At 41.5% G+C, this 71,313-nt stretch overlaps 2 protein-coding genes across 2 annotated transcripts in view; one reads left to right on the forward strand and one right to left on the reverse strand.

Annotated features, from left to right (window-relative positions):
* Positions 1–1,420: 1,420 nt before the first annotated feature.
* On the forward strand, positions 1,421–47,620 carry DYNC1H1 (dynein cytoplasmic 1 heavy chain 1). Its single transcript, XM_068399670.1, is given in 80 exon segments — positions 1,421–1,750; positions 4,421–4,508; positions 5,104–5,277; positions 5,499–5,754; positions 6,656–6,842; positions 7,032–7,303; positions 7,412–7,639; positions 8,138–9,214; positions 9,507–9,686; positions 10,304–10,453; positions 10,709–10,855; positions 11,002–11,142; positions 11,283–11,459; positions 11,572–11,682; positions 11,763–11,882; positions 12,103–12,342; positions 12,883–13,038; positions 13,407–13,520; positions 14,132–14,242; positions 14,323–14,532; positions 14,938–15,084; positions 15,311–15,477; positions 16,192–16,365; positions 17,109–17,274; positions 17,350–17,538; positions 17,622–17,816; positions 18,522–18,804; positions 19,082–19,182; positions 20,158–20,317; positions 20,606–20,849; positions 21,031–21,214; positions 21,704–21,916; positions 22,098–22,336; positions 22,447–22,603; positions 23,025–23,252; positions 23,500–23,730; positions 23,861–24,001; positions 24,259–24,492; positions 25,012–25,218; positions 25,313–25,434; positions 25,816–25,981; positions 26,215–26,378; positions 26,657–26,786; positions 27,559–27,692; positions 27,958–28,072; positions 28,201–28,362; positions 28,439–28,653; positions 28,740–28,944; positions 29,084–29,257; positions 29,354–29,473; positions 29,602–29,722; positions 30,352–30,547; positions 31,184–31,301; positions 32,283–32,498; positions 33,998–34,210; positions 34,401–34,528; positions 34,947–35,100; positions 35,906–36,056; positions 36,112–36,282; positions 36,495–36,593; positions 36,596–36,747; positions 36,922–36,942; positions 36,945–37,058; positions 37,157–37,251; positions 37,339–37,513; positions 38,959–39,034; positions 40,138–40,298; positions 40,574–40,685; positions 40,767–40,827; positions 41,215–41,338; positions 41,680–41,793; positions 42,366–42,536; positions 42,736–42,953; positions 43,153–43,256; positions 43,655–43,866; positions 44,658–44,811; positions 45,614–45,756; positions 46,145–46,313; positions 46,669–46,796; positions 47,242–47,620. Coding segments are annotated over 80 exon segments (13,980 nt in total). The 5' UTR covers positions 1,421–1,476; the 3' UTR covers positions 47,371–47,620.
* An 18,245-nt stretch (positions 47,621–65,865) lies between these two features.
* HSP90AA1 (heat shock protein 90 alpha family class A member 1) overlaps positions 65,866–71,313 on the reverse strand; it is an 8,343-nt gene continuing 2,895 nt past the window's right edge. Inside the window, exons 4-11 of the mRNA XM_068397589.1 lie at positions 71,144–71,277; positions 70,352–70,660; positions 69,518–69,683; positions 69,026–69,216; positions 68,764–68,911; positions 67,510–67,778; positions 66,819–67,152; positions 65,866–66,612 (exon numbers count right to left, since the gene is read on the reverse strand). Coding sequence (XP_068253690.1) covers positions 66,503–66,612; positions 66,819–67,152; positions 67,510–67,778; positions 68,764–68,911; positions 69,026–69,216; positions 69,518–69,683; positions 70,352–70,660; positions 71,144–71,277 — 1,661 coding nt within the window. The 3' untranslated portion in view covers positions 65,866–66,502. The remainder of the gene's footprint in view (positions 66,613–66,818; positions 67,153–67,509; positions 67,779–68,763; positions 68,912–69,025; positions 69,217–69,517; positions 69,684–70,351; positions 70,661–71,143; positions 71,278–71,313) is intronic.

Raw genomic sequence — 71,313 nt, forward strand, 5'->3', positions numbered from 1 at the left:
TAGGCACACTTTTTTCCAGGTAGAAACAGAGGACCTGGAATATGTGGCTGGGCTTTTCACATTCCTAGTATCCTAGCTGGACTTACACGCTTTAATGCCGAGTTACACCTGTGTAGTGGCTTACAGGTCAGGATTTCCTTTGTCAGGCAGGATATCCTACCCCAGCTTCCTTCTTTCTTGTGCAGTACATCCGAACAGATCCTGGGCCTGAGGATCTCTGTGTGTTTGCCTGTGTAGCCACCTGAGGAAATGCACAGGGGGTTCAGAGGCAGTTCTGTATGGTTTCTTTGCTTGTTTTTGGTTTTTTGGGTGACAGCCCTTTCTCCACATCCCTATGAACAAAACCTGGAGTTTTCAGTCTGTGGGTCATGCAGCAGACCCACTGTCCTTTGGGGGAGTCAGTAGTGTTGCTCTGGAACTTCACTGACACCTCCCCTCTCCCAGGCACATTCAAATACCAGCCAGGACCAGAAGAGGGAGGGGACTAGTTTGGGCAAGGAGGAACAGGTTTGTCCATCTCAGCAGCAAGGAGCTGAACTCAGACCTTAGATCAGTCCGACATAGACACTGGGATACGGCCCGCCCGTATGTAGCAGCTGTAAAAGAGCTTTAAGGATTTTTAAAAATGAAGTGAGATTCTGAAGGGAAAAGTCCTCTTCTCACTGCAGTGCTCTCAGTCCCTCCTGTGTTCTTTGTGTCCGATGCTTTTGGAAAGCAGTCTCACAGAAGCCTGGGATTAATGGTTTGGGTGGTGAATTCATTGAACTGTAATTAGCAGGGCTAGCTGGATGAGCCGGGTATGTAAAGCACCCAAGGTAGAGTAGGGGGTTGCTCTTCACTGAAGAGAAGCCACGTCCAATCTGCCCTGGCTCGTGACAAGCTGGCCTGCTCCTTTCTTCATGGAAAAATGCCATTTCTACCACCTGTTCTTATGGCTTCTGGGTTTATTTTTCACATGAAATAAACATTTTTCTTCTTTGGACAAATGAGCCCCGGGGCTGCTTTATCTTCCAGGTAACGGGGCGGCAGTAGCTAACGCATCTCACCCGGGCTGTGCCGCCAGAGAGCTGAGGGCAGGGGCGCTGGCGGAGCTCGTCCCTCGCAGCTCAGCTACCGCTCGCTCCTTCTAGAAGAAACGACTCGAATAAAACACTTGTTAAATGCGGGGGCGGGGGGGAGAGGCGGGGCAGCGGGGCTGCAGAGCGCCCGCATTGCCGCAGAGTAACCCTCCTTCCCTCTCCCGGGTGCGGCGAGGCCGCTGCCCGGACCCCGCCGCGCCGTCTGGAGGCTGCCGGGAGGCGGGCGGGGCTGCGCCGGGACCGGGACCGGGCTCGCCCCTCGGCCCGGCGGCGGGGGGCGTGGCGGACTGCCTTTCCCAGCCTCCCCCGCGGCGAGGCGTGGCTTGCGGCGCGGCGGGTGGGCCAGTGCCGGGACGGCGGCTGAGCGCGCCGCGTCTGCCGGTGTCCCTGCCTCGGCATGTCCGACTCCGGCGGCGGCGGTGGGGGCGGCGGCCCCGGCGGCGAGGAAGGCGGCATGGAGGTGTCGGGCTCGGCGGTGCAGAACGTGGCCGACGTGTCGGTGCTGCAGAAGCACCTGCGCAAGCTGGTGCCGCTGCTGCTGGAGGATGGCGGCGAAGCCCCGGCGGTGCTGGAGGCGGCGCTGGAGGAGAAGGGCGCCGTGGAGCATATGCGCAAGTTCCTCTCCGACCCGCAGGTCCACACGGTGCTGGTGGAGCGCTCCACCCTCAAAGGTGAGGCGAGAGCCGGGCGGCCGCCGCACTGTCAAAATGGCGGCGCCCGCCGCTGTCTGCCCCGAGCCGCCGCCCTGCCGTGGGGTGGGAGGGGCGCGCCGCACCGCCGCCGCTCCCCCCGCCCGCCACAGGGGCTGCGGCGACTTTCCCCCTCACGTACGGCCCCGGCCGGGGAGGCGCCGGGCTGCCGCACTGTGGGTGCGGCCCATCGCCGGGGCCGGACAGCCGAGGGCGGCGGCGCTCGGCGGTAGGCGAGGGCGGTGGCCGCGGCCAAGGGCCTGCATCCGCGGGCGGATGCCGCGCTGGCCGCCCGCGCCTGGCCCGGCCTCCCCCGTTATTCTTTGTTCTCCGGGCCTGGGGCCTGAGCTGGCGCTGCTCGGGGCAGATGCGCGGCGGGGCTGTGCGCTGGGCGTGGCGCTTTGTGTGCTGCAGCTGTAGCCTGTCCTGCTGGGAAAGGCAGCGAAAGTGCTTCGTCAGTGGGCTGTAGGCATTCCTGCTGCCGCCTCCGTTCTGCTGGGGAAATGACCTCCTTGGCAAGGCGGATAACCGGTCTAAAGCAGAACAACAACAACAAAAAACCATAAACCCTGGAGAAAAGAGGGAAAAAACCCAAACCCTGAATCCGCCTGCGAAAAGCGTTATTCCATGGTTAGTTAGCGAGACTCTGAAGTTCATAAATCAAGATGTAGACCTGGCAGTGTCTTTGTTTAGTTAGCAAAGCCTGGTGGCCATGCTGCTTGTAAAGGGTCCTCATCAAATGCTGCACTAAATACTATAGCTAAGCTGACACTCTGACTTGAGAAACATCTTTGATATTTACATGCTGCTGTTACTGACTGTGTTTATTTTGAAAATGACTTTTTATCATCAACAAATCTGTTGCTAAATAGGCACTTATTGTCACAGAATCCAGCCTAATGAACAGTAGTAAAGTATTACTAGGCTTAATTAATAACGCAGACTTTTACTATTAAACAAGACCTACGGTCTGTATACGGCTACATGCCTGCCAGTTTGAGCTTGCAAAAATTTAATATTAAATTTCGTGATGTCTGCTCTTAGTGTGCTGTTGGTTTAGTCCCTGTAGTAGTTTATCAGTTCTTAATATAGTCATACTTCATACTGCGTTATTTAACATGTCAACAGCCACAGTGTAAGATACTGGATATATGCCTTGCAGTGGCTGCACACTGAGGGAAACATGAAGAAGGTTCTTTCACTCGCTGTCTATTCACTGTGAACTTAAGATGTTGCTTAAAACATCCTGTCTTTGTTTATCTTATGCCTTTTTCCACTGATCATCCTCCTTCCCTTTCCAAAGTTTGAGACTTTTTTTTTCAGCAGAGATAAGACCAGAATTTTCTAGAGGGGGAAAAAAGAACAACGGTCTTCATGAATTCATGATACAGTGTTTAACAAGATTTAAAGAAAATTCATTCGATGTTAATAGGCTGTGCGGATGATTTCTAAATTTCTCTTATGTCTGGCTTATGAGGTTGGTTAGCCATGAAAGATAGTGGTCATCGGTTAGCTTCAGGCTTGTCGCATAGATATTGTTATATATGTATTGTTAAAAACAAATTGAGACACTTATTGCATGTTTTAGAAGCTAAGTACTAATTTACTATGGGCAGAAGGCATTTCCATTGATGTCTTCTGGTTTCATAGCAGTTTGAGGAGAGTGGATTTTCTGAAGTGACAGCCAGTCTTCAAACTCAACAGGTTCCGAACCTCCATCAGCATATGGAGATCTTATTTTCTCTGATACTATTAAAAACAATGTTATTATTGAAACTTGTGCACGGACTAGATAGTATGAAGTAAATTCTTGATTACAAATACAATAAAACAGAAGCTCTATTTCTGAGTAATGAAAGCTGCTATGTGGTATCGCTAGCTGCACAGCCTACCAGCACCTTTCATACAGGTTCCTGTGGTGTCTACTGCAGTGTTGTTCTGTGACCAGGCTCCTGGTGCCTGGGATCATAAATGTGACTCGCTGAGGCTGTGTCTCATATAAAGGGCCAAATGAAATCAGAGCAGGACAAGAGTCTGCTGCGTTGCGTCCAGTCAGAGTGTGTCCCCCAATAGGGAGTAACCTTCTGCACCGAAATCACTGCATTGCAGCACAACTGCCCGCATCCCCAGCAATTACATCATCTGTGATACATTGGCTGTGGTAATGCCTGAGTGCTTCCCGTGGCTTGGGGTTTTGTTTTGTCAGGAGGATTTTTTTGTACAGAGGCTTAATTTCCAAATCACTTTCAAAGAAAAAGTCTGAAAAGACAAAGCAACCTTTGAAAGAAAAAAAGCAGCTGTTTAATGTTCTCACTGAAGTGTAGTTATCCTGGCAACATATCTCTACAAATAAACGCACGTTCTGTATTGCAGAAGATTTCTCTTTCAGAATGTGAGTTATAATTTGCTTGCTGTGATGTTTTATGATTTTTTTATAGGAACCTGAAAACGTTAATGGAATTTTGTTAAAAAACAATGAACCCGCTCTGAATCTGAGGGATATTGCAAAGTTAAATTTAACTTAATTTAGTTAATTAAGTTGGTGTAGAAATTAAAGGTCGGAAAGTAGTCTGGTAGTAGCAGAAGATAGTCGAGAGAGAGTGGCAGATGCCTTAGAAACAAAATATTTCTTACATAACATGTTTTTTGCAGAGGATGTGGGAGATGAAGGAGAAGAGGAAAAAGAGTTCATTTCCTACAGTATCAGCACCGACATTCATTATGGAATAAAATCAAACAGGTGAGTTGGTAAAATAGATCTTGACATTTCTGCACTATGAATGCAAAACCTACACAAGCAGATTTTACCTACTTTACCTAGAAATTTACCTCCGGTTTACCTAATGCTTCATGCAGTGTTTTTATTCAGGTGGGGCAGTAGCTTCAAGGTGGAGGCTCTGATAAAACAAGGGTGTGTCATGAGTCTGAAAGGAATGGACTTAGGACTTCTAGCTCTGAGGTTAAAGAAACAAAGTCTTACTAGTTTGGCATACATGCAAATGTAACATATACAATGGTAATCTTTGGTTATGACTGATTCTTACATATTTGTCACTTAATGCATATTTGTACGTGAAGCTTCATAAGATGTGTGCCTCTAGTGTGCCCATACTGCAGAGTCCTTCCTGATAGCTAAGGTTGGCCGATTACTGAAGTATAAAGATGTATTTATTGGAAGACTTGTGTTCAAGTCTCTGAGAAGAAAGATTATAAAGTATGATCATGCAGGTTAGCATTTGACTCCTGTGACCTAGACTTGCAGTCAGATTAAAGCTATTCTAACTGTCACTTAAGTTTCAGATGTTCAGGTGCTAACTCTCTGCTCTGTTCTGCAGCCTCGCATTCATTAAGCGTACACCGGTGATTGATGCCGACAAACCAGTGTCTTCGCAACTGAGAGTGCTCACTCTCAGTGAAGATTCTCCGTATGAAACATTACACTCTTTCATTAGCAATGCTGTTGCTCCTTTTTTCAAGTCCTATATCAGAGAATCTGGCAAAGCAGACAGGTAATTCAGTATAAATACTGCACTTCTCTGCTAATGAATTAAATAGATGTTTAATGAAAAAAATAACAGTGACTGTTCAAGGCAAGTCATGTGAAATTGTTTAAGCACACAGCTGCATATGATGCTGTTGCTGACTCCGGGGAAGTAGTTCAGATGGCATAAATGTGTTGTGTATGGGTTTTGTTTTGGCTTCTTATACGGAAACATCTGTGCCTTTTCAGGGATGGAGATAAGATGGCTCCTTCAGTTGAGAAAAAGATTGCAGAACTTGAAATGGGCCTCTTGCATCTGCAGCAGAATATTGAAATTCCAGAGATTAGTCTGCCAATTCATGCAACCATTACTAATGTTGCCAAGCAGTGTTACGAACGTGGAGAAAAACCAAAGGTTACAGATTTTGGTGAGAAGGCTGAGGATCCATTATTCCTCAATCAGCTGCAATCTGGAGTCAACCGCTGGATTAGAGAGATACAAAAGGTAAAAAAAAAACCCAAGTACTAGACTATGTGGTAGAAACTTCTGTGTAGTACTGTGTGTCTTCTTTACAGTTAAACTGGTAAAATACTGCTCCATGAATGATACTCTGAATCTGAGACCAGTTTTCTGAGACACTGGAGATGCTAGTCTAAATTAGACTAAGTCTAATTTTAGACTAGACTAAGCCTTGTCTAAATTTAGAGTCTAGTCTAAATTGTTCTGCAAGTAGCTGATAGCATGACTATTTTATCTCTACTGTAATAGACTCAAGTAACTGCCAGTAACCTTGTGAATTTTGTAACTATTCTTCAAATCTTTGGAGGAGATTGAGAGAAACAGGTCTTGTTTTGTTTTGTTGTTTCCCCAGGTGCATCCACAACCACTTCAGAACAGTTGCTCCAGTGCTATCTTGTAATCTCTTGTACTCCTGCCTGTTATTTTTCAAAAGAACTCTGCTGTTCTTCTGCTGTCACTCAGAAATAGCATCTCAGATACTAATCTGGCTTTTTTACCTCCATGGGCACAGTAAACTCATGAAAGAGCAGTGCCTTTTCTTACTCCAGAGCATAAAACATTTGTTTTCTTGCCTGGCTCCTCTGTCATTAACCAGAATACAGAGAGGTGGACAGGTGACCTTTTTAGGCTATGCTGAAGATATTACATGAAGGTCCTAAAACTGACCTTTACGGCCACTGGAATTAAACCTTGACTCTTCTTGCACTGCAGTTCCTACATTTCTCACAGAATAAGTGCCAAAACTGTCTGATGTTGGCTTATTAAAACCTAGTAGATGCTATGTGTTTAAATTATATTCAGTAATAGAGCAAGTTTTTACAGTTGAAGCATGTAAATTAATGCTTTTCTCCCTCCCTCTCCCTCCGTTCCCTTTATTACTTCTAAGGTGACCAAACTAGATCGAGATCCTGCATCAGGCACTGCATTACAGGAGATAAGCTTCTGGTTAAATTTGGAACGGGCTCTGTATCGCATTCAGGAAAAACGTGAAAGCCCAGAAGTTCTTCTAACTCTGGATATTCTAAAACATGGCAAACGTTTTCATGCAACTGTCAGCTTCGATACAGACACAGGTAAAATGGCTGTTCAATAAAATTTTTCACGAACGTCCTGTGGAATTTAACCTGTTACGAAACTTAAAACATTGTGGTCCAGAGAACAATGCTGTTTAGAGTAACCTTGGTCTAGTTAAAGCTACTGTCTTAGGCAGATTTGATTCATGAAATGAAATTTCCATTCAAAATCTCGTCTGTTACATTTAGGTCTAAAACAGGCTCTGGAAACTGTGAATGACTATAATCCACTGATGAAAGACTTTCCACTGAATGACCTGCTGTCTGCTACTGAGCTGGACAAAATAAGGCAGGCCCTTGTTGCAATATTTACCCATTTGAGAAAAATCAGAAACACAAAATACCCGATCCAAAGGGCATTGCGTTTAGTGGAGGCTATTTCAAGAGATCTGAGCTCTCAGCTACTTAAAGTGTTGGGAACCAGAAAGCTAATGCATGTTGCCTATGAAGAATTTGAAAAGGTACGTTCATGGTTTTGTGGCACTGGCAGCTGCGTTTTTGCATTGAATAGTGACTTTAAGGAGCATTTGATTTGGGAGCTAAAGGTCATATTCTAAAACTCTATTCAGGTAATGGTTGCATGCTTCGAAGTTTTCCAGACCTGGGATGATGAATATGAGAAGCTACAAGTTCTGCTGAGAGATATTGTGAAAAGAAAAAGGGAAGAGAACCTGAAGATGGTGTGGCGTATCAATCCTGCTCATAGGAGACTCCAAAGTCGTCTTGATCAAATGAGGAAATTCAGGCGTCAGCATGAGCAGCTGAGGGCAGTTATTGTGAGAGTCTTGCGACCTCAGGTAATATTCTTGGTTGTTACCAGACAGAAAATCTGTGCGGCTTCTTCGAGAGTGTTCACTGTTGCTTTAAAATGTAACCAACACAAAACTAATGTAACATTCAGTTTTGCTGTCTACTTCCAAAAACAGTCTAGTTTTGAACCCTTGCTAATAGATGTAGCTTTAATTCTGACGTACTTCGCATACTACATGACCATGCTCATGTTAATAGACACAGCAAGTCCAGACTTAGGAGATTAGTAAGTAAATGTGTAAATACTTGAGCCTGACTAGACCACAATGGAAAATGAGATTATGCTGCACAGTCCTGGAAATTTGTAAAGTAACTGTGTTGCCCCATTCCTAGTGGAACTTAAATCTGAAACATGACTGAAACATTGTTAAGGATTTGGTACTGATTTGTAGGGGGTTTGCAATGCTTATTAGAACAGATTGTGCTTAGCTATTTGTAGGTAAATTTTGAAGCATCCAACTCACGAAACTGTGATTTTAATGCAGGTAACTGCTGTTGCCCAGCAAAATCAAGGAGAGGTACCTGAACCACAGGATATGAAAGTAGCAGAAGTCCTTTTTGATGCTGCGGATGCTAATGCAATTGAAGAGGTCAATCTTGCTTATGAGAATGTTAAGGAAGTAGATGGCTTAGATGTTTCCAAAGAAGGTACAGAAGCCTGGGAGGCAGCAATGAAACGATATGATGAAAGAATTGATAGAGTTGAAACAAGAATAACTGCCCGTTTGAGAGACCAGCTTGGTACAGCAAAGAATGCCAATGAAATGTTCAGAATCTTCTCTCGGTTTAATGCCTTGTTTGTCAGACCTCACATTCGCGGTGCCATTCGTGAATATCAAACACAATTGATCCAGCGTGTAAAAGATGATATTGAGTCTCTTCATGACAAATTTAAAGTACAATACCCCCAGAGTCAAGCTTGTAAAATGAGTCATGTGCGTGACTTGCCTCCTGTGTCTGGGTCTATAATTTGGGCAAAACAGATTGACAGACAGCTCACTGCTTACATGAAACGTGTTGAGGATGTCCTTGGCAAAGGTTGGGAGAACCATGTAGAAGGTCAGAAGCTAAAGCAGGATGGAGATAGCTTTCGCATGAAGCTCAACACTCAGGAGATCTTTGATGACTGGGCAAGAAAAGTTCAGCAGCGCAATCTTGGCGTGTCTGGTCGTATTTTCACCATTGAAAGCACTCGTGTTAGAGGTCGAACTGGAAATGTCCTGAAACTGAAAGTCAACTTCCTCCCAGAAATCATTACACTTTCAAAAGAAGTCCGAAACCTGAAGTGGCTTGGTTTCCGTGTTCCACTAGCCATTGTCAACAAAGCTCACCAAGCAAACCAGCTCTATCCATTTGCTATTTCTCTCATTGAAAGTGTCCGTACATATGAACGAACATGTGAGAAAGTAGAAGAGCGTAATACTATCTCACTTCTGGTTGCTGGCTTGAAGAAAGAGGTGCAAGCTTTGATTGCAGAAGGAATTGCACTCGTGTGGGAGTCGTACAAACTTGATCCGTATGTACAGCGCTTAGCCGAGACTGTCTTCAGTTTCCAGGAAAAGGTTTGTTTTAGCTTTCAAATTCTGCAAAATTTTTACATTTATACTTCAGTAATGTGTGGTTAACCAAAAGCGGGATTGGATAGCTGATGACCTGTTCTGTAGCTCCTCAGTCAGGTAGCTGATTGAGTTGGCACAAATTGGCCAGCTGAATGGATCTTGTCTATCAGTTTTATTTAGAAGTACTACTTGCTGCATCCAAATAAAGAGAAGTGACGAACCATAACTGTATAGTTATTGTTGCCTCTATTTAACCTGTCAAACTAAACATCATATTTTTCCTAAACCATTTTAGGTGGATGATCTGCTCATTATTGAAGAGAAAATAGACCTGGAAGTGAGATCGTTGGAAACGTGCATGTATGATCACAAGACTTTCTCTGAAATCTTGAACAGGGTTCAGAAAGCTGTGGATGACTTAAATCTTCATTCATATTCAAACTTGCCAATCTGGGTCAATAAGTTGGATATGGAGGTAGGTTTGAGAGCAAGGAGTTGTATATATTTAGAGGAAACATTTTAATCAGGTGCAGAATGTTTTTTCATTATGCTCTTCGTAGTCACACAGGGAAAATTCTGTCTCCCCGTTCTCTGAAAATTTCAGTGTGTTTTCAGTATGCAGGTGATGCAAGACCTGTTTGGTTTTAGCTGTTGACTTTTGAGATCAAGGAATTCAAGGGGAGTTTTGTCCTTTGAAGAAAAAAGTTTGATACAGCTTGACTGCCTAGGAGGTGCTGGGGAGCGGGGTAGATAAAGGTGGTGAAAATTTGCTGTGCCAGTAGCGAAGACTCATTGCCTTCATATTGTTTGTTTCTGCCTGTTGAGATCAAGTTTCAGGTTATTGGACACTAGGCCAACTTCAAAGCAGTTAAAATTGTTTAATTCCATTAATGTCCATGAGGACAGGAGAAGCTTTGAATTGATATTCAGTGAAAATTTACCAAAACTCTTAAACCCCTTCAATGACTTAGTAAAGGAGCACTTGGTTCTTTGAGGCACTGTAGTGTGCCTGGTGTCAGAATATATCGGTTGAGGGGATCTTTATGCAGTGAATATGTAGCTTTTTCCTTCATTGTGGCTTATTTTCTTTAGATTGAAAGAATCCTGGGTGTTCGTTTGCAAGCTGGACTGAGGGCCTGGACCCAAGTTCTTCTTGGACAAGCAGATGACAAAGCAGAAGTTGACATGGATACAGATGCTCCTCAAGTGAGCCATAAGCCTGGTGGAGAACCCAAGATCAAAGTAAGTTTTGTTGGGGAGGTTTTTTGTTTGCTTTTTTCCCCTCATTGTCAATTACTTAATGCAAGAATTATGTCGGAGGCTTATATGGGAGACAAATACTTCTTCTGCACCTGGTTTTGGAGGAATACTTGCCTTCTCCCACTTAAGTGCAAGTTGATTTTTCAAAAGTGTGTGCTACTTCTTGAAGTCCAAAATTCTTGTCTACATATAGTAGTATCTGCCAGTAAAACTTGAGTGTGTTTACTGTTTCTGCAGAACATTGTACATGAACTAAGAATAACCAACCAGGTGATATACTTGAATCCACCAATTGAAGAATGTAGATACAAACTTTATCAAGAAATGTTTTCTTGGAAGATGGTAATCCTGTCGCTACCAAGAATTCAAAGTCAGAGATACCAGGTAAGTGTAATGAAGCTGTATCTAAATCTGAGCAATTATTTTCACTTTGCACTTAATTGTGCTCGATATCTTACTATCTTTATCTAGGACTTAATCTCAGTGCTCCAGAAATTAATGTATATCACATGTATAATTGTGGTTCGTAGGTAGGAGTGCATTACGAGCTGTCTGAGGAAGAGAAGTTCTACCGTAATGCATTGACAAGGATGCCTGATGGCCCTGCAGCTCTGGAGGAGTCATACTCTGCTATCGTGGGAATTGTGACTGAAGTGGAGCAGTATGTCAAGGTAAGAGGCTGACACCACGTAATGCTACAGCTAAAACGAACATAGACTTTTCTCTCAGTTTTCCTGGGGGGTGGAGAGAGACACGTCTTTTGGAATATGCTGGAGAAGTTCTGAACATTTTTGTGAAATACCTCAATTAGGTATGGCTGCAGTACCAGTGTCTGTGGGACATGCAGGCTGAAAACATATACAACCGTCTTGGAGAAGACCTGAATAAGTGGCAAGCCCTCTTAGTTCAGATAAGAAAAGCGAGAGGAACATTTGACAATGCCGAAACCAGAAAGGAATTTGGACCTGTTGTCATAGACTATGGCAAGGTAAGAAATTGTAATTATTGTTTGTGGTAAATGCATTACATTTCAGAGTAGGTGTATAACAGAAAATAGCAAGGCTGACAGATTACTGTTATGTAACTTTATTCATTTGTAGGTGCAATCAAAGGTGAACTTGAAGTATGACTCCTGGCACAAGGAAGTGCTCAGCAAATTTGGCCAAATGCTTGGTCAGAATATGACAGAGTTTCATTCACAAATTTCTAAGGTAAGACAAGTCCAAACTCCAGTTTTTCACTTGCAGATCAACTGTTCTAGACTTCTAAAACAGATTTGTGCCCCAAACAGTCCCGTCAAGAACTGGAGCAGCATTCAGTGGACACTGCCAGCACATCAGATGCAGTGACATTCATCACATACGTGCAGTCCCTGAAACGCAAGATCAAGCAGTTTGAAAAGCAAGTTGAGGTATGTTGACTTGCTAATGATTCTTACTTCTGGAAATGTCAGGCTTAGCTCTTAAGATGCAGCTTCATGATATTCAAGTTCTCTTGAGAACAGACTTGAACTTCCTATCCTGCGGAATCCTGTGAACTCTATAGTGAGCGCTTGTTAAAATGTGTTGAGTGTTTACCCATGCGACTTAAGTTAGTTTTGTCTTTTTAACTGTAATCACTGTCTCTTGTAGCTTTATCGCAATGGTCAGCGCTTGCTTGAGAAACAAAGGTTCCAGTTTCCATCCTCTTGGCTGTACATTGACAACATTGAAGGAGAATGGGGTGCCTTTAATGACATCATGCGTAGAAAGGATTCTGCCATTCAACAACAAGTAGCAAATTTGCAGATGAAGATAGTTCAAGAGGATCGTGCAGTGGAGAGCCGAACAACTGACTTGCTAACAGACTGGGAGAAAACAAAGCCTGTAACAGTAAGTAGTGATGATTAATATTCATTCAGCAAATGAGGTAGATTCTCTGCATTCAATAAGAAGTAGGCAGTTTATTTTTATGGGGTTTTTTTGCAGTTTTTCATTTTAGATTATGGTAAAAGTCTTTTGGAGGGTTCTGTAATAACTTGCCAATGTATTGATTTTTTTGGGGAGTGTAGCAGAGGGAAATTTACCCCTAAAACATAGGCCTTTGTTAGGTGCAAAAAGCAAGATGACTTCAGTTACTAACAGAGCTTTGGCTGGAACAAGGGATATGTCAGCAGCATGCGTGTGGGAGGATTCAGAAGCAAGTTGCTTTTTTGCCTTTTTTTTCCCTTAAAGTGATACTTAGTAAAGCCAAAAACTGCATATAAAAATGGGATGAGACTTACTCTGGATTAGTATGTAGTCTTATTGTCAGCAAACTGGAAAAGGAAAAATAATAAGTCAGACCAACATTTAGTATTTAGTCCTTGCTTTTAACTTAGCTTCAACTTGATTGTAGGGTTTTTGGATTAATGTATCCCATGCAAACTTTAGGGAAACCTGCGTCCAGAAGAGGCTCTTCAAGCTCTTACCATTTACGAAGGAAAATTTGGTAGGCTGAAGGATGATCGCGAGAAGTGTGCGAAGGCCAAGGAAGCTCTGGAACTAACAGATACAGGACTACTCAGTGGCAGTGAAGAGCGCGTCCAGGTACAACCTGCTCACACAACTTCCTGTCAGTTTCAGATAAAAATGTTTCGGTTCCATCTTTCTCTCCCTTAAGAAAGTGACTTAAGAAAGTAGCCTGCGATGTACTAGCATCAAGACACAGTCTCCACACTCATTCAGTTCTAGCCTTAAGAGATTGTGATCTCTTCCTTGACTGTCTTATTCTCTTGAAGCTGTTATGTGGCCTGAGATGCAAAAATCTCATCTGGGTCCCTTGCTGTTGCAGTTCTGTTGAATTGACAAGCTATCTGAACATTTTTGACATGTGAAAAGTATTCTAACTCCCCCACACTAACAACTTTGAAGAAATTAGGAATAACTGCTGATGTTTGATACATTCTTTACTATAGGTAGCCCTTGAAGAGTTACAGGATCTCAAAGGCGTCTGGTCTGAACTCTCTAAGGTCTGGGAACAGATTGATCAAATGAAAGAACAACCCTGGGTTTCAGTACAGCCTCGCAAGGTACTTCACTTCTGCATACATAAACAATGTTAACTACTGCAAGTATATGCAAATTAAGAATTTGAGATAAACATGCTTAGTTGTCATGTTTCAGATCATTTTCAGTGTTTAAGTACCTTTTTCAGTATCTCATGAGCATGTTTCTTCTCATGCTATGCTAAAAAAAAATCACGGGGTTTGTCACAACTTAAATAATTTTGCAGGGGACTTATGCAGCTCCAGTAGTTTTGAAATTGAGATTGGACTGACTGCATCTACAGAGAAGAAACTCTGCTGGTTTTAAGTAGGCTTTTGGACCTCAGTAGGGAAACTTCATTATATGGTTGGATGAACAGCATCAGTTTTAGTTCAGTGCTCAGGAGGTAGAGTGCAATAGCCGTAAACTGCCTGTGACAATGCTATTTCGTAGATCTTAATCAGACCAATAAAATTACATTCCCAGCTATAGAGTAACTGCATCTTACGCAAATACATATAACAGAAAGAGCTGTACTGTAGATAACATCTCATTAGAGTGATTTCTATAAGAATATACAGACAACTGCAAACTCATACAACTACTTGCACAGCACTTGCAGAGAATGATTTCATTGTTCTTATGTTATTGACAGCTTCGACAAAATTTAGATGGTCTGCTGAACCAACTGAAAAACTTCCCTGCCCGCTTGCGACAGTATGCCTCCTACGAGTATGTCCAGAGACTTCTGAAGGGCTACATGAAGGTAAATTATACTCATTTTTAAAATGCATGTATTTTATAGTTCAAGTTCAATGATGTAACTTGTTTTCTTGACTTCTGTAGATAAACATGTTAGTTATTGAACTGAAATCCGAGGCACTTAAAGATCGTCACTGGAAACAGCTGATGAAAAGGCTTCACGTTAACTGGGTTGTCTCAGAATTGACCCTGGGTCAGATCTGGGATGTCGATTTACAGAGAAATGAAGCAATCGTCAAAGATGTACTGCTCGTGGCTCAGGGAGAGATGGCTTTGGAGGAGTTCTTGAAACAGGCTAGTATCAGCTCTTGTATGTATGCACATAATAGCAAATCAAAGCCTTGCTGTTGGGTAGCTGACACTCGCATAGTAAACTTGTCAATCCAAGTTGTTGATACAAGTGCTGAGACCCAATGGAACACTGTTTTGGGAAACAGCTTAAAGCTATCTAAACTTCCTCTGATGAAACTTGCATTATTTGGGAAAAGCAGTCTTTGATAATGGCTGCAAAGACCCCACCTTGTTTACGTTTTACCTAACCGCATCCTATTCTCAATATTTTTAACAAAATCTTGAGCATAACCCCAGAATCCTAGGATAAAAAAAAAGTAAAATCTGATTACTGTAATACATGTCTACTTTGTAACTATGTTGGAGCGGAAATGATTGATGTCATATCTTAAACATTTTTTTCTTCAGATAAGAGAAGTGTGGAACACGTACGAACTGGACTTGGTCAATTACCAGAACAAATGTCGTTTGATTCGTGGATGGGATGACCTTTTCAACAAAGTAAAAGAGCACATTAACAGCGTGTCTGCTATGAAGCTGTCACCATACTACAAGGTAAAATGGAGAACAAAGTTAAAAGAATCTTCATTTAATTCTGCCTTCCTCTCTTGTTTAGTTAATATATTTGTCAGCAGGGACTATATTCACTATCTAAGTTGACAGACAATTAATTGCATATGCATACTTTGTAAATCTTAAACAACTGTTTCCACTAATAATTATTATTAGTCAAACTCCTGATACTATTAACATGAATATTAATGCAGCATTTAAACTTTAGGTGTTTGAGGAAGATGCCCTTAGTTGGGAAGATAAGCTGAACCGTATCATGGCGCTCTTTGATGTCTGGATAGATGTCCAAAGGCGATGGGTCTACCTGGAGGGCATCTTTACTGGTAGTGCAGACATCAAGCACTTGCTGCCTGTGGAGACTCAGCGGTTCCAGAGGTAACTTTTTAATTGCTTAGTTCTTTTCTTGCCTCCCTTGGACCACCATGTGGACAGGCCTGCAACTTCATGACTTCAGCGTAGCACACTCTAAGTTGAAATACTGACTGTATTCTTACCTGGTCCAGCTGGATTACAGCCCTGCTGTAGACGTAAGTTCATCAAGCAAACAAACATGGCAAGAGGTGCATGTAGACAATTAAGACAGAAAAAGGTTTATAATAAACAGGCTGATGTACAGTTTTTAGATGATGATTGGTATTCAGGTGTTTTTTCTTGCTAGTTCCAGTCAGCTACCTCAAGGATTTTTCTGGCATTGTGGCTGCAACAAGCAGGCTGATTTCTGTTGCCACAGCCTTTAGTTTCACCCTTAAACATAATTTTCTTCCTCTGCTTTAAGTTGCTCAGGTTATCCTTATTCATTCCACACACTTCCAGTCAGATCAAAAATCAGATTTATGCATCTCTTCAGGAAATGAAGAAAAGTAGACCTTCAGCAATGGGATTGGTAGATTGAACATTGCAAAGAAGTTAGATTTTGTTGTTGCGGACTTGAGGTATATGAAGAGCTATTTTGGGAATTTAGCTTTGTGTTTCCTAGGGCAGCAGCAACAATTAGAGAGGCAGTGGTCATTTAGAGACAAATAACTTTGGTGTTACACAGGCCTTTGGTTACTGAGTTTGTACTAATGTACTGTGTTATTTTACTTGCAGCATCAGCACTGAATTTTTGGCACTCATGAAAAAGGTATCCAAGTCTCCACTTGTGATGGATGTTCTTAACATTCAAGGTGTGCAGAGGTCATTAGAGAGACTGGCAGACTTGCTTGGGAAGATACAGAAGGCACTGGGAGAATACTTGGAAAGGGAGAGGTCCTCTTTCCCTCGGTAACTTGACTTTAGTTGACTCTTGAAGTAAAGTAATTTGATGTTTCTGTGCAGGAATTGGTGTACTGTTCTGTAAAGCCTCTGCCAATTTTCATTTATGCGCATATATATATATATATATATATGAGATGACCATTTAAATCTGTTGTCTAAATACAAAATTCAGTTATAGTTACTTTCAGGAAATAGGACTAGAACTTCCCCTACTTGCTCATCTGTGGCTGGTTGTAGTATTCAGATATTTCTTAAGGAAATTCTGATTTCTGTAAACTTACAGGTTCTATTTTGAACTGCTTAATTCTGCAATTTGATTGAAGGACAGTGTCTAAACTGTCACAATCCAGTATTTAAGTCATTGGTTCTGACTTACCAGTAGTCCTCAACTAGTTTGTCACTTAGAATGAGAGAGTAAGGGTGAGGGAGGTATTGGGTGGGAGTTCTCCCTGCCTAACAGACTTAATTCAATCCCAGGCTCTACCGTGGGTATTTCAGGGGAGGAAAAGTAAAGAAAACAATCCGCAGTATGGAGCATGTATACGCTTTTGTGTGGTACAGACCACATGAACTGAGACTTAATCTTAGAACTGAAGTATAACTTCTAGCAAATCTATGGTTCATGCACTCTTGCAGTGTTGGGGAAATGAGTGTCAATTACTCCCATATAGTGGCCATCTATGAAGCATAAATAAATTAAAAATTATAATTGGAGTTCTGATATAGATCTAATTTTATGTAATTATTAGGTTTTATTTTGTTGGTGATGAAGACTTGCTTGAAATCATTGGAAACAGCAAAAATGTTGCTAAGCTGCAGAAACACTTCAAGAAGATGTTTGCTGGTGTTTCTAGCATTATTCTCAATGAAGATAATTCTGTGGTTCTTGGGATATCCTCACGTGAAGGAGAGGAGGTATAGCTGCAGTGTTTTTTAAATAAAATTCTGAAAATAAGTGAACATGGGCTGACTTAAATCTAATTCTTGCAGGTGCTGTTCAAAACACCTGTCTCCATCACAGAACATCCCAAGATCAATGAGTGGCTCACTCTTGTTGAGAAAGAAATGAGAGTGACCCTTGCTAAATTGCTTGCAGAATCTGTTACTGAAGTAGAAATCTTTGGAAAAGCAACTTCAATTGATCCAGCAGTCTACATTTCTTGGATTGACAAATACCAGGTGTGAATATGGAACACTTAAGCATACTGCAGCTTGGTTATTTAGTGAAGAAAACTTATCTGATGAGGATTTTTCTTACACAGGCTCAGCTTGTTGTCCTGTCAGCCCAGATTGCGTGGTCTGAGAATGTCGAGTCAGCCCTCAGTGGTATGGGTGGAGCTGGAGACAACAGTCCTCTCCACTCTGTGCTAGCTAATGTTGAGGTCACACTCAATGTTCTGGCAGACTCTGTGCTGATGGAGCAGCCACCTCTTCGCAGAAGAAAACTGGAGCACTTGGTAAGTAAAAACCTCCTTTCCTCTTCTGGGTTTGCAGGTGAGGATTTTTAAAAGTTTAATGAAAAGATTGATTAGTCTAAGACTTATTTTTCCTCTAGGAAAAAGTTTCATGCATTTTAAGCAACTACATCAAGCCCTGATCCTGAGGTGGTGGTAGTTTTTTACTCTAGTCAGCTTAATGCGTGCTAGCGTATTGTAGACTAGCTTACTGAATTGATCTTCAAATTAGCTCTTCCAAATATAGAAGTTACGGATTTCTTCATTCAAAAGTAAACTATCCCATTAAGCTGCTTATTTTTGTAATTATTATATGCTTTTGTTTGTAGATAAGGATTGAGAGAGGGGGAAAAGTTAAAATCATCCTGGGTTATTTCTGTAGATTTTGAGAGGGAAGTATCTGGTCTGTTTTAGGAGTACCTGCCTTCATAGTTTCTGGCAAGTAGAATATCTAGTTCACTCATATAATGGATTAACAGACTAACTGGACTGGAGCACTTTGCTGAAAGCTAGGGAAGTCCTTAACAAGAGCAGTCAACATTGTTAGTTTTGTCTTTGCAGCAGCAGATTTTAAGGCAGAGACTGTTGGTAGGTCATGATTTCTAAGTGATGGCAATTTACTATGCTAATCTGAGAAGCTGTAGGATTCCTGGCTTTATTAGCAATGGCTTGTATTGCTGTGGTCTAAGGAGTTCCTTCATTCTCCAGATCACCGAGTTGGTGCACCAGAGAGATGTTACAAGATCACTGATCAAAAGCAAGATCGACAACTCCAAATCCTTTGAGTGGCTCAGCCAAATGCGATTCTACTTTGACCCAAAGCAGACAGATGTGTTGCAGCAGCTCTCCATTCAGATGGCAAATGCCAAATTCAACTATGGTTTTGAGTACCTTGGTGTTCAGGATAAGCTAGTACAGACTCCTCTTACTGACCGCTGTTACCTGACAATGACACAAGCCCTGGAGGCAAGACTTGGAGGATCACCATTTGGTAAGTTTGTTCTGAAGTAAAATAAAAACTTGAGACAAGTATATAATATAAACTCTTATACTCTCTAATATATAGCTTTAATGTAAACATGCAGAACACTTACAACTAAGATACTGAAGAACAAAACAGTCTTTTGAGGGAAGTTGTAGCAGTTTTAGGTTTCACTGAACCGTCTTGTCAGGGACCATCAGAATCAGCATTCTGGCAGATTACGTGAGTAGGCAGTGGTATCTCACACAATAAACACTAAAACATGTCTGTCCCACTTCACAAATAGGTCCTGCTGGTACTGGTAAAACGGAATCTGTTAAGGCTCTTGGACATCAGCTTGGCCGCTTTGTGTTGGTTTTCAACTGTGATGAAACATTTGACTTCCAGGTAAGTTTGATTAAAAAATGTTGTCTTTGCTAACAAGCATTAGGAATCTCTTGAGAACTCTAGAACAGCCAGTAGTGTTTACTTTCAAGATGATTTATCTATAAGTCTTAACTGAGTAGGGTATCTGTGGATCATACAGATGCTCTATAACAAAAAATGCCTAAAGCACAAGTGAGGCAGAACATTACTGGGGGTGGGGGGAGGTGTGCTGTTTTTTTAGAATGGGTACTTCTATAGCAGCAAGAGCTTAAGACTGGATTTAGGAAAGTAACTTAATCTGTTTAGTTTGCATTGATAGTACTGGTTTAATGGAGAACAGATCAGAGTGCGAGACTGCTGAAGTAGCTACATGATGACCAAATTACCCTTTGTGACATACCTGTAGAGTTTGCCTCAGCATGTGAAAGATTACTCAAAACTAAGAGAATTTACCCAGATACTTAAAAATTAATGGTGTCTTCAAACAGAGAAACAGATTAAATGCCTCTGTCAACGTTAACATGTCAGACGTCTCAAAATAAAAACCTCTGTCAGGTATATATATATAAACAACTCCATCGTATTCCCTCGTGTTGCCTTTTGCAGAATCCTACCCTAAAGGCTGTTCTTTAGGTGGAAGCCTTATCATACTCTGGCCATCCAGTTTGCTCTTCTGAAATGTTTTGTAATTCTAGTATCCTCCTTGCAATAAAGAACTAGAACTGCACCTGGCATTAATGGTATCAGTAAGCAAAACATTATGCAGTGGACTTAACCTTGACTGTTTTGTGAATACACTGCAGTACAGTAGGTAGTAATAGGAAGCAGTGAACATCTGAATGTCAGAACACTTTTACAACTCTTAGAGTACTACAAAGATGGCAACCTACATACAAATACATCTCCTTCCTGCCTTGGGTTCGTTGCATCAAGTGCTGTTTTCTGCTTCTTTTGCCTGATCATGCAACTTCAGTGAATTTTCCCCTCTACGTGTAGGCAATGGGACGCATCTTTGTGGGACTTTGCCAAGTGGGTGCGTGGGGCTGCTTTGATGAGTTCAACAGACTGGAGGAGCGTATGCTCTCTGCCGTTTCACAGCAAGTTCAGTGCATCCAGGAAGCCTTGCGAGAGCATTCCAACCCCAACTATGACAAGAGTATGTAATTGTTCATTCCTAATAGTGTTTTACAGCATCTCTAATGCCCTTCATGCTGTTTTGTTGCTTAGCTGCATTTCTCCCAAACAATCCAAGGATGAAGCCACTTTCTAGCAAAATTTAAAAACTTGAAGTAACTTTCAGCTGGTAGAAATTTGTATTTGAGTTGCAGTAGTAGAGGACCTGCTGTCCATTACTGTAGGAAACTAAAATAGAATAAAGTATGACTTCTGTTCTCAGAGTGATTGATCGCTGACTCAGGTGTAACTAAGTGCCCTCTCTTTTCAGCTGCAACACCTATTACTTGTGAGCTGCTGAACAAACAAGTCAAAGTGAGCCCTGACATGGCTATCTTCATCACCATGAATCCTGGCTATGCAGGCAGATCAAATCTGCCTGACAATCTGAAGAAGTTGTTCCGTAGCTTGGCAATGACAAAACCAGACCGTCAATTGATTGCCCAGGTCATGTTGTACTCCCAAGGTTTCCGTACAGCCGAAGTGCTTGCCAATAAGATAGTACCATTCTTCAAGTGAGTAACAAGTTTGGCTCCAATCAGTAAAAATAGAGCTTATCGTTAAAAGCTATAATGTCCTCTGCCACTCACTAAGCACATTGTGCAGCAATCATTTAAAGTAAACAATGACATTAACTGAGTGTTGTGTTGGTCCCTATTGAGAATCAAATTGTATTTTGTCTCCTTTGCTTCTTAGGCTCTGTGATGAACAGCTGTCCTCCCAAAGTCACTATGATTTTGGCTTGAGAGCACTGAAGAGTGTGCTGGTTAGTGCAGGTAATGTGAAGAGGGAGAGGATTCAGAAGATAAAGCGGGAGAAAGAGGAGCGTGGTGAAGTAGTTGATGAGGGAGAAATCGCGGAGAACTTACCAGAACAAGAGGTAACGTGTGTGTGAACTCTCTACTTCTGTGATAAAGTACAGGATGCACACTAAACAAAGCAAATAACCCTGCTGTGTTCACCATCTAGTGTTAAGCCGTGCAAGCAAAGTAATGTTAGTTACAAAAGGTAATAATTTGATAGCTTAGAAGCACCAAGTTAAATGTCTTAAGAGTCCCTGAATCGTAGTGAAAGACTTGTTCTTATGAAGTGGTGCATTCATAATGCTTATTGCTGCTCAGTTCCTCAGGAGTTAATACCAAAAGCATAGTAAAGAGACATAAGAAGCTATGGTTGTATAAACTGAAAATCGGTAGGAATTCACTGTGTAGTTTCAAAGTTGAAACCCCATTAATGGTTGTTTTTACCAAGACCACCCTGCTCTGGGGCTCTATCAATAAAAGTGTTTAGTGAAGTATTTCTTGTCAAACATATTCAGTAAAGCGAACTTAACAAAAAAATCTTAACCAAACTATGACTCTCTCTGCAGATCCTGATCCAAAGTGTATGTGAAACTATGGTACCAAAACTGGTTGCAGAAGACATTCCGTTGCTGTTCAGTCTCCTTTCTGATGTATTCCCCGGAGTACAGTATCATCGTGGGGAGATGACAGCCTTGCGAGAGGAGCTTAAGAAAGTGTGTCAGGAAATGTACCTTACCTATGGTGATGGAGAAGAAGTTGGTGGCATGTGGGTTGAAAAGGTAAAATATAAAACTGGAAATGTGAAATTGAAGTTAATGTATGTAGAAGACTAAACCTCCTTTCTTATTGTGAAAGGTGGAAAGCTTTTTCCTTTTTCTTGTCTTAAGCGAGCAATACATAGAAGCTTAGATTGACTACTGAAGTTAGGACTTAATTGGTACATTATTTCTTCTGTCACAGGTTCTTCAGCTGTATCAGATTACACAGATAAATCATGGATTGATGATGGTCGGTCCCTCCGGAAGTGGAAAGAGCATGGCTTGGAGAGTGCTTCTGAAAGCCCTTGAACGGCTGGAGGGTGTGGAAGGTGTTGCTCATATTATAGATCCAAAAGCAATCAGCAAAGATCACCTCTATGGTACTTTGGATCCAAACACCAGAGAATGGACAGATGGCTTGTTTACACATGTCCTGAGAAAGTGAGTCTTTAATAGCACAAATGAAAAATGGCTAGTACATTTGTGCCATGGATATTCTGGCCTTACTGGGTCTTTGTTCTCTACTGCAATAAATATTTCCTTTAATGTAGAATCATAGATAATGTGAGAGGTGAACTACAAAAACGTCAGTGGATCATCTTTGATGGTGATGTAGACCCTGAATGGGTTGAGAACTTGAACTCTGTTTTGGATGACAACAAACTGCTGACTCTGCCAAATGGAGAACGTCTCAGCCTTCCACCAAACGTAATGTTACTTTTTTTACATGATGTTTACGTGCTGTCCTTTAAACTTGTTGCTTTTACCTTAATCTGTACTAGTGCTGTACCTCTTTCTCCTCACAAGCACAGTAATACTGATCTTAGGTAGTGGTTTGCTGGAGGTAGGAACTTTTGTGGAAGCAAACATTTCACGTTATGCTTACTCTGACCCTGTGAGACAAACTTCGTGGATTATATAAAAGTATAAGGTAACAGGCAATAATGATGAACTTACCGTAGGACAGCTTAATGCTGCTGTTGATTATTCAGAGGCTAAATACAAATTAACTTATTTAAAAGGTCTCTGTTTTTCGGGGGGGGGCAGGGGCGAGTTTTTTGATTTTGCTTTTCGTTGGTTTGATAGTTGTTTTTACTTCAAACTCTTATTCTAAATTTCTACTCTTTAGGTGCGTATCATGTTTGAGGTACAGGATCTGAAATATGCCACTTTGGCTACTGTGTCAAGATGTGGCATGGTCTGGTTCAGTGAGGATGTTCTCAGTACAGACATGATATTCAATAACTTCCTGGCCAGACTAAGAAGCATTCCTCTGGATGAAGGTGAGGAGGAAGCTCAGCGAAGGCGAAAGGGCAAAGAAGATGAAGGAGAAGAAGCAGCATCCCCAATGTTGCAGGTATCACTTAGATTGCGTTATGGGATAGTGTAGTAAGAACGCTTGTATCGCAAGTAGTATGGTGTACTTCGAATTTATGACAGCCTATCACAGAAAAGCTGACTTGCTCTTTTCATCTTTTTTGGATTTTTTTTTTTTAAGAATATTAGAATGTGAAGCATTTCAAACCTGAAACAAAATGATTCGCTGCTGCCTGGTAATCAAATGAGAAGCAAGTGCTTTGAGCAGTGTTTGTCTCCCCCAACAGATTCAGAGAGATGCTGCAACAATCATGCAGCCGTATTTCACATCTAACGGCTTGGTAACTAAAGCTCTTGAACATGCTTTCAAGTTGGAGCATATTATGGATCTCACCCGCTTGCGCTGTCTTGGTTCTCTGTTCTCCATGTTGCATCAAGCTTGCCGCAACGTAGCCCAGTACAATGCCAATCATCCAGACTTTCCAATGCAAATAGATCAACTAGAGCGTTACATCCAGGTAAATACAATATGCTGCTAAGTGACTGCTGTATTTGACGTGTCAGTATAGCAGCTAGATTTGATTTATTGTTCATTAAGTTTTGTTCCATTATTCTACAAGCAATACCTGCTTTTGCTGCTTCTTACAGAGGTACCTGGTCTACGCAATACTCTGGTCTCTTTCTGGAGACAGTCGTTTGAAAATGAGAGCAGAGCTGGGAGAATACATTAGGAGAATCACCACTGTGCCACTGCCGACTGCACCCAACATACCTATAATTGACTATGAGGTAAACCTTTCTTACGCTAGAAGTGTTGCTCTTTTGTGTTCTTAGAAGCTTGCTTTAGATTTTTGGAGATGAAGCCAGACACTAGACTGTCTTAAATTTTACAGTTTCACAGTTCAGTGAACAAGCTACCTGTTTAAATAATCGCATCGATTTTGATGCTGCAAACTATTCTGTGGTTTAAAAAAAAAATTATCTTTTAACTAAGGTTGAACTACATTCCTGTTCCTAATTGTGTGATGATGTTTTTGTGCTCCTAGGTGTCCATTACAGGTGAATGGGTGCCATGGCAATCCAAGGTTCCTCAAATTGAAGTTGAGACACACAAAGTTGCAGCTCCTGATGTTGTAGTACCAACCCTAGATACTGTTCGCCATGAAGCATTGCTGTATACTTGGCTGGCAGAACACAAACCTCTAGTACTGTGTGGCCCACCAGGTTCTGGAAAGACCATGACCCTCTTCAGTGCTCTCCGAGCTCTGCCTGACATGGAGGTACACAAGTGTGTGTGTGTCTGCGCGTGCACGAATTACAGAGTAGTACCGACTCTCTGATCTCCTTAAAGATTAAAGCAGTCTTGATTTAGCATGGGAATGATTTGCTAGCCAGAATTCAGTGATACCTCCACCTCAGTCAGTCATGTGTATACGTAGCAAAAAATAAAAATTATGTTAAGCAGAATCTAAATTTGCGTCTCAAGATCCTTAACCTAAAAGCTACTTCCTTCCTTTGCCGCTTCAAAAATACAGGAGCGTTCCTCCATTTAGCAATTAAAAACCTGTGGTAAAGTTTAAGAATAGCTTTCCTCCTTAAGTGTATTTAGGTGGAAAAACACTTACATGAAGCTGTGATGTTCTAAGTACAAGGTTGGGCAGGAGGTTTTGCCACATGGTAAACGGAGAACCTGCAGTGGGAAGCAAACAGTGTCAGTCAGAATACAGGCAGTAACCTGAAATATAGTATGAAGTATTTAGTGTGGTTTAACTATTTCTTTTCACTATTCTGTATTTAAGGTGGTTGGACTCAACTTTTCTAGTGCTACTACTCCAGAACTGCTCTTGAAAACTTTTGATCACTATTGCGAGTACAGGCGTACGCCTAATGGAGTGGTGCTGGCTCCTGTGCAGTTAGGGAAGTGGCTGGTGCTGTTCTGTGATGAAATCAACTTGCCAGATATGGATAAGTATGGCACACAGAGAGTCATATCCTTCATTAGACAGGTTTGTTTTTCTTTGTAATCAACTATATCATACACTTATTTTCAGGGAAATACAGTCTTCCGCTGATTTTATTTTACTTTTATTTTTTTTCCAGATGGTGGAACATGGAGGATTCTATCGTACATCAGACCAGACATGGGTGAAACTGGAGAGAATTCAATTTGTTGGTGCGTGTAATCCACCTACTGATCCTGGAAGAAAACCTCTCTCACATAGGTAATGTGTCTAGTAAACTCTATGTAGCAACAGAATAGGGGTGAAAATTGAAGCATTGACTCTGTAATCTGTTCTTAATACCCTTGTTTAACACCAGCTCTGCTGAAATTGTGTTCCTTGTTTTTGAACTAACTGCTAGTTGGTTCTTATCCTGACAGCCAGCCAGTGGACTCACTATTAACACCTTTTGAATAACCTGTCTGAAATGCTGTGGATACTTCAGAATGCTTTTTGATCCGAGTCACTAAGGAGCAATCAAACCAACTGCAGTTACTGCTGATCGTTTTGAATCTAGTAGTTATTTAATTTTGGCAAAAGATAGTGAAAATAGTACAGACTGTAATTTGACCTTCTAAACTATGTAATATGCTGATCTTTCAGATTTTTACGACATGTTCCTGTGGTTTATGTGGACTATCCTGGACCAGCTTCACTTACTCAGATATATGGAACATTCAATCGTGCAATGCTAAGGCTGATCCCATCACTTCGCACGTATGCAGAACCTCTCACTGCTGCTATGGTAGAATTCTACACAATGTCTCAGGTAACTTGTTAAATAAAACCCCAAACTCTAATTAGAGTCTTCCTTTTACGCTGAATCATTTAACATGCATTGTTTGCCTTTCATATGGATGTGTACGAGAACTCAACCAATTCCATGAGTTCTGGCAAAAGCCACTGAATGACGCTAGCAAAGTAATATCTGGCAATGCCAAGGCCTGTGAAAAACACAGTGCAACTTTGGGATGAAGTAACTAATGAAGTTTAAATTTTTAGGAGAGATTCACTCAAGACACACAGCCACATTACATCTATTCACCTCGTGAAATGACGCGATGGGTGAGAGGTATATTCGAAGCATTAAGACCACTAGAAACCTTACCAGTTGAAGGCCTTATCAGGATTTGGGCCCATGAAGCCTTACGTCTCTTCCAAGACAGGTAAATTAAACAGGGGCGGGGCGGGGGGCCAGGGAGGAAGGTGCAAAATGAATTTTCCCCACTGCTTGCTAACTTTCGTTAGAAGACCACACTGAAGTGTGCTTCATGTTAAATAGCTGGAATACAAATGAGAACATTTCCCTTTGCTTTAACTTAACACTATTGGGAGTGTATCTATGCAAAGCAGAAACATACTTTAGTGGTAACACTGCCATGTGATGTGACTATATCTTTCCGTTACAGAAGATTTGTAGTCACTGACTTTTTTCTTTATCCAGGCTTGTAGAAGATGAGGAGAGACGCTGGACTGATGAGAACATTGATATGGTTGCTCTGAAGCACTTCCCCAATATTGACAAAGAAAAAGCTATGAGCAGACCTATCTTATACAGCAACTGGCTGTCAAAGGTAAAAATAAATTAAATTAAATAGTTTGACAGCAACTGAGTGATGCTGCTATTATGACTATATTAACATGATAATCAGTGCCCATCATTTTGTTAAACTGATCTCTAAGAAGTTCCTACTATGATTGTCTGAAGTGCACTCTACCACAAAATTAATAGCTGTTACGCCGGGGATACTATTGTAAGTTCTACCACAGTAGATAAAGGCAGTATTAAATAATATTTCTCGAGAACAGGATAACACTCCCAGAAAGTTGCTGAGTTATTGGTTATGGAATCTCTTGGATAAGGCAGTGACCCTTGAACAACGCTGATACTGTAAATCTTGTGGTGGACCGTTTCTTGCATTCTGAAGTGATCCAGCTGGGCAATCTGTAGAAATCCCACTCAGTCAAGGTGGGAGTCCATCTAGCCTGCTACCCGTCTCTGTGCCCAGTAACAAATGCCTTGGAAAGGCTATTTAAAATAAATTGAGGAAGTGAGAGGGGAGTAAGTCTGTCATGCTACTTCCTAGTCTCTTCAGGGACTGGCAGCACAGGCTCAATCTGTGATAGGTTCAGCAGATAATGGTGTTTAAACCTCATGCCGCTGTGGCACTCTAAGCTGTGGACATGTTCCTGTACAAGTTAAAACGAGTACAGCGTTCTGAAGCTTTTGTATGGGATTGCTACATTAAGTATTCTAATAGTTCTGCTTTCATCTACTCGTAAATTGATCCCTAAGCAAAATTCCTTTAATTTTAAATTCTATACTGTGTTGACTGATTCTTTTAGGATTATATTCCAGTGGATCAAGAAGAATTAAGAGACTATGTGAAAGCTAGGCTTAAAGTCTTTTATGAAGAAGAACTTGATGTACCACTTGTTCTGTTCAATGAAGTTTTGGATCATGTGTTAAGAATTGACCGGTAAGTGGAGACTTCAGTTGCTGCTTATATAAATAGTATTTAGAGTCTTGTTCTAAAATAGAATAGCCTGAGTACAGACTAAGTAAGAACGGAACATGATCCCATTGTTGTCCATAGGTTATTTACCTCTGGCCTCTAGATAGCAGGATCCTAGCTGGAAAGATGTGTCAGTTTTGGTACTAACTTGATGTTTAGATGCTCAAGGAAAAGGTTCAGTAAGTTGATAACACTTGATTCAAACATACTTGCTTGTGTGCTTTTACAGAATCTTCCGTCAGCCACAGGGCCACTTGCTGCTTATTGGAGTCAGTGGAGCAGGGAAAACAACCCTCTCAAGATTTGTTGCCTGGATGAATGGTTTGAGTGTCTACCAAATTAAGGTTGGCATGCTAGTTTCACTTAATTAAAACTGTTAGTCAAAACTTGCATTTCTTAAATATTGACGACTAAAAAAAATTCCCTTAAAAGCTAAAACAAAATGTTAATAACCAATATTAAATCTTACTAGGTTCACAGAAAATACACAGGTGAAGATTTTGATGAAGATCTTAGGACAGTATTGAGACGTTCTGGCTGTAAAAATGAAAAAATAGCTTTTATAATGGATGAGTCAAATGTATTGGATTCTGGATTCCTGGAGAGAATGAACACTCTCCTAGCCAATGGAGAGGTAAGAAGGTTTTAAATAAATACTTCTAGCACCCTTTTACAACTGTAAGCTACAACAAAACTATCCTTTGAATTAGGTTCCTGGTCTCTTTGAAGGAGATGAATATGCCACCCTCATGACTCAGTGTAAAGAAGGAGCACAGAAAGAAGGTTTAATGTTAGATTCACATGAAGAACTCTACAAATGGTTCACCAGCCAAGTTATTCGCAATCTCCATGTTGTGTTCACTATGAATCCATCTTCTGAGGGCCTGAAGGACAGGGCAGCAACCTCTCCTGCGCTCTTCAACAGGTAATTGCTGTATATTCCAACATGCATTACAAATACTGTTAAAACAGTACTTTTGGGGAAGTCTTCACAAATGTTTTGTATTTCAGATGTGTCTTGAACTGGTTTGGAGATTGGTCAACTGAGGCACTGTACCAAGTTGGCAAAGAGTTCACAAGCAAAATGGATCTTGAGAAACCAAATTATATTGTGCCCGATTACATGCCAGTTGTGTATGATAAGCTACCACAGCCACCGTCGCACAGGGAAGCTATTGTTAACAGTTGTGTGTTTGTTCATCAGACCCTTCATCAGGTATGTTTTTATTACATTGCTTAACTTGTGTTGATCTCTAGGCCACAGCATCGTGCACCAGTTTCCTAAAAAGCATGGTCTTCGGCATTTGAATAGGTTTAAAACCAATGCATAATGTACAGTTCCTTTTTCCCTAAAGGCTAATGCTCGCCTGGCAAAACGAGGAGGCAGAACCATGGCAATCACACCACGCCACTATTTAGACTTCATCAACCATTATGCAAACTTGTTCAATGAGAAACGAAGTGAACTGGAGGAACAGCAAATGCATTTGAATGTTGGCCTTCGAAAAATCAAGGAGACAGTTGATCAGGTACATATCTTTAAAACTTTGCCCTTTATAAGGCTGGAGTGATTAAACAGATCCCTGTGCTTAATCTGAATTATCCCGTTTTACAATCTGTCTCAGGTGGAAGAATTGCGGCGTGACCTAAGAATAAAGAGTCAGGAACTGGAAGTGAAGAATGCAGCAGCCAATGACAAATTGAAAAAGATGGTAAAAGATCAGCAGGAAGCTGAGAAGAAAAAGGTAAAAATCTTTGTTAAATCTCTGTGCATATTAAATATTTTTATTTACCAAACAGAGCCTGCAAAGCAAGTACTGGAAGACGTTCAACTTCTAAAAAGGAATATTTTTTCTTTGAAACTTCATCCTAGGTCATGAGCCAGGAGATTCAGGAACAGCTGCACAAGCAGCAGGAGGTCATTGCAGACAAGCAGATGAGTGTGAAAGAAGATCTTGACAAGGTGGAGCCTGCTGTTATTGAAGCTCAGAATGGTATGTTAGCACCTGAAGAGATCACACTGTGGGATTGGATCTAAAACTGAAGTCTGTGGGAATGTGTTTTGGTGTGGTCTGAGTTGGTCCTGCCTGCCAAAAATGTAGGCTCTTAACATGGAGCTGACAATGTTGAAGAAATTCCTAATCTTTGAGCTCTGATTTTTTGCTGTTTGTAGTACTGATCTGAATCTTGATACTCCTTTTATGGCTTGTGGCTTTGTTTCTGGCAGACTAGCTCTAGTTAGTTATTCAGTCTGTGTATTCATAAAGAAACCTCAAAATCAGAAAGACCACTGATGCCTCATTACTGCACAGACAGCATACAATCAAACTGTCCATTCATTCAGCTGGATAGAGGAGTCATTGCTTATAATAAAGCTTTAAGTGAATAATTTGTAGGCACCAGAATAAGTTGCCTGTGGCAAGTTAGCAAGTTGACATTCACAAAAGTTTATCTTGTGATACAGTGGTTTGAATGTTATCCCCTAGTACCTGCTTCTATAATAATCTCAAATTCCTTTTGAGACTCTTGAAGCATTTTTACTAATCCAAGGTACTTTAATGGACTTTGCTAACTGTTTGTTTTCTTCCCAATCAACATTCATCATCTTTCTGGCACTGGTTAGCTGTGAAGTCGATAAAGAAACAGCATCTGGTAGAGGTCCGTTCTATGGCTAATCCACCTGCAGCAGTGAAGCTAGCGCTGGAGTCCATCTGCCTGCTACTGGGTGAAAGTACAACTGACTGGAAACAAATACGTTCCATCATCATGAGAGAGAACTTCATTCCAACCATTGTTAACTTCTCTGCTGAGGAAATCAGGTAAAGTGCAAATGTGAATTATTTATGTGAATAAACTATTCACAAACATAAGGAAAGCCTTAATTGGACTTTACTCTGTGTAATTGCTTTAGTAGCACTTAACTTCTTTTGACACTAATTTACTCCTGCATGTAATGAATGTGTAGGTGGTAGAGGAAATGAACTACCAAAGCAAGGATGTGTCATGCAAACTGGGACAAAACAGCTGCTATTGAGTAACTTCAAGGCATAGTTGTAAAGCAGTGTATCCAAAAGTCCAAAGCCACATTATTTGTTGAAAGTAGTTATGCAGCAATAACAGACCAGGTTTCTGAGGGCTTTATCCAGGCTGACCTCCTAGCTGGCTCTGAATCTACGCAGGAGGTCAGACTAGAGACCTCCTGAATTCCCTTCCAACCCCAAATTTTTCTAAGCAGAGTTAAGCAATTTCTGAATGACTAATCGTAAATTATTGTTAAATGCCTTTTATCCCCCATAAGCTGTAATTTCTGAAACATTTTGAACTAATTAAAACATCTCAGATACCAGTCAACAAAACTGCTAGGAAATGTTCATGTCAACTATGGAAGGCAGGCCAGATAAAGAGATGCTGACACAGAGTGTATTTATGCTGTCTCTAAAATTTTTCCCTTGCAGTGATGCCATCCGGGAGAAGATGAAGAAAAACTACCTGTCTAATCCAAGTTACAACTACGAAATTGTAAACAGAGCATCATTGGCCTGTGGGCCTATGGTGAAATGGGCAATTGCACAGGTAAAGTCAGTACTGTGGGAAAGCAAATGCAAGGTGAAAAGAGTGAACCTGAAGGCATAGAACAGTGTCTAAAGGCTTTGAATTTGGTTCTGTTCAACTAAATATTACAAGCTATTTTGCTTCAAAGAAATCAGTGGAAGGTTCAGATGACTGCTTTTGGGCCTTGTAGTACTATGCCAGAGAACTAATGGCCAGTTGTGATACAGCTTTTGCACCAAGAAACTTGAGGTAAACTGTAGCTGATCCTTTTTGTATGTAGTGTCATTCTACAGGACAATACAGTTCTCAGCTGGAATACACAATGCAGTCCTTTTAACTTCATGCAGTCTCTGTCTTGCTTCAGAGTGAGGCACACTCACAAGCAGCCCTGTTAAGGTCTTTTAGGCAGACTTTTAAATACTTGACTAGTTTCCTAAAGGAATAGGCTTTTGGGAAGATGCCTCCAGACTGAGATGTCCAAGGATGGTTTCACTTGCCTGTTGGTGTTCAATACAGCGGTATGCTTGACTTATTAAAACTGTGTCCGCTATGAATGGCATGACCTGTAGGGACTCTAGTTTAGCTCAAATCTTCCCTATAGGTCCTATCCTAATTGTTCTATGGCTTGGTTATACTAAATTCTTTACTAAGAAAGACAGGTTAGCTCACTACTGACATGGACACCCAATCAAGTATTTATGCAAGACAGTACTGTATGCTACTTAGTGTGGTCTCAGCCTTTCAGATGGCTTCCTATAAGTCCACAGAGCAGTAAAAGGATCTTGCAAAAAGCAGTTACTGTTGTGTCTGGGCTTGGTTTAAGCCGGAGTCCTAGGGAATGATAAAGAATCCTAAGTTTCTGTTAAGTAGCTGTAAATTTTTATACAGGTCACAAGTACCTAAGCTTGAAAAGATGCAGTTGATAGTATATACCTGAATGCTGTGGTTCTTGTTCACACATGTCATTTCAGAAAGTATAAAGGGCCTGTTTACTGTTTACAGCTAAACTATGCTGATATGTTGAAAAGAGTGGAACCTCTACGCAATGAACTGCAGAAGCTGGAGGATGATGCCAAAGACAACCAGCAGAAAGCAAATGAAGTAGAGCAAATGATTCGTGATCTTGAGGCCAGTATTGCCCGTTACAAAGAAGAATATGCAGTACTGATTTCGGAGGCTCAAGCTATCAAGGCAGACTTGGCTGCTGTAGAAGCAAAAGTAAGACTTTTATATATCAGTAATTTTCTGTTCTTTAATCTTTGACAGTCGGAAATTGAACCATTCTTCCAACTTGTGAGCAGACTTGGTTACCCTTCCTTGTGCAGTGTATCTGAGCTGTTTCATCCCTGGATCTCACAAACTTCTTAAGCTAATGAAACCTAGTGGGAGTTAGAAATATCAGCTCATGTTGCCAGTTGATTAATGAGACAGTTCACATAAGGCTTAAAATAAGTGAGAAGTCTTTGGAAACTGGTGTGGATGTACTGTAATTGTAATTTCTTAACTGGACTTTACTGGTGGCAAGGGGGGGAAAGCATTTCACAGAATCAATCACAGAATCAGTCAGGTTGGAAGAGACCTCTGGGATCATCAAGTCCAACCATTGTCCTGACACCACCCTGTCAACTAGACCATGGCACTAAGTGCCATGTCCCGTCTTTTATTAAACACATCCAGAGATGGTGACTCCACCACCTCCCTGGGCAGCCCCTTCCAATGTCTAATAACCCTTTCTGAAAAGAAATTCTTCCTAATGTCCAGCCTGACCCTCCCCTGGCGAAGCTTGAGGCTATGTCCTCTTGTCCTATCACTAGTTGCCTGGGAGAAGAGGCTGACTCCCGCTCCACTTCAACCTCCCTTCAGGTAGTTGTAGACTGCAATAAGGTCACCTCTGAGCCTCCTCTTCTCCAGGCTAAACAACCCCAGCTCCCTCAGCCGTTCCTCATAGGTCAGACCCTCCAGACCCTTCACCAGCTTGGTCGCCCTCCTCTGGACTCGCTCCAACACCTCAACATCTTTCTTGAAGTGCAGGGCCCAGAACTGAACACAGTACTCAAGATGCGGCCTCACCAGTGCCGAGTACAGAGGGACGATCACTTCCCTAGACCGGCTGGCTACACTATTCCTAATAGAGGCCAGGATGCCGTTGGCCTTCTTGGCCACCTGGGCACACTGCTGGCTCATGTTTAGCCAGCTGTTGATCAGCACCCCCAGGTCTCTTTCTCCCAGGCTGCTTTCTCACCACTCTTCCCTCAGCCTGTAGCGCTGCATGGGGTTGTTGTGGCCAAAATGTAAGACCCAGCACTTGGTCTTGTTGAACCTCATGCCGTTGGTCTCGGCCGGCCCATCTATCTAACCTGTCCAGATCCCTCTGTAGGGCCTTCCTACCCTCCAGCAGATCAACACTCCCACTCAGGTTGGTGTCATCTGCAAATTTACTGAGGGAGCATTCAATCCCTACATCTAGATCATTTCTTAATGTACATGATCTAATTATTAGCATATCACTACAATGCCAGTACTTACACTTTTAAGTTCTTGCAAATAACAGTTGAATACCAATATAATAAATTAATACTAAAGTGAAGAAACACAAATTTAATTTCATTCTGAGCTTTTAAATTTCACTTGGGCCTTGAGTCAATATATGTCCCCAGAGACGTTTAATACTATAACAGTTCATCATCTGAAGAGACTACTTCACCGCTTATTTCTAGGTAAACCGTAGCACAGCTCTTCTGAAGAGTCTTTCTGCCGAACGTGAAAGATGGGAGAAGACAAGTGAAACTTTCAAGAACCAGATGTCCACTATTGCAGGAGACTGCTTACTTTCAGGAGCTTTTATTGCCTATGCTGGCTACTTTGATCAGCAGATGCGTCAGAATCTGTTCACTACGTGGTCTCACCATTTGCAGCAAGCAAATATCCAGGTAAAGATAAGGTCATGATAAAGTAACCGTGAATCAATTTACTGCAACAGTTAAAGAAGTTTTAAGATTGCTAAGCAGAGAACGGAGCTGTTGGAAAAGGATACCTTGCAGAGCTGCATTTACTCAAAACGTCTTCACCAGCTAGTTGGAGAATCTCTAGTCACATACTGACTATATGTACTTCTTGCAGTTCCGTACAGACATTGCAAGGACAGAGTACCTTTCCAACGCAGATGAGCGGCTTCGCTGGCAAGCAAGTTCTCTGCCTGCTGACGACCTGTGCACTGAGAATGCCATCATGCTCAAGCGATTTAATAGGTATTAACCTTACATCATTCTAAGATGTAGAATTCTAAAGCAACATTCTCACAGCAGACAGGGTTTTGCACCTATCAACGAACCACAGTAACTCTTTCAAAGCACTTTCAGAGCTTCTAATGTTTGTAAAAGCTTCTCAACCATGTGCAAACGTAAAAACTCTCATTCATCTTTGCTTGCCTTTTTTTGTAATGCTTGGCTGTTAAAAATAAGGTGGCTTGAACTGGAGCTATTTTGTTGTCCAAATACAGACTTACCTTTGAAAACTGAACTAAGTCATTGAACCTGGCCAACTTTATTCCTTCAATATACAAGCTCTTAGACTTGAGACTAATAATGCAACCTAAATTAATAAAATTGCTTAAAGGCTGTCTGCAGTCAAAACCCAAATAATGAAAGTGTTTTATTACTAACTTAGGTATCCATTGATCATCGATCCCTCCGGGCAGGCTACAGAGTTCATCATGAATGAATATAAAGACCGTAAGATAACTCGTACTAGTTTCTTGGATGACGCTTTCAGGAAGAACTTGGAAAGTGCCTTGAGATTTGGTAACCCACTTCTCGTACAGGTTAGTTGCATGATCATGTAGAAACTATTTAAAATTCTTGAATTCTGCCTTGTGTACTAGAAAATTTTGCAATTGTTCTGTTAGTAAGATGCAAATAACTTTATTTTCAAACTGTAATTTAACAAAGCAAACTAGTACTGAGTGATATGTGAGGTGTTAGTCCTGAGAAAAATATGATTAATGAGATACACAGTCAAAAAAGGTATTTCCTTTTTCCACCATTTTAAGATCAAATGCGTTTTATTTTCAAATTATCTTTTCTTCACTTCACTTGCAAGTCTATAAAATGACTTGCAACCTGTCTGACTGTTCCTTTGTTCCCATATACTATTTCTAGTCATAGGTAATAGCACCTAATAATGCCTGGTTATCTAGAATTAAATTTATTCTGAGTAGCAGGAAGAAGTTTCATAATACAAAAAAACAGGCAACTGTAGGAATAGTTAACTTTCATTTGAGATGGATATATTTTTTGTTTCTTAGTATGGAAATGGGAAAATAAAGGATTATCTTACAGATGAGAAGAGTAACTGTTGCTTGTGCTGCTTAGAATAGGGCTTATGATGCGTTAGAACTAACACAATAATAATACTCCCCTACTGAGCTTTTGTACGGTAATAGCCTAAACTCTGTGCTTGTGTAGCCCAACTACAAATCTAAAGTGGAATTACCTTCTAAATGTGATCCATATTCAAAACCAACTGCGAATTGATTGCTGCCAGAGCTTTAAGCCCCAGCTGGATCAGGATTTTTAGCTTGAGACACTTAGAAGAAACAGAATCTCTTAACACATCTCTGCTTCTAGGATGTGGAGAGCTATGATCCAGTTCTGAATCCTGTTCTCAACCGTGAAGTCCGGAGAACTGGAGGCAGAGTTCTGATTACTCTGGGAGACCAAGATATTGATTTGTCACCATCCTTTGTTATCTTCCTCTCCACCAGAGATCCAACAGTAAGTAAAACAAAAGGCTGTCCTGTTTATAGAAATGGTATGTCAGAGAGCTAAGAGAGTTTTTCGTGTTTCCTGTGACAGGTTGAATCCCCCGGACCTGTGCTCTCGTGTTACGTTTGTGAACTTTACAGTAACACGCAGCAGCTTACAGAGCCAGTGTCTGAATGAAGTCCTGAAAGCTGAAAGACCAGATGTTGATGAAAAACGCTCTGACCTCCTCAAGCTTCAGGGTATGCTTACCAAAATTAAAGTAACTTCCTCTTGTTCTAAAAGAATATAGTGGTCTTACTGTAGCTGTAGAAATACACAGTGAAATATCTTTATAGCTGATACTCTTGCTTTTTCAGGATGTCCAATGGTAAAGTATACACAGTTCATATAATTCTTAAAAACTTTTTAACACATCTATAAAATATGTAACCTAATTTTTCTTCTAACTAAGGTGAATTTCAGCTGCGCTTGCGTCAGTTAGAAAAATCCCTGCTACAAGCGCTTAATGAAGTGAAGGGACGTATCCTGGATGATGACACCATCATTACTACTCTGAGAACCTGAAGAAGGAAGCAGCAGAGGTCACCAGAAAAGTAGAAGAGACTGATATTGTCATGCAAGAAGTGGAGACTGTTTCTCAGCAATACTTGCCTCTTTCTACAGCGTGCAGCAGTATCTACTTTACTATGGAGTCACTGAAACAGGTAGGATGAGTTCTTCTTCCTACCAGAAGCTTCATGTATTTACTGTTCAAAGCTAAATAGGCACTGCCTAATTCTAGCCCTGGCTACTGTATTGCAGTTTCGGTAGGCGTAAGCCATTGACTGTCAAAACAGCAGGACTCTAGAGAGAAAAGCCAAACTCTTTTGTCCTTTCAGATACACTTCCTGTACCAGTACCTCTCTCCAGTTTTTTCTTGGACATCTATCACAATGTCTTGTATGAGAACTCAAATCTGAAGGGGATTACAGACCATACTCAGCGTCTCTCAATCATCACAAAGGATCTCTTTCAGGTTCATTTTTTTAATTAGTAAATGTAATTCTTTAATTGTTTTTGAAGGGTCAGAGTTCAAGGCTTCTTATGCTACTGACTGCACTGTTTTGTTGGTAGGTGGCTTTCAACAGAGTGGCACGTGGCATGCTGCATCAAGATCATATAACATTTGCTATGTTGCTGGCCCGGATTAAACTGAAAGGCACTATTGGGTAAATGTTTGTTTTGTCGCTTTAGTTGAAAAAGGGAGGGATGTCTTGAAGGCATCTAGCTAAGGTCTTCTTTTCCCTTAACATTAGGGAGCCTACATATGATGCAGAATTCCAGCATTTCTTGAGAGGGAAGGAGATTGTACTAAACACTGCATCTCTCCCAAAAATCAATGGTTTGACTGTAGAGCAAACAGAAGCAATGATGAGGTTGAGCTGCCTTCCTGCATTTAAGGACCTTGTTTCAAAAGTTCAAGCTGATGAGGTAAGTGTTGGTTAGGGTTTGTTTCTGCACTAAACTACCTGGTACAGTTTTTTAGGTGTCTGCTTTAGGAGCTTCATGCTTACAAGTAAGCTCTCCTAGTATGAGAAGGGAAGCCTTACAGATTAACTAGTTCTAATTATTGTGGAAATGAATGTTCATTACATTCATTTGTGATCAAGCTATGAAATTTGAGTTTTAAATAGCAGCATTGTTCATCACTTCGGCAGGCTTTGCCGTTCATCTGACTTTGCGGTCAGGTTTGATCCTGTGGTAGCAGAAGGTGTGATACTGTGTGTCTTTTACCATATCACTATTGTGCAATAATTACTCAGTAGAGGGGAGCAGCCCTAGCTATACATAACATCATTATGGGTGGGCTCTTGGACGTTACTATTTGGAATAAATTTGGATAGTGCTCAGCTGCTGAACACTTCGCTCCTTCTCATGACCTGAGTGTTCTAAGAATACATTTTTGTCCTGACCATGAAACTGTATGTTCCAAACAAAATATGTCCATATCTAAATAGTACCTGTTTGGTTGCCCTGCTTAGTTTTTATATTAAAAGTTGAATTCTCTTTGCTACATCTAATTTTCCTCAAACTCTTCAACCTGGGGTAAAATAATGTATAGCTTGGGCTGGGACTTAGTAGAGATCTGTAAAAGCAGGGGTGCTGGAGGCAATGCAGAATTAGGGGATATCAGTAAAATGATTGGACACATCTAAAGAAAGTAAATAGACAAAGCATAATTTGAGTTTTACATGTGGATTTTTGTTTAAAAAAAACAACAACAACTTGGAAAAATTCGTTGAGGAAAAATGAGTTGAGAACTTACTAAATGTGCTAGTCAAGTTGCAGTCTTGTTCAGGGAAATGTTCAAACCATTTATATAAGAAACACTCAAACCGTTTATATCTAGAAGCCTTGGAAAAGATAAAACTATGTTGAGTGTTGGACAATATTTGGGGCTAAGTTTAATGTTTGACTTAATTTCGTTAATAGTGCTTCTGTTTAACAGTGTTAGCCCTGTCTTGTTTCTCAAGACTTACTCATAGATGGAAGCTCAAATGCTTTATCCGGTACTCAATCTAAATTTCTATTTGAAAGGCAGATGATAAGATGTGAGCATTAAGTGGGAAAAATCTTATGAACTTGTGCATTTCATTGTTTAAACATTTAGCTACTTAGGAGAATTTTTAAAGATCTGTTTGCAAATCCAAAGCTAGTAGAGCTTGGACTGTACTAAGTTCAACCCTACCCTAGCAATCTTTGTTTCCTGCTGAAAGTTGGTATGTAGCTGCACACTTCTGCAGTACATTAAATTGTAGATTTTAAGGCTGAGATTGGACATCTCTGTTGCACCATGAACAGGACCTGCACCTTGCAGCAGTTTTTTGATGCCATGAAACTTCATTTCAGGTTTTTTGCATTTTCTTTCAATACAGCAATTCTGTATCTGGCTGGATAGCAGTTCACCAGAGCAGACTGTACCATACCTTTGGACTGAAGAAAAACCTGCAAGTAAGTTAAGTTGCCCTATTGTCCACACCAATCCTACTGTACTGACTTTAAGTAGAATTACTATGATTTTAAAGTAGAACTTCACTTTGGACCTTAGTGCCTGGGAAAATCATAAAGTTGGGATTGTGGAAGAACCTCAAGTCTGGTGTTTTTGTTTTATTTTTAAAACAAACTTTTTAAAGCAATAGTCACTACACTTGGTTCCCGCACCTTAACCTGTGACCTGGTCTTCCACTGAGGATGAAATGTACTTTCACAGTCTCACTAGATTGCGTAATAGTTTGGATTAACCTTAGTCATTGCAAATCTGGAAGCAGCTCAATACTCTTAAAAAAGCTCCAAGACACAGATTTTCTGGCGACAGGGCTGGTCTACTAGAATGTTTCCTCCTGCAGTTGTATCTAAGCATGAAGTCTTAAATCTTGCTGCATTAGTTTTTAGTGCTAGTTTGTTACGAGTTAGAACTTACGGATAACTGTTGCCGTTCAGCTCCTCCCCCTCTGAAAGGTAACATTAGAAAGTGTTTACTGTCTGTGATCATTCAGGACTCATTCCTGTAGGCGGCTTTCTAAATTAAGGATTCTAAGCTTGTATTTACTAGCTACCATAAAGCTGCTTGACCATTAACTGAAGCAACTCTAGGTTATCTATCCCATCCATGCTAGACAAGTATGTAACACTTCAAAATCTAGCAGAATGGCAGATTATTGAATGAGTGAGAAGATGTGAAGAGATCTATTGTCTCTGGAAGTTAAAATCACTTAATGTCAATACTTCTAGACTGTAGATTTTGTAAACCAGTAGCATTTTGGTAGAATACAAAATCATCTTGTCAAGGTAGGCTTTTAAAGGGCTCACAACATGAGCAAATGTCGCAGAAGACAAACCAACTGAAGATGGTAAGTTTCTTTTGACTGTCAAAGTGAAGACAGAATATAAGTATTCCATTAATATGTCACAGCAGATCTTTCAAAGGGATAATTAACTCTCTAAATATCTGGTTTTCAGAACAAGATGGGAAAAATTGAATGGAGAATTGAAAAGAGGAAGGTGTTGAGGATGGTTTTCTTACCTGTCCATCTAATCCTGTCTCCCCTTTTCAGCTCCTATTGGACAGGCCATTCATCGCTTGCTTCTGATCCAGGCCTTCCGTCCAGATCGTTTGTTGGCAATGGCACATGCCTTTGTTTCAACAAATCTTGGAGAGTCTTTCATGTCCATTATGGAGCAGCCTTTAGATCTGACACACATCGTAGATACAGAGGTAACCTGCTTGTTTTTGAAAGGCTAAAATCTTGAGGTAATGCTCAGTGTCACCTTGCGTGAGTTCCCTAGTGAGTAAAGCTATCCGCCGGAACATTTCTTCCACTTATCCTTTTCCCTGAGTTACGAAGAATGGATTGTTTTCCTATTTTTTAATATAAAACTAAGATTAGCATAATGTCTTCAGCTAGACAGAGGGAAGAAAAACTGAGCTTACTGCATCCTTGTATTCCTGTCGTGCCTGATTCGTATCCTTTTAAACTTGTCGGACAATAGGTGAAACCTAATACCCCTGTGCTGATGTGTTCAGTGCCTGGGTATGACGCCAGTGGTCATGTTGAAGACCTTGCGGCTGAGCAGAATACACAGATTACTTCTATTGCTATTGGTAAGAGCATACTATATTTCATCATTTAAGCATAAATGAAATTGTTAGCAGTAAGAGCTTTAGCAACCTTCTGTCTTTTAGGTTCTGCTGAAGGGTTTAACCAAGCAGATAAAGCAATAAACACAGCAGTGAAGTCTGGAAGGTAAGTTCTGTCTCTCTTTTAGCTAGAATACTGCCTAGTAGAAAGGTAAATGGGGGGGAAGGGGAAATAATCTATTGGCTACATAGGTAGAACTGGTTAAAAATAATGGGACTATCTTCTGAACTGAAATATGTAATAACTTAAGCACAGCTGTTCGCAACTTATATTTGATTTAAATATTTTGAAGAGAAGTAGTTTGTATCTGCAAAACAGAAAAGTTAGCCCATTTACAATAAACAGTAACTGCTTCTACATAGAAGACAGGTTTTAAAGAGGGAGGAAAATCTGTAGCATTAATATCATATTCTGATAATCTTTGACATGATTATAGCCAGGATCCATAAGCTGTACACTAAAAAGCACATGTTCTTTTTCAAAACTTCACAGATGGGTAATGCTGAAGAACGTTCACCTGGCTCCTGGCTGGCTCATGCAACTAGAAAAGAAGCTACATTCCTTACAGCCCCATGCTTGCTTCAGGCTCTTCCTTACTATGGAAATTAATCCAAAGGTAACATTGATCTGAAATTTGATGCTCTGGTAGAATAATTGGCTTCCAGAGCCACAAGTGCTACCCAGGGAAGGTTTTCTCATTACTGCCTTTCTGCATTGAAAAGGAGGAGAATACATCCTTGTCAGGGTAGCTGCTAGCCTTGGTTTCTGTTAATTGTAGCTGAAAACTTTATACCATTCCTTTTGCTGCTTTCCCTACCCTCTCAAAGAAAGGCAGGACTTCACTGTGTGTGCTCGCAGTAAGGTTTTGAATCTAATGCAGACTGTGCTATTAGAGGGATTTAATTTAGTGAAGGCTAAAGGAGGTGGATTTGAGTTTATTCATCTTTTCTCTTCTAGGTGCCAGTGAATTTGTTACGTGCTGGCCGAATCTTCGTGTTTGAACCTCCTCCTGGTGTAAAGGCAAACATGCTGAGGACTTTCAGTAGCATTCCAGTTTCTAGAATGTGCAAGGTAAGGCTGCAGCTTGTGTGAGTGAAAGGGAATGTCATGTAATCATAGAATGGTTTGGGTTGGAAGGAACCTTAAAGATCATCTAGTTCCAACCCCCCTGCCACAGGCAGGGACACCTTCCACTGGTCCAGGTTGATCAAAGCCTCATCCAATCTGGCCTTGAACACTGCCAGGGAGGGGGCAGCCACAGCTTCTCTGGGCAGCCTGTTCCAGTGTCTCACCACCCTCACAGGAAAGACTTTCTTCGTAATATCTAATCTAAATCTACCCTCTTTCAGTTTAAAACCGTTACCCATTGTCCTATCATTGCATGCCCTTGTAAAAAGTCAGAATGTGTTTGTTAAAATCATACCTTAGAAAAAGATGATAAAACTTCAGCGTCTAAGATGTACATAGAATGTTTTGATCTCTCAGAAGTAAAGTAGTAGTTGCTCCTTCTGTTGGTAGAATTTGTTCAGTTTTGGTAGCAATCTAGCATTAAGTCTGATCTTTTCTAGCCTTTTAACAAGCTTTGATTATCAGTTCACTTGCATAATAAGTGTTTTTTATTTTTTTTTCTCTCCACTTCCTAGTCTCCAAATGAGCGTGCTCGTTTATATTTCCTCCTTGCCTGGTTCCATGCCATTATCCAAGAGCGTTTGCGCTATGCTCCATTGGGTTGGTCCAAGAAATATGAATTTGGAGAATCTGATCTGAGATCTGCCTGTGACACAGTAGATACATGGCTGGATGATACAGCAAAGGCAAGTAGTTTCGTGTACTTAGGTATAGGTAATACTTGGATTACTTAAGATCTTCAGTGAGGCAGTCTGTTCTGGAAACATTTAGTAATTTAAATAAGTAGGCTCAAATAACCTGGTGGCAGTTTAACTTAGTTCTTGAATTTCAGAGGAGAGGTGAAAAGGATTGTTTCCTGCTAATTACATTGCATTTTATTTATAGGGCCGCCAAAACATCTCACCTGATAAAATTCCCTGGTCTGCATTAAAGACACTGATGGCACAGTCTATCTATGGAGGTCGCATTGATAATGAATTTGATCAACGTTTGTTAAACACTTTCTTGGAACGTCTGTTCACTACTTTAAGTTTTGATAGTGAATTCAAACTGGCTTGCAGAGTTGATGGGCACAAAGATATTCAGATGCCAGATGGAATCAGGTATCATTTCTTCTTACACTGATCTCTATGTACAACTTCTCTTTTTTTAAAATTAAAAAAAACCCACCAAACCAAAAAAAAGGTAACCTGTTTCTCTCTGCTGGAATTTAGCTGTGTAAACGTTTGTCTCGGGCAAGGAATTACCTTGCCATTCTAATAGGGGAAGCCTTCTAATGAATATTAAAACTCTGACTTGCAGGCGTGAAGAATTTGTCCAGTGGGTTGAGATGCTGCCAGACACACAAACACCGTCATGGCTGGGACTGCCAAATAATGCAGAGAAAGTTCTTCTCACCACACAAGGTAAAATCAGAATTTTAACAATGTCTTGCATAGATTACCAGGCCACTATTTTAACTAAAAAGCGGAAGAGAAATATAAATCCTGCTGAAGAGCTGATAGCTTTCCCCTCCTCCCTCAACATAGTAGTTGGTTTAACTTCTGCAAAGTAAAGCACTCAAGCAGTCCAAAAACTGACCAGAAGCTTGTGATTTAAACATTCAGCCTTCCAGACGTCAAGCTCCCATCTTGATTCTGGAAACCTTTATTGTCAGCTCTGGAGCCACCTGCAGCTAGGCAGTTCTGTATCCTTAGGTCTAGACTAGGGAAAAGGAAAAGTCCTAGTTCTTGCATGTAGTAGAATGTTTTCTACTCTTCTCTTTCCACTGCTTCTCTGACTAACAGCATATCTTCTGTTTTAGGCATAGATATGATCAGTAAAATGCTGAAAATGCAGATGCTAGAGGATGAGGATGATCTAGCTTATGCAGAAACTGAGAAGAAGGCAAGAACTGATTCTACATCAGATGGTCGCCCAGCCTGGATGAGAACACTGCATACCACAGCCTCTAACTGGCTTCACCTTATCCCACAAACTCTAAACCATCTGAAGCGAACTGTGGAAAACATTAAGGTAAGAACTAAGTTTTGTCTAACGTGGGTGTAGGAAGTGCACAAGTTCTGGTACATTGGAACAAGTGTATTGTGGTTTGCAAGTACCGATTAAACTGTTGGAGAGACAATGGAACCTGTATTGATGCTGATTCTGACTGCCATAGCTATGTAATGCCCCGCTCGGTTTCTTGAAATTCTCTTCTGAAGCTTCTCTGTGATGAGGTAGCAAGAGACAAGTGCTTCCCATCGTACTTGTAGCACACTGGCAGCTACTTACAATACTGCCTTTAGAGCCAGTGCACATTAATTACTGCTAAAATTTAGTGATGGTTAGTGAAGGGAGATACGTCAGCAGCTTCTGCTAACTGGGAACAGAAATTGTAAGAGCTGGAAGAAACTTTTGAGATCTGGACAGTAATACCCTAAGCTCTAACTCAGGAATAAGCTTCCCAGTTGAATATGCCCATGATTGCCTAACTGCTTCTAAAAGACTTAACTCTGGGATAATAGGTGAGAACCTTTTGTCGATGATTAAAAGAAATCCAGAGATGACTGGAAGGAGCTGCAGCAGGCAGTCTGCATTAATTGCACAACTAAGACTTGTACTTTCTTGCCTCTCCAAGGGCGAGGAGATTGTTGGTTGTAAAAGTCTTTGCAATCACTTTCTGCACCATAGACTGCATCTTCATGTTTAATGCTTCTAGTCACTGGTCAGTCTATCCAGGATTTGGGGGTTGCTTTTTGTAGAGGTTTTCCAGCAAGAATCTTGAACTTCGATCTGCAACTTACTTTCAATGTTTTGGCAACCAGGATCCTTTGTTCCGATTCTTTGAGAGAGAAGTGAAAATGGGAGCTAAGCTGCTTCAGGATGTTCGTCAGGACCTTGCAGATGTGGTTCAAGTGTGTGAAGGAAAAAAGAAACAAACCAACTATTTGCGTACACTTATAAATGAACTGGTGAAAGGTATGGTAATTCAAATCAGCATCTCCCAGTGCGCTCTCTTCCAGTGCTCTCTTTGCCTCTTGCACTCTGTAAGTTAGAGGCTATTATGCTCAGCAGCTTAAAAAAAAAAATTGCAGGAAAATTGGGATTGACTTTACCATTTGACACGAGCCATACTTCTGAGTGTAAAATTCCAATTGGTTTGGTTTGGGATTTCAAGTTGAGGTAACTAATGTTAGGCTTTTTTGTACAGTTTATATCAGCAGCTTAATTCCTAAGCTGAAATCTTACTAAATCCTTTCAGTTTCTGAATTGTGACGGAACAAAGTTATTTATACCACAAAGCGAGTAATATTGCTCCTGTAAAATCTCCTAGAAAATATTGAAGTTCTCTAAACTTCTGTTTCAAGATTATACGTAAGTGTGGAATTTTCACAGACATCCTGCTTCTAGTAATACATGAAGATCTGTCTTCAGGGACAAACGCATTTCCACAGATACTTGACCTTTTTAATTTTTTTCTAAAAAGCTCAAATCTTCAGAAAAACTTGAAGATCAGTTACTGCAGTATATAGCTGTGTGTAACTGAAGTTGCTGTTGAAGGGTTTCTGTAACTGGATGGCATTTTAAATAAATGGTAGACCTGGAGGTCATTTGGTTATGTTATCTTTCAAAGTGGTTTTGCTTACTGAGGAGCATTTTAAGATAGAGGCTGATATCCTGGTCCAACTCTTAAATGGCTATTGGGAGAAAAAGCGTGAAAATAATGTGTAATTTCAACTTGTACACAAACAAAACTTAATTCTAATCACGTTTTTCCTAGGTATTTTGCCTCGTAGCTGGTCTCATTACACAGTGCCAGCTGGTATGACTGTTATTCAGTGGGTATCCGACTTCAGTGAGCGCATTAAACAGCTGCAGAATATTTCCCAGGCAGCTGCTTCTGGTGGAGCAAAAGAACTAAAGGTATCTTGTGCTGACTTCTTTTAGGGGTTATTGGTGGACCTGTATAACTATTTTGTGGAGTCTTCACATCAAGGCTTCTAAATCGTTCCTCAGGCAAAACAATTTCAGTTGATGTTCTCTGAAATGTGCTTGTAAATACTGTTGAGTATCTCCTGACCTCAGAATGGTGAGGCTTAGCAGGCCAGCTGTTCATACAGATTAGAGGGGAAGTTAGTATTTTAGAATGACAGAAAATGTAACCATACAGCAAAAAGCAGTTTAGCAGTTAAGCGGTGTTTCAGTAGCAGCAGGAAAATTTTAATGTAAGTAGATTGCTGAAGTAATATTTATGATAATCATTAATGCTGCAGCTGATATCCTTTTTTAAAATGTTTTCTCCCTCCAACAGAACATCCATGTGTGCCTTGGTGGCCTGTTTGTACCAGAGGCATATATTACTGCTACAAGACAATATGTTGCCCAAGCAAACAGTTGGTCCCTTGAAGAACTCTGTCTTGAGGTCAATGTTACAACTACACAGAATGCAGTACTGGATGCATGCAGTTTTGGAGTCACAGGTAAACTTATCAGAAAGAAGAGGTCCTTGCTCTAAAATATTTTCAGAGGCTTCTGGTATTAAATGTGCTATATCAAATGAAAAAGATTATATCATTGAAAAAGTTAATCCTTGCTGAAGTTGTTTAAATATTAGTTTTATATTAGTAGGGAAGTATTTATAATGCTAATAAATCTCAAGACCCAGGTTAGTATATATTTGAGCGGTATTTGATAGTGTATTTGCTACAAACTCTTTATTTTGCAGTATGAAATACTTACCTCATTGAGTGGACTTAGCCCTTAAATGATACGTAGGGAGACAATCTTTGGATGTTTGAAAGCTCTTAGAACTCTAAAGTGTATTTCAATTTACAGGCCTGAAGCTTCAGGGAGCTACATGCAGTAACAACAAGCTGTCACTTTCGAATGCTATTTCAACTGTACTGCCCATTACACAGCTTCGCTGGATGAAGCAGACAAATGCTGATAAAAAAGCAAATGTTGTAAGTATTGATAGAAATAATTTTAGAAAGAGCTGTCATAATTAGATATACCTAGCAATTTTTTTTTCCTGAAGCTTTATGGATACTTTTCTCAGGCATTACAAATCAATTTGTTCTTTGCTAATATTCTCAGTATCAGTTGGTACCTAAATTCCAAGCTAGCAGCAAACAGACTTAGTGTTGACTAGGTCTTTGTAGTTAGATAAGAAGAAGGAGAGGCATCCAAAAATACTAATTCTGTTCAGGCCAAAACTTGAGTTTATATCTATAAAGGCAGCTGCGCTTTAGGTGAATTTATTAGGCTGGGTTTTTTTGCCCTCATATTTTGGGTATTGAGTTATCTGAGACTAAATTCCCACTTCATAAATACCATGTAGTGTTATAGAAACTTCTTATACTCTTCAGCTACCTGACATAACTCTTCTCTATTCGTGTTTTTCCCCAGGTTACTTTACCAGTTTATCTGAACTTCACTCGTGCTGATCTGATTTTCACGGTTGACTTCGAAATAGCTACCAAGGAAGACCCCCGTAGCTTCTATGAACGTGGTGTTGCAGTTCTCTGCACTGAGTGAAAAGACTTGTTTTGACTGGTAATACTGTAGTAATTGTCAGTCTTTTGTGTAGTACCCACCTGTACTTTTGTAGCCTGGTTAGGTTGTTAGATGGATTTGTGTTAAGTTGACTAGGAAGAAATGGGGCAGCACATTGGAAAGCTGATAGGCTAAACTTCTTCGACGGAAAATTGGATGAGATTTTTAGACTGTTATTGGTAGATGTGCTATTTGATGGATCATGTTATATGAAATAAAATCTATAGCAAGACTTTTGAGACTCTATTTCTGGAAATATAATTCTTAAGGTGATTTTTTTTGGTCTGGAAAAACTGTACCTATGATCTTTTCCAAGAATAACAAGCAGTAAGTCAATGCCTCACATACTTGTTTCAGCTGATGCCTGCTAGTTACTAAAATAGAGAATTCTTGCTGTCTATCCTCTCCATACTGTTTTGTATCAGGAATAGTGGGGCCAGCAGGCCTAGGGAAGTAATTGTCCCCCGTACTTGCCACTGGTGAGGCCACACCTCGAGTACTGTGTCCAGTTCTGGGCCCCCTCACTTCGGGAAAGACATGGAGGTGTTGGAGCAGGTCCAGAGAAAGGCGGTGAAGGGTATAGAGGGTACGTCCTATGAGGAGCAGCTGGGGCACCTGGGATTGTTTAGTCTGGAGAAAAGGAGGCCGAGGGGAGACCTTACCCCTCTCCACAACTACCTGAAAGGAAGTTGTAGCAGGGTGGGGGTCGGCCTCTTCTCCAAGGCAACTAGCAACAGGACTAGAGGGCATAGCCTCAAGCTGCACCAGGGGATGTTCAGGTTAGACATTAGGAAAAATGTCTTCACAGAAAGAGTTGTTAGGTATTGGAATGGGCTACCCAGGGAGGTGGTGGAGTCACCATCCCTGGAGGTGTTTTCTAAGAAAAGACTTGATGTGGCACTTAGTGCCATGGTCTGGTTGACACAGTGGTGTTAGGTCAAAGGTTGGACTCAATGATCCCAGACGTCTCTTCCAACCTGGTCAATTCTGTGATTATAGTTAATCTCTGTAGGCTAAACTGTCCTGGCTGGTTTTATTACCTTATAAAGAATGAATCCCAGACCAGTGCATCATGTCTGCTGCTTGTAGTTCTCATATCCAATTGTGAGGAAAAGAGATGTGAACTACATGCATCACACAAGATCAGTTTTAACCATAACATAATGTCCTTGTTCTGTTTCAGCTTTCTGTGAGTTGCTTTCCTTTCCATCACTAGAATATTAGTATCTGGAATTCATACTGTCATTCCCTCCAGAATTATTTCAAATACATTGTACACCTCCTGCTAGTAGTGTGCTCCGGATACCAGTTGCAGTGTGAAGTATTAGCTTAAATACGTACAAGCTCTAGCTGTTAGCAGCTGAGCTGAATGTGCACCTTTCAGCAACTACTTTTTGTGCATAACTCAGCTCCTGGGCTATGGTACCAGCTTACAGCTACTGTAAGAATCTTCAGCCTATTAGTAAGTACTAACGAAGAGAGCAAGAGAGTCTCAAATATGCCTGAAGTAGCTAGAGCTTTACAAACTACTCAGCTTTTTAGCTGAGTGTAGTAACTTCTGTCTTAGGCCCGAATTAACAAAAGGTGCACTTTCAGTTCAGAAGCTAATCCACAGTTGGGTTCTCATACTGAATAAGCAGACTGTGAGTGTCTGAGTATATACTGTCCCATGTGGCTGACCCTTCAACCTGTTTCTGTCCTGATTGTTCCTGTATTATTTTTTCCTAGCAGATTATTCATTTCAGTATGCTGTGTTAAACAGCTGGTTTAAGTGAAATCCTCACTAGATGAGTTTAGGGTTCTGGGCTGCAGTTGAAGGTCAGCAGTTCAGTTTTACTTAACCTCAGATGAGGTGGATGAAGACCATTCAGCAGACAGCTAGAACTTAAAAGGGCATGACTTCGCTGACCTGAGGCTGAAGGCCTTGGCTGCATCACAACGTCGCATTTTTGAAGTTTTTTACAAGTCTTAATTCTAGAGAGATCTGGGGCCTAGTTGCAGTACACACAAATCTATAGCTGCAAGGGGTTTTTTTGCAGTTAACTTCAGAGTGTTCGCTGCAGCATTCTTTGCTGCTGGGGGAAGTCGGAGAGCAAGCACAGTAGCTTGTGTCTTAGGGCAAAGGCCTCTGAATCCTATTGTTCTAACTGGCTTGTTCCCAAGCTGATTAAAAACCATCACTGTATCTCCAGATTGGGGATAAGGATGAAAGCAAAGTTGGTTTGATAAAATAAATACGCAGCTGTTAGAGGAAGGGTGCAAGGCTAGAAGTTAAATTGGAATTTGTGTGGCTTTCTGCCTTATGAAAGAAACTGCAAATTAAAAATCTCTGCCAGTCACACAGAATTAATGCTTTCACAAGGAGTTTGTAGCAATGTATTTCAAGCCATCATTATACTTTTATAGATAGATAGTAGTTCCCCTTCCACATAAATTGACTATCCAGAGTCTAAAGGTGATAAAAGAAATTACCATAGAGGAGAGGGAGATCAGAGATACAGTTTTTGCTGCCTGACTGGCCTCCCATCTGTTTGCACCACTTCTGCAGCTCCCAAGTGATTGTCCTCACTAAGGAAGAAGAGTGCAGAAGAGTGCTTTCAGCTCATGTTCAACTTCACATTGTAAATTCTAAACTGGCAGGTATACTAGACTGTATACCTACAACATTGTTCAAAACAGGTAGGAACAGATCTGTTAATAGCACAAGTCAATTTCTCCCTGTTTGAAGAAAAAAAAAAAAAGCTAGATTGCCTTTAGTTGCAGTCAGTTCAGTGTAATGCAGTTCAGTTGTTTGTAGTCCAGCCTGTAAGGTCATTCACCATACAGCTACTTCCCTCCTCTCCTGCAGTCAGTCGGACATATGAAGAGCCAAACGCTGACATGAGGCAGGTCTGAGGTAAGCTATAGCTATTGAAAACTGATTGCAACCACACAGTCATTCTTCCTTCCCTCCTCAGCCAACTCTCATAATACTTTTTTGTAATTACACTGAAGCTGAGCAGGTGCCTCCAGGTACTAGAGGTATTCAGATTAAGTTGCACGGAATTTCTTTCTTAGTTCTTCACTAGCACTCTCCAGAATGGGAATCCCTTGTTTTCTTTTAATTAGGGGCTGTTTGGTCATTGTGCCATCACATTCAGCTGCTAGTATGGGTTGTGGAGCACTTGGGAGCACTGGGCTTGCAAGGAGATCTGCAGAGGCTGAAGGGTTAATACTCATCAGCAAGGAATGGTCAGGTGTCAGCCACATGGAGGTAAATGCTTCTGTGGCTCCAGGCCGTTCAGATGTTCGCAACAGGCTTCTCAGGAAATCCTTTTCTTGGCTAGGAAGTTTCAGGGGTGCTTCACAGTCACTTACTGTCTGAATTTCACTGAATTTTTTTTCTGGGCAGAGTCCATCTGGAGGTTTAGGGAAGGACTCCCCATCTTCTGAAGTATCAGCATCCTCCAAAGCCATTGCTTTTGGGGCACTGTCCGTCCATGGTGCAACTTTTATACTATTTAAAGAATTCAAGCTACAGTCAGAGTGAATGGATGCATCTTCTGAATCACCATCATAAGGATCTAAAAACTAAATTAAGATCTCTCTAAATATGGGGGATGCTTATTTGTCCATAAAAAAATAAGAGGCAAGATACAGTGGGCTTTAAAACCACTTTCAACATAAGTCACAGACTTCCTATGGAAGTTTTTCTGTTTATCCACACATTCCCACCTCTATCTTAGTATTTGGATGCTACATTGAGAACAAGGGTGCTGCATAATAGCCAAACCTACTTGCACTCTGCTGGAGTCCCTCGCTTTCTTGAGTCCTCCAGCAAGTGGGCTAGGCCCAACCTGTTTAAGAGAAGTTAACATAGGTTTATAAAGCACCTTCCTGTGAATTACTGATCAAAGTAAAACCAGAGTAGGTAAAAATCCTAGAGAAGAAGCAGCCAGATTCTCCCCTTGCTAACAGATAGTAAAACGTGTATCTCGGTCTAACTTTTAAATGCTTGGGGAAGTCAGCCTAAAATTGAGGGACTGAGGAGAGCTATGGTAAGTCTTACTGCACTTAAAACATTGCTATAAAGAGAAAAATGAGTAATTGTATACCTTACCACCAGAGAAGTAAACCAAATCAGCATTTAACTAGTATCACAGAATGATTAGGGTTGGAAGGGACCTCTGGAGATCATCTAGTCCAATCCTTGTCTTAGTAGACAAGATACAATTTAGAGTTTAGAGCGCTTCCCTCCCACTCAGGTCCCTTTTTGTTCTTTTACATAGGGATGATCTGAAATTTCTTCCTTACTAATTGGATTACAAGTTTGCTGTCCTTTGGAGAGTTCTGTAACTAACACAGTCAGACTGAGTCCTTTCAATCAGTCTTAATATCTCTGCTGTAACACTGAGGTTTCAGGCTTCTTTTCCCCATGTGTTTAAACATGGACTTGTCCAGACCTGGACAAAGAACTTTCTTCATGAATTTATGCTTGAGAAGCGCATCATTCTGAAATAGTGCTTATAGTCTGGGTCTATTTAAAAAAATTTAAAAAAAGCGCCATGTAGGGAGACTCCCTGTTAAAAGCAAACCACAGGTACAAAGTGACACAAAGGGGAAAAAAAAAGTTTACTGCAAGGGAAGTGCTCCATTAGAAGGATCCACCACAGCGACTTGGAGAACAAGCTGCCAGTCCTTGCTGTGCCTGCTTTCAGTGGGGAAGGAGGAGAGCCTGAGCACAGCTGAGGCAAAGCAGGGCTTGGCAAATCCCAACTCCTCACAACAGGAACCTGAAGGCTTTAGTGGAGGAGCTGAAGGCCAAGCCCACTTGCAACTGCACGTTCTTGTGCTAGTTCAAGGACCCAGAGGCATCCCCACAAAGCCAGTGGGTAGTGCTGGGCAATGAAGAAAAGCAGCTTCTGTTTCTCCAAAGAGCCCAGAAATCCCCCAGTCCTGGCCTGGCACCTGCCTCAGCACCCTCGCTGAGAGCAACCAGCTCTTTGTCCAGGCTGGCACCTTTGCAAGCCCCTCTTCCACCCAGCCTGGCCATCAGAGTCCAGCCAGACCGCTGGACTTCCAGCCTTGTTTCTCCCAGGAGGAGATCATGGACAACTCCAGCTTTCCCCTGTGCTTTCTGGAAGGTAAAGTGGTGGCAGGTTCCTGGCAAGCAGCTTCTCTAAGCCACGGAGCACAGCAATTCACATGGACTAACAGCAAGCATCAATTCTGAAGACTTTTACCCAGAAAGTATTTAGTTCTCCACTCCAGAATCAGGTCTTTTTTCATCAACATTAAACACACTAGTTTGACAGAACAATGCTCAGGAAGTTACCAACATTCATAAGTAACTGCCACAGCAACAGAGCTGCTCTCCTAATCTCATCCAAAATAGACAGTCAGAAGGTAGAGGTTCTCCACCCAGAGCTGTAGAAATCTCTCTGGACCAGAGCTGCTGAAAGTTAACCACCAGAAACAACCCAGTGCAGCTACATTTTTCTACCTCAAACACTGGCACTTTCCTGCCTCATCCCCCCAGAATCACTTTTGCTCAAATTAATAACAGGTGTAAGGAAGATCCTGATGGATAGAACAGCGTTCGGTTTGTTGGGCTTTTCTTTCCCCTTTCCGTTTACAGTCACAAAACCAACAACCCCAGCAACCATGCCTTTGGCTCTCCATACCGAGACTGAAAGAAGAGTTGGATACCCACCAGGGAATCTCATCACCATCACAATGGTTCAGAGAGTCGGTTCTTACCTCCGCGCTGGATTCAGACTCGGACTCCGTACTCGACTCTACTATGCACTTCTGCTGCAGAGGAGGAAGGGAAAGAAATGCTACTCAAAGCAGAAGTTACCGCAGCTTTGAGCTGAAGCTGAAGTTCTAGTACAAACTGTAGATGCTGTGTTTCTCCAAACCTTTCCCATCTGAAGGCAGCTTGTCCTTCCAAATATCCCACATTTGTAGTGCTGATTGGGTTGTGCAAGTGAGACATAAGGGAAAAATAGAAGTCTCTCCTCCTGCCCCCCCCCCAACAAAAAAAAAAAGACAATGGAAAGCTATCCAGAACATGCCTTGCATTTGCTAGGAACAGTTACTCCAGGTCTGTAAATAAATTTACAAAATGTTTTTTGATTTGCACTGAGGTTTTGTTTGTTTCTTTGCTTGTGGTTACATCTCAGAAATGTAACTGCAGATAAATGACTAAAACTACATTCTCATTTTTTTCTGAAGCTTTTGCTACAGGGACCTTACAAACAACTCGCCCCCTTATTCCCCAGGTGGTAGCACAGGAGTGGAATATCTTCCTCCCTCCCTTTTTGTTTCTTTGCAGGTGACACCATTTGGATTCATCATTCACACATGTTCTTCATGCACTCTTTTCCAGCACAGCTAGCTGCCCTATCAGGCTAACGACAAAGCAACTAACACTTTTCTAAATTATATGTTAATAGGGAGGTAGAGAAGCAGCAATTAGAAAAAAGTTACCATGTATTTACATGCCAGTCTTCCAATGTAGTCTGGGCTTTTAACAGAATCCTTCATTTCCTGAGCATCTACTAAAACAGGCAGAGGGTAGGAAAGTACGTTAGAGAAAATCTTCTCATAGATAAACTGCCCAGACATGGTAACTCCCTTTGTGCTAGAAAGGTTGGTCAGTCCTTCACAAAGTCTGTGTTAAGGTCTCAAAGGCAACTTCTGTTTAAAAACAAACAAGAAGAAGATAATGTCTTCCACCAAAACAATTACTTAATTCACTGGTCCTTCATGCAGTATGAGAAAAATATATTTTTTTCAAAGCAGCTTATACTCTGTAAAGTGGATTTTTTTTTTTTTTTTTTTTAAAGGCACTACAAGTTTTCTGAACCCTCAAAGAGGTATTTGTACTCCAGACATCAAACCAATCTAGAAAGGGACAAATCCAAAGCCATGCTGAGAGTCAGCCCTCTATCCCAGCCCTCCCACCCTGGCATTCAATCCCTAAACACCCCCAACCCACCCCCACCCCGCCCAGGGCACCCCCTTCTCCCCCGTACCCTCCATGGGCTGCCCAGCCTCACGCCTCTTCCTCCGCCGATGCCTCTTCTCAGCTGAGGCCATCCTCCTCCCAGCACTTTCCCCCTCCTCCAGCTTTATAGGCTCCCACCCCTGGCTGCCCCGCCTCTGCCCCCACCTCTCCCACATGCCCCACGCATGCCCCTCAGCCTGGAGGCTTCGCTCTTTTGAAAAAGATGGGAGTGAAGTAAGGAAAAAGAGAGTAAAATGCTCCTGTGAAAGCACTTTGTGCCACTGCTGGAGGCTCCAGACTGCTCTTCATGATGGGCTCAGCAGAGCCGACTGCATGGAGGCCTACAGCAGAAATATGCACAAAATAGCATGGTAGCTTGAGTGCTCTAGTCATTATGTTTCTCTAAGTGTACATATATACAAAGCACATGCATACACAGACATGCACACACATCTACAGTTGAGTTGTCAAGGCCTGGTGGCCAGAGATGCAATGCTCCCCCCTCCGCTCTCACCAATCTATTGTCTGCAGCCCCATTTCATTCACACGACCTTCAGGCTGACAGAGGACAGTCAATAGTCAAAGGGAAAAACACCTGTCCGTCCCCTCCAGAGGCAGCCAGGGTACATGAAGACATTTTCTCCTGCCATTTGCTGCAGCAGATATCTCCCATCCGTTGGATGGACAGCTGTGGTTGGACACACAATGCTTTCTGAGCACCTTACTCACAATCCACCACGTGTGATTTGGAGGACTTGGATACCATCACCCTTACTTGCCATCACTTGCTAAGAAAAGGAACAACAATTTTGCTATTTTTAAATACAAGAAATAGTATTTTTTCAGATTTACCAGAGAACTATGACTCAGGCCCATTTTTCACAAAGAAGTAGAGCTGATTTGACCCCTTAAAAGCCACATCTCCATTCCCCTTCTCTTCCTTTTTATAGGGAAATGAGGAACTAATTCTTTTTACTTTTTCAAATCAAATTCTTCTTCTTCCCATTATTTCCTTCTTATCTGGCTTTCTTGCATCTTCCTACACAATGCAGAAAGTACTATTATTTTAGATTAATTTTGAAATGACTATAAAAGCCTCAGTAAAACAAGTATCCCTCTCTGGAGCCAGCAGTGGGTTGTCACTCTGAAAAGGCACAGGAGCAAGCCCCTGGGGAGGTGACAGTGAGAGCAGCTGGACTGGGAGCAGCTCACAAACTTCACGAGCCTTCCACCCCACTTCTGCCGCCAGCTGAGCTACAGCCCACCCCATACACCTTTTTTCTTCCCAGACATCTCCTCTTCCATCTCCTTACCTTCTCTACTCAGGCCAGAGCCATCTGATGATTTTTCCCCCTCTCTGGATTCTCCAGACGCTTTCAAAACAAAACAGAGCAGCCAAAAGTCTCATCCAACTTCCCCCAGCACCTCCCACCACTGAGGTGGGAGCTAAGAAGCTCTGTGTTAGTGCCTGCAGTGCCAGCTGAGTTGAATGAATGCATACAATCATCTTCCTTAATCCAAACACATGGCTTGGAGACATTTCTCCCACAAAAGCCTGCTCAAAATCAGCTACTAATGCTTTACAGGCAACAGATGTTAACAACAAGGCCCCAGCATCTGGGGCTCAGGGGAGTTGTCGGTCTGCAAGGGATTACAGATGAAATGGTGGCTATAAGGTTGAGACCAGGCCAAGGCTTGCACGATGAACCCACTGCCAGCACCCATCTGGGCAGGGGTTGGGCAGTGGAGGTACAGTCAGACAACAGATTTCCAAGGAAGATTTTTGGGTTTCCACTTCCCAAAGCACACACATAATGCCATCGCCAAGGCAGGGCAGCTTCCAGCCATACCCAGCTGGTGCAGTATGAACAAGGAGGACAACAGAGGGTTACAGAGGCACAGAAATGCATTTACTGTACTGCTGCACAGTGTCCTGGCTCTCCTTGTCGCTCTTGGAAAAAGCCCTTGACCCTACACAGACCTTGTGCTGGCCCCAGGTGGCTCTAATTTCCCCTGAGTCCAGACGAGTACATAGGTAACACACTACTCTTGTTTCGAAAGGCTTCATCACTCCTCCTCCTCTCACTCACAGGTACCCATGTCTCACTGCTTCACAGGGAGCCCCCAGGAGACCAGTGCTGTGAAAGCCTCTCTCAGCAGAGTTCTCAGTTCAGCCTCTACATTTTAACTTCCCATCTAATAAATCACACATGAATCTCTGTCATTCTTTAAAAAAATAATCCCCCCCATTTGAAATACAGTTGACTTCTACATACGAAGACAAAACATACTAGATTGTCGTCTGCTGTGAAATGTGCTGGAGGAAAAACTGTTGAAAACTCCTTTGTTCAAGATGAAAAAAATCCTTCAAGTGCTGGGGCCAGCAGAGCACAGCTCTTGCGGAGCAGACACTAAAGCTGGAGCAGAGGCTGCCCGAGGTTGTGTGTCCATCAGGGAAGGGCCATGTCTCACTTCTTGCCTGCAGGACAGCCACGACTGCCATCCTTGGGAGCAGATTCAGGAGGCAGTTTATGTTAATCTGGAATTATTAATTAATAATCTTGAATACTTCCTATTAGTCAATGGAAGTGATTTTCATTTAGCTGCAGATTGTATCTGTCAGCCATGAACAGGGAACCGATTCACAGCGCACCACGTTTGACTCACAGATATCTTGTTCCAGCCAAACCTCCCACTGTAAGAAATGCAAAAGGTACAGGATGAACTGGGGCTTTTGAGTCTCCATGTGCAGCTCTGCAGCCATCTGGCTGCTCCAGCTGCAGTTTGGGGTCTGATAAGCAGGCTGAAACCAAAGCAATCAAGCAAACAACCCTTTTTCTTCATGGGGACAGGAGAAGGTGAACTCTTAGGAATAAAACCTGAATGAGCTCCTGATCTCTGAAGGCCAAGATGAAGATCAGCATTTTTCGTTAAAGCCACAGCCCTTCCATAACAGCAGGTTTCTACCCTGCCCGAAGAGCCCAGGTGACACTTTCTAGTGCTTTTTTTTTCTTCCTTTACTCTTAGACCAGTGTCACCCTGCCTTGTGGCAGCCACCACCTGTCCCTGGTGGTTCTATGGCTGTAGGTGCTCAACTGCTCCTGCTGCTGATTCCCCCCCCAGCTGCTAGTCAAAGGCAAGACAAATTATTCGCAGGGTACCTCCAGGTAGGATCAGAACAAGCAGAGATTTTTCTGTTAAACTTGGCAGAAGTCTTGAGAGAAGCACACGCCTGTCTTACTATGAGTGGTCTTTGGAGGGCAATGCCTATCTCTAAATTTTAATCCTCAAGTACTGTTGAAATTGCTGTATGCCAATGAAGTCCAACACCAGTATGGCTTGTGCTATTTAGACATTAGGAGTTGTGTCTTTCACATATGAAACATTTTTTTAAAAATGGAAGATCGGATTGTATTGTGGTGAAAGGGTTCTTACTTCATTTGCAATAGGGAACAATCAAAACAAGATACTTAATCCAAATTAAGTTCATCAAATGAAGCAAGTGCAGATCAGAGAATGAAGATCTGCAGCCTGTTGGCCATTTGGGTCAACCCATGGCCAAAAGCTGATCAAGAACATTTCAGTCAAGCCTGAGAGTGCTGTGGGAAGCTAGAAACAAGATGCTGCAGAAACTGCAAGGTCTCATCTCACGCTGCGTGTTTCTGCCTATGAGCAGTGTAGGAAATCTTTTAGACTACACTTCCTATGGAAATAAAGCTGTGAGCAAAGACATTAAAACTACAGTTTGGAGCTGTTTTGCAGACCAGAAATTGGCTTTATCCTTTACTTCATATGTACTTGCACATACGGTGCAGTATACGACTGGAAGTATGGCCAAACTACTACTGCTGCTGCAGTCTCCTCATTCCCACTACTTCAAAAAGTGCTACGGCACCTATTATTGTTAATATATGGCTGTTAATTCTTCTCAAAATTCAAAAGAGAGAACGAAGGCAGCCTTTAAATTCCTGTACTCACTGCTGTTCCCACATAACAACATCCTGTTTTTATCTTCATGAAGTCTTCTCCCTGTGATGCGCGACAGAAGGGTGTGGGAGACAAAGATGTCCTTGGTGTCTCTGGTCTGTGAGTACAGAAGTGTATTCAGAGGCAGCCGTTCTGAACACTCCCGAGGAACCACATTCAAAATACTGGATGTTATGTGGTACAGAAACCAAAAGGAGTCATTAAGATTCGTAGTTTTCTCTTGCATGTAAGGGGCAGCATCATCTGGAGACTTGAACTGGAGGTTAGAAAAAACAGCTTCAGCTCTTGACTTTTCTTTGTGTCTTGATGCATGGAATCATTGACCTTGGAAAAGTCACTTCAGACCTTTTTGAACCTTGTTTTCACATTTGCAAAATGTAGGTGTAATGCTGGTTTTCTTTAATCTGCCTTTGGAATGTCACAGTTGGCCAGGGAAGATGAAAGGTACTGAATTTTCTCAAAACAAAAATAAAACCAGACATCTCGCTATAGGAGAGTATTAATAAGCCAGGAAGCCATGCTGACATTTGGAGAGGGCATTTCATTTTTAAAGACTGGCCGGACTGTTGCTGTTTTACTTCCAAGTTTGTTCATGAATAGTGGAGAGGAAATATTTTGCCTTACTTGAAATACAGCTCTTCAGTCACCCATAGATTTCTTTGACAGGCTGATGCTGTTCCGAAGATAAAGTGTTTCACAGTAACGTCCCTGGAGCATCCACACCCGCTTCTTTCCTTTGAGGCTGTAGGAGTAAGGAATTTTGGCTGCCTCCATTCCCTCAGCCACTTCCTTAGGTACAAGACTGGGGTCTTGTAATTAGGATACTGAGCAGGCAAGGAAGGTGATCGGAGTGTGAATGTGCAGGCTCCCTTCCTAAAACCCCAGTTATACGTGACTAATGTGCCTTTTTTTTTTTCAAATAGCCTCTGTGCATTCCTCCTCTGAGCTCAGTTTCATCAGTCATTGCATCATCTGAAGAAAGCGGGATGTGGAGTCGAACTGAAGGCTGACCCACACCACCCCACCCGCCCGACGAGATGCAGTCTGGCTGCTGGACCGTGCAGGCCCTAACACAGCAAAGTGTTTGAATAAAGCAGCTCTGGCATCCCCACGCGTACACCCACACCCAAGGCATTGCTGTTTCCGATGTGCGATGTGATCTAATCCTATCAGGCGAAGGACAAAGATTATTCTGGAGACTTCTGTTATGTATGTTCTGCCCCACTTTAGTTGTATTTAATGTTTTGCAGAACTTTGGGGGCCTATTTAATGAAAGCCGCCTGCTTTCCTATGTGTGGAGTTCTTACTTGCCTGGATACGTGCATGGCTTCTGGGGATGAATATTGCTTATTTTAGTTGCTACTTCCAGTGCATTTCATGCCAACTGAACATCCAGGGATGCATTAGCATCACTTGAAGAATACAATATATCAGCCAGCCACTTGTTTGCAGTTTTAGCCTTTTCTGCTAAATATTATGGTTATAGGGCTGTTTAGACAGGCAGAGTGGACAGCAGAAAAGCTGAATGGGGCTTTGTAAACTGGGCGAGGACTAAGCTGAGTTCTTGCAATAAGCTGCTTCTCTGACTGGTTAGCAAGTTTTAGCAAACCTTTCAAAGTCCCTTTACCTCCGGAGCGTACACAGCCCTTTCAGCAGTGCCCATGCAGTAAGCTTCACACACAGCCTCAGCAGAGACTGAAAAGCTCGAGGTGAAGCGTTTGCGCTCAGCCTAGACTCGCTCTGGAACTGCCCTGTTACCAGCAGCCCAGCTTTGAAAGCTTTTCAGTTTAAAATTACACAGCACTTCGGCTGGGGTCTGTGGGATCCTACAGGTATAACAGGACTTCAGGGTGACAGCAGTGTTCAGGGAACAAGACAGTACGGATGCACCGTTTCCATCGGTAAACTCTCCAGCTCATCCACTGAAGAACCTGAAGAAAACTGAGCAATAGTCAGCATGCTATAAAGGTACAGCCTCACTCTCAAATGCCTCAGTAACAACCTGGGAGAGAAGGCAACAAGAATATCCCAGTCATACATCAACACATCATACACTGCATTACTCTCAATTAAAAAAAAAATAAAAAAGTGCAGTATTGCCATGTCTAGCTGAACCTGTGCTCCTGTTTCCCTAGAAAAACCCCAGGAAGTCTGAAGGAGGGGGTGGCTCTTCCCAGAAGCCTTGCCTTCCCAACCCCATGAACCAGCACTTCGTTTAAGATTCTAAGAGAGACAGCAATAATTGGGATAGTGAGATGGACTTTGTCCTTCTTAATCATTTAAACTTTTCAAGGCCCTTAGCTGCAGTTGCCTGGGTGTATAGACTCAGTGTGGATGCACCACAGGATTTCATGAAGTAAGCAGGACCCAGCCCTACCCATAATAATGATTTTGAAGCTTTAATTCTACTGCACAACTTCAACCAATGCACAAAGGAACCTTAGGGTATCTTCAGAAATTTCACAGTACATTAATGACAGGACCAAGTATTGAAGATATTATTACTATTATTATTATTGTTATTGTTATTGTTGTTATTGCCATACCTACTTTAGAGCATTCTAGAATTGGAAACATTTGCTCTTTGCTCACACATGTCACTGTCCCACTCTGGTAGCGGAGCAGCTGTAATAGAGTTCTCCAGAAATCCCACAGATCCCGCAGGCTCGATCTCCATGGGTGAAGGGCATTCGGACATCCGGGGCCATTCGGACTCTGCAGTAGTTCTAGATTTCTGCGACAGTTCATATGATTCCACTGATTTGGATGGAAAAGCAGCTGTCTCCTCACCAATTATTTCCACTGGGGTTTGAAAATAGTTTTCCAGTTCCATGTAAGTATCACTGTGGGACTCTCTAACTGGCAGGACTGAGTTTCCAGGTGTAAGAACAAGTTGTGGATCTTCTAAATGGAAAACATCTCCCAGATCTACTGCCTCTGGCACGTTGTGCATCAGTAGAGGTTTAATTCTTTTCTGATGTTTACTGCTAGTGAAATTCATACCACTGTCTGCGTGACGCGATCCATCTTCTGAGCAACCACAATATGCATCTAAAAGCTAAAATAAAGTTACTCCAAATGAGCGAGGCGAGTTCTGTGCTGCCAGGGCCATCTCCCACCAAAGGAATCCCGGAGATAGCCAGGCGGGAGGTTTCCCCCAGACTTCCAGTGCACAAAACTGTGTAGTGCACAGGCCAGCAAAAGCAAAGCCAGAACGCTGGAGAGCGTTTTAGCAATTTGAGCACAACCCCGGGTGGCACTTTGCAGGAGAGACTGTCACCGCTATTGCTTCAGAAATCACTCCACACATCTTTTTATGTAACTTCTACTTTGCAACAGAAGCCTGTTAACAGCTTTTAAAATACTGCTTCAGGAAAAACTAGTGGAGCAGTACTTGAAAGGGCCTCTCAGGAAAAAATGAGGGTTATTTTGCTTTAAAAACTATTATGGACTATGTTTTTTTCTAATACAGAAAGACAAGTCAACAGTATCTTTTACAACCAGTCATAAATAGGTAAGAAAGAAATAACATAATGAAATATACTTGGAAATCATACTTGTGTATTTTAAAGCACTAACAATGAAATGCTTGGCTAATGGTTCAAATCGGGAGAACCCCATGCAGTGGTAAAGCCAAACACCCTCTGCCCCGCACCCTCCTCTTCCTCATCACCCCATCGAAACAGCACCTTGGTATGAAAGAACGCACGTCTCCGTCTCCTCTTCACACTGCTGCTGCTAATGAAGCTGGATGCTCCTTTGATACAATTACCTCTGCTCCTCCTTGGACCAGCCATACTTTGGATGGAGTTTGATTCACCATTCATTTTTTCAGCCTTAATTTTAAATAATACAATGTTTTATACAATTTGCTAGCACAAATCCAAATCTTTGTCTGAAATCACTTTTCATTGTCCAGTATGACTTGCTCAGACTTTTTTCTAGGTAAGGTTTGCTTTGTTGAAGATATAGAACATTTAAACAAGATCACTACCAGAAACAGCCAAACAGATCTGAAATTCAGGCCACTCTTTCGCTAGGGTGCCCTCACTATTAAGCTAATCCTGACAGGAGAAAAGTTTAATTTACGCACAGGCAGAACACCGTCTGAAATGATCTATTTGCCAAAGCTTCTACTGTCAAAACCTCCAAAGACAAATCAAAAAAATGATGATAACTATGAAAATTTCATAGTTATCTGTACATGAATGCAAAAATACCTGAAAAAAGCTCTTCATCGGCAAGACGCATCCTTGGCCACACATGCTGTCCTAACAGTGTCTGTGTTCATGGGCTATCAATAGCATGTTCTAGATGCATTTTTATTTCAAAACCGAACCCAGTTCCCCCTCATCCATCACAGCACAGAATTTACCCATGTATTTTTTCTGCTCCTTTCCGTGTTACATTTGGAAATCCATCAGGTTCAATTGATTGTTGCCATTTCTAGGACAATGAAAGCCATTTTTCTTCTCTGCTTCCATCCGAAATTTAGACTGTACGGTATGCAATGGTGGGAGCCTTTTGCTAGAGCAAGAGGGGCACCAGCACTGTAGCTCCCAAGGGTCAAAAATCTAAAACACATATGAGTAGGTTCCTTCCAGAGAGAGCAGCAGAATCAAGTACTCCTGAATTCAGTATCCCAACACCTTAACCCTGGCACGATTTCAGAAAGACTGTTATCAATAGGAAAATGTTCTGATGAACTTTAGTGAAACCTCTAATTGTCAGAAGTATCAGCTTTTAACCAGAAGGCAAGAAGAGAGCGTAACACCAAGCTGTGCCCAGCTTTATTGTAATCACTTATGCAGAATGGTTGGCCCCACTGTCCTGCAGCTCGAATAAGGAGAAACATATTTTAATATTGGTACCTAACCCTTTGCTGGGCTTTGTTGTGCGTTTCTGCTTAGGACGGAGCTTGTAAGCCCCAAGCAGCACTGTACCGCAAGCCTCACCGCAGGGTCAAAGAGCCCTGAAAAAAAGTGAAGCTATTATTAGGGCACGCAGCCTTTCCTGAACTCCACTGTGGTGCTCTGTAACACTCACCTGCTGTTAAAACAGTGCAAAATGCAACAAAGACCGTGAACTGCTACAACAGGCAGCTGAGCAAGAGAACTTTTGATACCAGCGTCCTCACTTCCTAAAATGTATTTCGACAAAAAGCTGGCAAATGAGGGGAGCTCCGCACTCTGTGCCAAAGCAAAACCCGTTGTCGTGTCCCTTGGGCAAGATCTACGGTCTGGCTACTCAGTGTAATGCAGGAAATGACTCAAAACAGCAACATGTTCTCATGGCAAGAAATACTGGAGGTAACCTACAACTTTCACCTGAATTCTTCTCTAATAGATAAATTAGTTTTTAGGGGAAGACCTGAGCCAAAGACCTGAGCCATCACTTCACTGATCAATTGGAAAAGTCTGTCTTTAGCATCTTTTGTCACTGTAAATTTTAGATCTCAATGTACTAATTGAAAAATCATTATAAAAGATCATTATAAAAGATCTTGTAAAACAGTTTTTAGTCTCAAGACATACGTATCTTAAAATCCACCTCCTTTAAGTCCTTAGTTTTGTACAATACTACTGAATCAGGATTTTTGCCAGTGAGGCCTTGGAAAAATTACCTAAAGCAGATGAAATCTGTCATCCTGATAGCTTTCAACACTTTAGCATCACCAAGAGGGAAGTGTTTGCCTTCTGACCATCATTCTATCATCCATGCACCAAACTGCACGCCAGTACTGACATACACACGTTTTTACCTGCGCAACTCCTCTTACAAGCCGGCAGACTGCAGTTCTTATGTTATACTCGCTACTATAGCAACAGTAAGCTCGTTACCATGGCGCAAGGTTAACGGAATGCAGGGAAGACACCTTGTACTAGCCATGCCGCTTCCAATGGAACAAATACCTATTGAATAGGAACAGTAACACTGAAGTTTAAATATACTTCACCTCGTGCCCAGGCTGGGGTGCAGGGGGGACAAATCTCTTGCCTCACTGTCCAAGATTACTTCCCTGTTTTGACATTGCTGACCTTCACCTTGCTTCTAACGTTCACTGCCACGGTAAGCACCCACCTCTTCTGCAGTCTGTTTGAGATGCCCATAACCTGAAGTGAATTTTGGACATTTGGTGTCATGACACAGAATGACAGGTGCGGAAAACCAATGCCTCACATGTAGCAACCTGGGACTTCAAGCTATTTTGTAGGTGCCACAACACAATTCCTCTAGCCACCAAGAGCTGGAACAAGCTTTGTGACAAACTTTGGACACGTGAAGGGACATGTAAAGCACTGGGAACCATGGGAGGAAAGGGGGTGTTGTTTCTTTTCAAAAACTTGGATTCCAAACCATAGAAGAGAAGTGGCATCTATTTCATCTCTCAGTTACTACTCTACATCCCTACTGAAGTAAGGGAATCCAATACAAGCGTGGTCTAATGAACATGGAAAAGTTTCAGTGGAGCAGTTGAGGCATAGGAAAAAGAGCAGCTTTCACGCATGTCAAGCCTTCAGCAACTGTGTAAGCAAGCAGCACTGAAGCACTTTTATTTTCATATTCCATCCCTTTCAATTTTAGAAAAAGAACTGAGTAGGATTTGGAGAAATGTGAGTGCACCAGTCTAGTGAATTGACAACACAAAATGCCCCTTTGAAGTGACTGCCATAGGCCACTTAACTAACCAGCTAGCAGAACTGCAGTAGTGTACCCACTGCCCCAGCTCCCACGGGTAAAGCATAGGCTGGACTCTTCCCCCCACCCCACCAGGAGAGTGCTGCTTTGATATAAACACATAGTATCCTTACAAACTCGGAACTCATGCAACTACTACTTTGAATTCGCTCAAATATTGGTTATGCAACAGAGAACAAATGGAATTAGAGAACTAAACCAAGACTTGTCAGAGTACAGGGCAAGATCCTCAGAACTTGCCCCTACCCCCTAAGGAGTTCATTTAACCAAATGGGAGCTGTCCAAAGCCAAAGGACATCTGCTCTGCAGTAAGTGCTCAGCAGGCAGAGGAAGTTGGCAGAGCTGGCTATCAACAACTCATTCTCTTTTACTACTCTGCTTTGAAGAGAAATACCAGGGAATACAGAATGCAGGTACCTCATAGTTTCTTGAAAGCCTGGATGAGGTAGTGCTGACTACCTAACTTCACATGCAAAACTCACCCCCTCAGTACAGCACCATGAATCAGGCTTACAAGCTTCAGGAGCCTAGCTCCATTTGCAAAGTCTTCAAAAAAATCAGTGAAGTATTAGCACAAGTTAAATCTAACTTTGAGATTAAAATTGTCTTTGAGATCTTTGAGAACTGCCTGACTCTTCTGCTTTTATGTGGTGCTAGTTTGAAGTGGGGCATTGCAGAGCATGCACTATTAATTACAGATTTAACAAGGCAGCAGCTAGTACTCAAGATCCAAAGCACCAACTGATGCTAAGAGAAGCAGATTTTGTTCCCAGTGTTAACAGACAAGTCAGTGACACAACTCATTCTTAACACTTTTATTCTTACAGTTCTAGGTTTGAACTGTACATGCAGAGTTGCATAAGTCACAATAGAGATTTACAGTGGATTCTATTCTGTTTAAGGATTCTGGATTGCACTCTACCATAGTATAAAAAACAACTTTAAACATCAAGACCTTGTTAGGAGCAAAAGAGTTAAAGCTTCCCAAGTATTTCAGCTCTCCTAGATACCTAGTTACTAGGTACTGTATGTTAAACATATTTAGAATTGAAGAGCTGTAGAACACTAAATAAACTTGAACATCCTGATGTACACCATCTTTGTTACTTCTTTCCCACATTTCTGGCAATTAAGAATAAGTCAAAAAACCCTGCCACCTGCAACCAACTAATACAGACAAAATAACTACTCCTCACTTGCCTGTTTAGGGTTGTACAGTGTTAAAGAAAATATTCCCTCAATGGTATTTGTATCTCACATCAGCTGAAAAAGCAATGTAACAAAAATAAAGGTATAACATCTTTGAAAATAAATATAAAGAGGGAATGCAGACAAAGTGTCAAAAGATTTTTTTTTTGGCAGGTAACATTCATAATATACAAAATATAACTTATTCATATTAGCCAAGGAAACATTCATAAGTTCCTGTAAACGGTTTTAATCCACCTCCTCCATGCGTGATGTGTCATCATCTCCTTCAAGAGGTGGCATCTCCTCAGTAACTGCTGGACTGGCTTCTTCTGCAGCGGTATCATCCTCATCAATGCCTGTTCAGGAAACACATGGAACCATTAATGCCAGCATCAGAACTCCCAAGCAGCTTTACTCTCCTTAGCACTTCAACTCATCTGAGGGCTCCCCCTTTTCCCCAAGTACCAAGAAGCACCAAGGTGACCTCCAGACACTCAGTACCCTGCAAGGGCAGGTACCCACACCCAGAGTTTCCTGGCGAGAGGACAGATTTCTAACTTACCCAGGCCAAGTTTGATCATTCTATAAATGCGGTTGGCATGTGTCTGAGGATCTTCTAAACTGAAGCCAGAGGACAGGAGTGCTGTCTCATACAGCAAGATGACAAGATCCTTCACAGACTTGTCATTCTTATCAGCCTCTGCCTTCTGCCTCAGTGTTTCTATGATGGAATGATCAGGATTAATCTCCAGATGTTTCTTTGCTGCCATGTATCCCATTGTGGAGTTGTCTCTTAATGCCTGCGCCTTCATGATCCTCTCCATATTGGCAGTCCAGCCATATGTACTTGTTACAATACAGCATGGAGAAGTAACTAAACGATTGGACACAACCACCTGGAAAGTGAATATAAAGCAGAAGTTTGTAATTCAACATTTCAACACATCCACTTGATTTACTATCCCCACTGATTTAACTAAGGTTCAACTCTGAAATGCTGCTGCATGTCAAAGACCTAAGACTCATGAGATAGACGTGAAGAATTTGCAATACCAACTCAACAGAACCACTCAGCTTCACTAGAAACAAAAAGACAGACACCTTGCATCTGTAACGTTGTATCTTACGGAGAGACTGCCATCTCTTTCAGAAAAGGCAACTGTAACAGACATTGCTGCAGAGAAGGCTCAGATAACAATCTCATTTCAGATCATTAAACTTGTTACATACAGACACTGAGTACTGGTAATTACCTTTTCTACTTTCTTTTCAAGGATGTCTTTCATTATTTTGCACAGGTTTTCAAACTTGGCTTTCTTCTCCTCCTGTTTCTTTTTCTCTTCCTCATCTTCCGGAAGCTCCAAACCCTCTTTTGTTACAGAAACCAGGGTCTTGCCTTCAAATTCCTTCAGCTGCTGCACACAGTATTCATCAATAGGCTCAATCATGTAGATCACTTCCAGGCCATGTTTACGAAGACGCTCCACAAAAGCAGAGTTGGCCACCTGATCTTTTGTTTCACCTGCGAAAAGCAAGAATGCCACAGTTTTGGTCTCAGCCTCAGCACTGTAGCGTGGCAGCTTGTTTATTTTCTGAAGAGCCTATGCAACATTTCCAGTGATATCTGATGCCCATTACCAGCGAAAAAAGGGGGCACAGAACAGGTATGACAAGCTACTGCGAACATTAGGCTGGCCTGAAGAGACTCAAGCCTTTCACAATGACACCACAGCTTGTAATACTGGTTTGAAAGTAAATTAACATTTCTTGGAGTGCCAGGTTAAGAAATATTTCCCATTCCTACCCAGGAAGAAAACTGAGAAGCCTTGTACAGCATTTACCTTTTGAAAAAAGCCTTAGTCATCTGATGCCCCAACAGTTAAAACTGGTTTGAGCATCAGGTCTTAAAAATTCAGATACTCCTGGCCAAATTTATTAGTTAAAACCAGAACACAAAGCTATCTTAAAGGCACCTCAAGGACTCCTAAGTAAAGCATACTTTCTGGGCTTAGAGGGGAAAAAATGGTGGCTAAGCTAGCTGTGCAACAGGCATTTTACAACCTTAAACTGGATTCTCCCACACCTTGAAGGTGGGAACAGTGACACTGAACATTGCATTTCAAGAGTAAGGTAATAATTGAACAGCAACTATATTATTATAGCTCATTAAATGGTACACAGTTCTGAAGGACAGCAGTCAGCACTGAGGCAGTCACGAGTTTCATTGACAAGGAATATCTTGAACACCACCTCCCATTAAGTTTGCAAGGGCAGAGTTTATAGTATAGAAGATAATTATCTGTAGCTGGTTCTGCTGTCCTCATGGACACAGTACTGTACTGTACTAAGGAACCGTAACTACCATAGCTAGTATGACAGACACATCCTGCACAACACCAATCCCCGTATCTAAATTCACTAGAAGAACTACTTTTCATCTTCTCACCCCAGAAAGGTAACCCTACGTATGCACCTGCATTTACAGGATACTTCTGTTACCAACTCACCAGTAATGTAGTAGACATGTTTCTGGTTCTCCTTCATCCGAGTGCAGTAGTCCTTCAGAGAAACCATTTCATCACCAGATGCAGATGTGTAATACCTCAGTAATTCTGAGAGCTTCTTACGGTTCTGGGAGTCTTCATGTATACCAAGCTACAAAAGTAGAAGAAAAAACTACTAGGCAATTCCTGTAGATAAATACTAAACTGTGGTAGTTTAGCACTTCAGGCATAACAAAAAACTGTATTAAGCAAAACAACTACAAACCTTGATGTTCTTGGAGAACTGCTCATAGAACTTCTTGTAGTTCTCCTTGTCTTCAGCCAACTCAGTGAAAAGTTCCAAGCACTTCTTCACTAAGTTCTTCCGGATCACTTTCAGGATCTTGCTTTGCTGGAGCATTTCACGAGAAATATTCAGAGGTAAATCCTCAGAGTCTACCACACCTCTCATGAAATCTGGAAGATGATAGTGAGAATTAGCTTTATAGGTCTCAATGAAAACACAATTACCAGTCACCATCTAAATGGCTTTGCCCTTTTAAAATTAAGAATTGGTTTCTACAGAATTCTAGACAACACAAACTCAGCACTACTGATACTCAGATCTACTCAGCACTACTGAAGCTCAGATACTTCCCCATCAGCTGTTTAGGACTCAAGTCTTCCCCCTCCTGAATTTCTTTGAATATGAAGGGAAACTACTTGCTAAGGACTTTCTGTAACATTTTGGGGAACGTTTTTCTCAAACTATACTCACTCAGATATTCAGGGATCAGTTCCTCACAGTTGTCCATGATGAAAACTCTGCGTACATACAGCTTGATGTTGTTCTTCTTCTTCCTGTTTTCAAATAGATCAAAGGGTGCACGCCGTGGGACAAACAGGAGAGCTCTGAATTCCAACTGCCCTTCCACAGAGAAGTGCTGTGAGAAAGCAAGATGGTAATTTTAGTCAATTTGCACAGCTCTCACTTTAGTAACCTTTTAATAGCTCTTCAAATACAGAAGGCAAACAGTAACCAAAAAAGCACAGTAGACAAGACACTGGTCAGGAACAAGCACCTCCTCCAGACATATCCAAGTTCTGTTCAGTTGTTACCATGCCAAGTAGACCAATGCAGAAGACATATTCAGGTCCCTGTATTATATACTGACCTTCAGGAAACGTGTGTTTTTATAGCACTTCCCACTATAGACACACTAGAAGTACAATTACATCTCACTTTCCCAACCCCTTTCGCTCTAAGGCCTTTTCAAAACTAAGCTACAAACCCAAATAACTCAGTTCACATTTATCTGAAATCTACTTTTAATTTTTTCAGTTAAGACTTGGTAACAACTAAGCTACAAACTGGGAAGGGAACTGCACTTCATTTACTGTGGATTTGATTAAAATGTAAACATGGCCTTAACAGTACCCAGAATTGTAGCACAAAGTGTCACCCTCACTGTGTTTGAAACTGTCACTCCAAAGACTAAGCAACTTATCCCAGTAACATCTGGGACAACGGATAAGAGTTCAGTAGCACATGTAGCAAACTTCCAGCTTCAGTGGCAAGTGTAATTGTGCCTGAAGACAGACAGGAACTTACTTTGACAGCCAAGTGGTCTTCCCAGTCATTAGTTAGACTTTTGTAGAACTCCCCGTATTCCTCATTGGTTATGTCATCTGGATTCCTGGTCCAAATGGGTTTGGTCTTGTTGAGCTCTTCCTGATCAATGTACTTCTCCTTAATCTTTTTTTTCTTCTTCTTATCTCCATCCTTCTTTTCTTCTTCTTCATCAGAACCAACATCTTCAATCTCTGGTTTATCTTCTGTCTTTTCCTCCTTCTCTTCTTTTTCCTCTTCCTTTTCCTCAGCCTCATCATCACTCACCTCCTTATCACGTTCCTTCTCCACCTACAAGACAGATCATTAGTTAATCTGAGAAGTCCAGGAATTTTAATCATTAACAGCCCTAAGATATCCCTTGTAGTCTGTGTCACAAAGCTAGAAAGCACACAAAACATGGTGTCAAGTTTTCCTCACAGACTCAATGAAGGACTTAAATTCTGAGTGCCATGACACAAGAGGTATTTTGTTTCCATGTGCTTATGTGGTAGTTTATGCCATTTCATTACACTGACTTTCCACTAAAAATACTTTAAGATGTAGGTAACATACTCAAAGGTTCGGAGACTGATTTTACTAACTTGGTAAAACGTATTCTAATTTTGTAGAATAAGGTTGTAATTAACAGAATTGCATTTCTAAAGAGCTACATCCATGTAACATCTGTAACAGTTTTAATTAACAAAATACACATTACTCTTAAATGTAAAAAATACACTTGTTTTAAGGTGGCAATATTTGATTATATAATATTGCAAGCAAGGTACATACAAAGAGTGTAATAGGATAGCCAATGAACTGAGAATGCTTCTTCACAATTTCCTTGATTCGCCGTTCTTCCAGGTATTCAGTTTGATCTTCTTTAAGATGCAGGATGACTTTTGTTCCACGGCCCAAAGGTTCACCTAGAATGGAGTTCACAGGTTTTACTTGTGCAGAAG

This window comes from Nyctibius grandis, chromosome 4 (genome assembly GCF_013368605.1).
Source record: "Nyctibius grandis isolate bNycGra1 chromosome 4, bNycGra1.pri, whole genome shotgun sequence".
NCBI lineage: Eukaryota > Metazoa > Chordata > Aves > Nyctibiiformes > Nyctibiidae > Nyctibius > Nyctibius grandis.